The 72,089-nt window shown below is 41.3% G+C and overlaps 3 non-coding genes across 3 annotated transcripts; all 3 read right to left on the bottom strand.

Moving 5' to 3' along the window:
• Positions 1-40,826: 40,826 nt before the first annotated feature.
• TRNAN-AUU (transfer RNA asparagine (anticodon AUU)) lies at positions 40,827-40,900 on the bottom strand. The gene has a single exon. It is a non-coding gene; the product is annotated as a tRNA-Asn (tRNA).
• Positions 40,901-46,671: 5,771 nt separating this feature from the next.
• Positions 46,672-46,745, bottom strand: TRNAN-AUU (transfer RNA asparagine (anticodon AUU)). The gene has a single exon. It is a non-coding gene; the product is annotated as a tRNA-Asn (tRNA).
• Positions 46,746-52,514: 5,769 nt separating this feature from the next.
• TRNAN-AUU (transfer RNA asparagine (anticodon AUU)) lies at positions 52,515-52,588 on the bottom strand. Its single transcript has one exon. It is a non-coding gene; the product is annotated as a tRNA-Asn (tRNA).
• Between the last annotated feature and the right edge of the window lie 19,501 nt (positions 52,589-72,089).

Here is a 72,089-nt window from a genome sequence, read left to right as displayed (position 1 = left end):
TGTGGATGGGGGAACAGAAGTGTGTGGATAGAGGGAACACTAAGCAGCACTAATGGGGGGGACAGAGAAACACAGGGGGTAATTCAGACCGCAGCAGCAGCAGCGATTGCAGTCTGAATTAGTTTGTGAGGTGCGCACGTGCAATGGCCGCACTGCGCGTGCGTACCCCAGGAGCCCAGTGAGATGCTATCACCCTGCCTGATTGATAGGCAGAGGTGGTTGCGGGGAAGGAGGGGGGCGTGCAAACAGCGTTAGAATGCCATTGGCAGGGCATGGTCTGCACAACGGAGGCGTTTCCGGACCACTGGGGGGTGGGCTGTGGCGGTTATCCCCCTGCCAAGAGCGCAGGATCCACTAAATTTACCTTCAGGATGTCAGCTACATGAATAGGGTAAGAGTGGTGTGGATAGGGGGTAGATTAAGCAGCAAGTATGGGAAGGGAGACAGAGCGGTGCAGATGGGGGAAATGGTGCAGATGGGTTGAAAACACTGGCATGGATGGGTAGAAAACTGGTGCAGATGGGAGAGAAGACAGTGTGCCATGTACTGGAGGAGGCAGAGTGACGTTGAAGAAGGAAACACTGAGCAGCACAGAGAGAAGGAAACGGTGGTACAGACAATGCACAGGTGGGGAAAGACAGATGGTACAGATAAGTTAGTACAGACTAGCACAGATGGGAGAACACAGCAGTAGGGATTGGGGAAGACCGGGCAGCATGGGATGTATAGGGGAAGTAAGTGTAGATGCATAGACCGTAGATGGGGTATTATAGTTTAGCAATTAACCAAGATGTTTGAGGGAGCTAAATGTGTATACTAAGTGAGATGGATGTATGGAGTTAGAAGGATGTTGTAACAAGGTGGCTTTGTTGTGTTGACTGAATGGGATGGTTGTGGGCACTGTGTGGGATGGGAGCACCACAAAACTGCTCAGACCTTCAGTTGCATAGACTGCATGTGTGTATTCCAATGAGCACACAAATCTGTGAATTAGCAGCTCCACCATTGTGTGAGTGACAGCAATCTCACTCTGTGAGAGTGCTGAATCTGCACTTACCCACAGGCTGTGATGGCATACCATATCTGTATTGCGCAAGGAACACGTCCATTAGGGCGTCAGCCTTAATGATCGGAATTTCATTGCTTTTTGGAGTTTGAGTGGAAGAGTTACAACAGGTTTCTGAAATTTCGATCATGTCTAAGAAGCCTTAATGGGACATGTGAAACCGTAAGGTTTTTTGTCTATGGAATATATATATATATCACAAACATATATGATTCATACATATATCACACACACATACATGATACATACATGAGAAAGACCTGGGATGGTGATGAGGCCAGGGCCCCCTGCTGATGTTGCATTGAGGAAGGCAGTGTTCCAGGGCGGATGCCAGTCGGGGAGAGCGCCGCGCAGCCCGGGAAAAATACTGCTGAGGAGCTACATCTGGAAGAGCCCCTGGGAGGGAGAGTGCCACATGCCCCATCCTGCGCGGCAGACTCTGCAGGCCTGCACATGGGAAGGGAGGTCTCTGGCCACACATACTCACCCTTCTGCTGAAGCCCCGCTGCTGTCCCCATCAGCGATCTCCAGCGGGGAGCGGGGCCAGGATGAACCTCAACCTGTGAGAACTATCTTCATGATCAAGAGATCTCATATGCAAGATAAGTATGTGTTGGGATAGGGCTGGGGAGGGCGGCTGCTCGGGCACACCCCCGTCAAGTTAAGGAGATTTAACTGAGGAAGCACAAGGGAACTCTCGTCTGGGGACAACAACTGCAGGGAGACCACATCTTTTCAGATGAACATGGGAGGGCGGAAGGCTGCCTAATACTGAAGCACCCTCAGACATTAAACCATATGCAACAACTATTGCAATCATTCCTGGGGGAAGGTCTGCAGCAGACGGATTTGCATACGGTGATGTCATCCAAGCAGTGGGCCAAAGTTGGCTGGAACCCTCATCTGTATATGAAAAGAGAAAAGGGGCATGCAGGGCATGGCGGCCTTTTGCGGCGCTTGGATAACCCCAAGTTTGCATTAAACACCCCCACCCTCCTTCGGTGTGGGGCTCATGTTGGCCATGCCCAAGCCCCTGAAGCATTCAAGCTGATTTCTTGCAGCAGCTGGGCACTGTAACAGCTTCAGAGCTGCTCTACAAGACAAGTAAAAGGGTGTGGGCCCTGCAGCACCACCTGTAGTTTGCATACACACATATATAGGACAGCATCTCTTATATGCCCCAGGGTCAATAAAATAGTATCCTTATCTAGGGTATCCATCCCCTCAGATAAGGTATTTGTCCATGCCGCTACAGCACTACACACCCAGGCCGACGCAATTGCCGGTCTGAGTAAGGTACCTGAATGTGTATAAATGGACTTCAGGGTAATCTCCTGTTTGCGGTCAGCACACTCTTTGAGGGTAGCCGTATCCTGGGACGGGAGGGCTACCTTCTTGGATAAGCGTGTTAATGCTTTGTCCACCCTAGGGGAGGATTCCCATCGTAACCTATCCGTTGATGGGAAAGGATACGCCATAAGAATCCTTTTGGAAATCTGCAGTCTTTTATCTGGAGATTCCCAAGCTTTTTCACATAACTCGTTCAGCTCGTGTGAGGGGGGAAAGGTTACCTCAGGCTTCTTACCCTTGTACATATGTACCCTCTTGTCAGCGACAGGGGGTTCCTCTGTGATGTGCAAAACATCTTTTATTGCCATAATCATAAATCGAATGGATTTTGCCAATTTTGGCTGTAACTTTGCATCATCGTAATCGACACTGGAGTCAGAATCCGTGTCGGTATCTGTGTCAACAATCTGGGATAGTGGGCGCTTATGAGACCCTGACAGTCCCTGCAACATAGGATCAGGCATGGGTTTAAACCCTGACTGTCCCAAAGCTTCTGCCTTGTCTAATCTTTTGTGCAATGAGTTTACACTAGCATTTAAAACATTCCACATATCCATCCAATCAGCTGTCGGCGGAGACACCACATTCATTTGCTCCCGCTCCTCTCTAATATAGCCTTCTTCCTCAGACATGTCGACACACGTGTACCGACACACTACACACACAGGGAATGCTTTTTCTGAAGACAGTTTCCCCACAAGGCCCTTTGGAGAGACAGAGAGAGAGTATGCCAGCACACCCCCCAGCGCTATATAACCCAGGAATAAAACAGTAACTTAATGTTTGCCCAGTAGTGCTGCTGTATGTAATTTGCGAATTATGTGCCCCCCCCTCTTTTCAACCCTCTTGTCTAACGTGGTATAAGCAGGGTAGAGTCCGGGGAGCTTCCTCTCAGCGGTGCTGTGGAGAAAAAATGGCGCTGGTGAGTGCTGAGGGAGAAGCCCCGCCCCCTCGGAGGCGGGCTTCTGTCCCGCTTAAACTGTAAAATTGGTGGGGGCTTATACATATATAAAGTGCCCAGCTGTATATATGTTATATTTTTGCGAAAGAGGTTTATATTGCTGCCCAGGGCGCCCCCCCTGCGCCCTGCAGCCTTACAGTGACCGGAGTATGTGAGGTGTATGGGAGCAAAGGCGCACAGCTGCAGTGCTGTGCGTTACCTCAGTGAAGATCATGAAGTCTTCTGCCGCCTCTGAAGTCTTCTTTTCTTCTCATACTCACCCGGCTTCTATCTTCCGGCTCTGCGAGGGGGACGGCGGCGCGGCTCTGGGACGGACGGCGAGGGTGAGATCCTGCGTACCAATCCCACTGGAGCTAATGGTGTCCAGTAGCCTAAGAAGCAGGACCTTGCAACTCAGAGAGTAGGGCTGCTTCTCTCCCCTCAGTCCCTCGATGAGGGAGTCTGTTGCCAGCAGTGCTCCCTGAAAATTAAAAACCTAACAAAATACTTTCTGTCAGAAAGCTCAGGAGAGCTCCTGAAAAGCACCCAGTCTCCACTGGGTACAGTATCAAACTGAGGTCTGGAGGAGGGGCATAGAGGGAGGAGCCAGTGCACACCCAGAACTAAAGTCTTTCTTAAAGTGCCCATGTCTCCTGCGGAGCCCGTCTATCCCCATGGTCCTTACGGAGTCCCCAGCATCCTCTAGGACGTTAGAGAAAATAGGATTTTAATACCTACCGGTAAATCCTTTTCTCTTATTCCGTAGAGGATGCTGGGCACCCGTCCCAGTGCGTACTGTGTCTGCAGTTATTAAATGGCCCTTAACTCCAGAACATTTATGTGGAGATGAAAACATCCAAGGAAGACTTGACCATCTTCCTTGGATGTTTTCCCCCTGTGTGACTGCTCTCCAGCCTCGGAGGGTTGCATCCGTGGTCCCTAGGATCCCGTCCTGGATCCCGAACCATCGCCCCTCTAGGTGGTGAGAACTGTGCAGCCACCAATGGAGTGAGATTCTGGTCTTGGAAGACAGGATTATCCTCCGGTGCATGTGTAGGTGGGATCCGGACCACTTGTCCAACAGGTCCCACTGGAACACTCTGGCATGGAACCTGCCAAACTGAATGGCCTCGTAGGCCGCAACCATCTTCCCCAGCAACTGAATGCATTGATGGATTAACACTCTTGCTGGTTTCAGAATTTGTTTGACCAGACTCTGGATCTCCAGAGCCTTTCCACTAGAAGAAAACCTCTTCTGTGTCCAGTATCACTCCCAAAAACAACAACCGCGTCATTGGGACCAACTGCGATTTTGGCAAGTTTAGGAGCCAACCATGTTGTTAAAGAACTGTCAGGGAGAGTAGATGTTTTGCACCAACTGGTCCCTGGATCTCGCCTTTATCAGGAGATCATCCAAGTACGGGATAATTGTGACTCCTTGCTTGCGAAGGAGGACCATCATTTCCGCCATCACCCTGGTGAAAATCCTCGGAGCCGTGGACAGACCAAACGGCAACGTCTGAAATTGGTAATGACAATCCTGAATTGCAAACCTCAGGTAGCTTGATGCAGTGGCTAAATGGGAACATATAAGTAGGCATCCTTTATGTCTACCAAAACCATGAAATCTCCTTTATCCCCCGGACTGGAGATCACTACCCTGAGAGATTCCATCTTGAAATTGAATTTCTTTAGGTAGAAATTAAGGGATTTCAGATTTAAGATTGGTCTGACTGAGCCGTCCGGCTTCGGGACCACGAAGAGGCTTGAATAAAAACCTTCTCCCTGCTGACTAAGGCTGATTTGAACAATCGGTGAGGGGGAACGTCTTGAAACCCCAGTTTGTACCCTTGGGACACTATTTGTAAAACCCACGAGTCCAGGTCCGAATGAATCTAGAACTGACTGAAGAGTTTTAGACGTGCCCCCCACTGGTGCGGGCTCCTGCAAGAGAGCCCCAGCGTCATGCAGTGGATTTGGCAGAAGCAGAGGACGATCTCTGCTCCTGCGATCTTGAAGAGGCTACAGACCTCTTCCCTCTTTTCCTTCCTCTACCTGCAAAGAAAGGGGAATCTTAACTTCTTGCATATCTATTGGGCCGAAATGACTGCGTCAGATAATGATGCGTCTTCATCCGTTGAGAGGGAACATAGGGCAAGAAGGATGACTTACCTGCGGGAGCTGCCGAGATCAAATTAACTAGGCCGTCGCCAAACAAGGCTTCACCTTCATAGGGAAGAGACTCCCTTTCTTCTTGGAGTCAGCATCAGCATTCCCTTGGTGAATCCACAATGCCCTCCTATCCCAAACTGCCATGAAATTGGCCCGTGAGCACTTGTGCCCGGTGTAGGATTTTTAAATATGTGTAGTTTACTGTATGCAAGGGTTTAAAACCTTTTAGGAACTGAGATCTAAGGTGTATTACATGTAGTTTAAAAAAAACAAAAAAGGTTTATTTTATGGCAGTAGTTTCCAAACTGGGGTTCTTGCACTGGTAGCATAGTTTGGTGGTCCAGGACCAATTAAAATTATTTATACTTTATTAAAGTGGCAAAACCATTCCCTCACAACATAACTGAACCTGAGGATGACATGCTATAAACACAATTTACTTAATTTTATATTTTTTTCTGAATTTCTCAATAAAAAAAACTTTGGCCTAGGGGTGCCGTGAAACAAATTTTGATACTCTAGGGCAGGGGTGTCAAACCCATGGGCCGCATGCCGCCCCCAATGCATCCTTTTGTGGCCCACAGGCCGAGGTCCGACAGGGGTCCTTTTGTGGCCCGATCACCTTGCTTAGAGCGAGGGCAGGAGAGTGCAGCCAGAGTCTTTGCTTTCTATGTGCGGCACCATCTTCCCGAAGAGATCACCGGGAAGATAGTGCCCCTTCCACTGGCTACAGCACAGGTATACTGGGGTGGGGTAGCAAACTGGGGGCCCCAATGGGCCCCTCCAGCAGTCCCTCTACCAAAACACGTCTTTTGGTGGTTTTGCGGTGTTGTTATAACTACATGGTGACGATACTGTAGCACAGAGATTTTCAACCATTTACAACTCACGTCACACAGAACAAGATTTAAATATTGACAAGGCACACTGAAATATAATGGTGATGCATGGTGCAGTATCGTGTCCTAGGATGTCATGTCGCAGCTTCTCCATAGGTAACGCCTGAACAGGCCCGGTGACAGGGGGGACAAAGGGGACACTTGTTCAGGGCTCCAAGTATTAAGAACAGAAATAATGGGGCCACAGTGCCAATATTGCTTTTTAAAGTGTATCCACCAACTGCTCAATTTAAGCAGGAAAACAATTAACAGGCCAACTAAACCCTCCCCCCTCCTTTTACCCCATCACTTTGTCCAGTCCCTGTGGTCCATACTGTATTGCCATTATTATGCATTTTGCTGTGCTGGCCCTTTTCTGAATGTCCCTGCCACCGCCACCGAAGAGCTGGATAGCCCAGTATGAAAACCACCTGCCGGCCTCACTGACGGTCCGAGTCAAAGGCTCCATTTTTTTTAAAGATCCCTCTGCCAAGTTAAGGGGGGGTTGAGGGGGCCCCAGAGATATCAGTGTACTGGGCCCCGAGATTTCTGTTGCTGGCCCTGACCCTCAGGGGTGTATCTACCCCTTGGCCAGGATGGCACTTGCCAGGGGCACCATCCAGCTGTGCCAACCGTGGCTAAGGGATAGAGTTCTGCAGTCTCGAAAGGGCGCCATGGCAATCAGCGTGGGACTGAACAATTAGACGGTGAGGGAAGGATACTGAAATTGTCCCAACCCTGTTACAGTTTGAAACGCCCCTCAACTGCTGTCCACTGCTTCACTCCTAGCTCTGCCCCTTTGAAATTATTAATCCCTACCCCCCGGTAGGCGGAGTTCTCCAGGCCCATACTCAGGAGTCACCACTGCTGTACATTATGTGCCGGTTGTAGAGGCAGAGCGGGGAACATCAGAGAACGCCACAAATTACACAGTGGGCAAGGAGATGGCTGGAGACAGCTGCACAGCCATGCCTTGCAAGTTCGAGAGAGCTGTTGAATTTCAGCACTTCAAGTCAGAGCCTGCCCCCTGCTGCCCAAGCAGTCCGTGACAGTTAGTGTCGAGGAGGGGGGGATTTGTGCATGTGTGCTATCAGTGTGTGTGTGGGGGGGGTGGAGGATGTGTGTGACTGTGAGGGAGCTGTCAGTGTCAGTGGGGAGAGGAGCAGGAGGGAGTTGTCAGTGTGTGGAAGTGATGAGAGTTGTCAGTACTGGGGAAATGTGTGTGTGTGTGTACTAGATTTAGGAGTGTGTGTTTGTGAGAGGTTTCAGTTGGGGAATTAGAGTTCATACAGTAATTAAATGTTTTCATATTGAGAACTACATCTCCCAGCATATACAGTGTGCTGGGGATGCTAACAAGCTTTATTTAAAAGTTTAAAAAACATTGCTTTTATGACTGCAATGGTTAAAAAGGGAGAGCTATAAATCAATTTATCAGTGAATGATCGCAGTTTGAGCTGTTACATTTTACTGAACCACCTATCCCTCCACACTCACTACCTGTCCTCAGGATACATTTACCATCCCGGCAGACGGTATACCGGCGGTCATTTGACCGATGTTGGAATCCTGACACCACTTGGGAGACTGGTGCCGGCACACAGACAGCCAACATCCCGAAGGCGAGTATTGGAGGGAGGGTTAGGACCGGGGGAGCGGGTGTTAGGGAAGGCACTAGGAGGGGGGGGGGTTAGTCCTAGCTGCCACCCCCTGAGGGTTAGCCCTATCCGCCGCCCCCCCAGAGGATTAGGATTAGGTATCATGTGACTGCTGGAATCCCGAGCGCCGGATGCCATACCCAACCCCCTTTACTTTTTCAGGCATTTCTATCTCTCCTCTCTCTATGGTGTTCCGATTGCCCACTTTCCCTTGTGCTTTTCTCTCTCTCTCTCTCCTTTGTTTAGAGCATCAGTTTCTGTAGTCCACTTTATCCTTATTTTTTCCAGTGTTTCACTATCTCTCTGATGTAATGAGGATGTATGGTCTAGAGGGATCAGTAATGCATTGTACTGTATAGAGGCGTCAGGGATGTAGCGTAGGGTATAGAGGCGTCAGGGATGTAGCGTAGGTTATAGAGGCATCAGGAATGTAGCGTAGGGAATAGAGGCATCAGGGATGTAGCGTAGGGTATAGAGGCGTCAGGGATGTAGCATAGGGAATAGAGGCGTCAGGGATGTAGCGTAGGGAATAGAGGCGTCAGGGATGTAGCGTAGGGAATATAGGCATCAGGGATGTACTAGCAGGTATATAGAGGTCAGTGTACTGTATAGAGGGGTCAGTAATGCAGTGATGGTTATAGAAAGGTCAGTGATGTAGTGTAGGGTATAGAGGGGTCAGTTATGTAGTGTGGGGTAAAGAGGGGTCAGTAAAGATACTAAGCTGAAGTACTTAGAACACTTCTTGAATTAAGACACAACCTGCAAGAAAAAGTATGCAATATGGGTGAAAAGGCAAATGTCAGAGGTCTGATACAAGTGACCAGCTCCACACCTTGCACCACATAGCGTTATGTTAAACTGGGATATGTTCTTTTTTGGTGTGTGTGTGTGTGTGTGTGTGTGTGTGTGTCTGTGTGTGTATGTGTGTGTGTGGGGGGGGGGGGTGCCAAAGGAATTTTTTGCCATTGGCTCCTTTGGTCTAGAACCAGCCCTGATCACAAAATATTTTTGTCTGAGCAGACTGGACACTGATCAGCGTTGGCTCATTCTCAGCCCCCCGCCCAGCCTCTGCTGCCAACAGACTGCTATTAGCTAGTTAACCTTCTGCCTTCCCTATCTATGACAAAGACTTCTGCTAATGCTACCAGACTGTTCCCAGTGGCTTCACACCAACAGTGAATCCCAGCCGATGATGTAGGGCAGCGTGTGGGGGAGGGGGTCAGTTGCTGTGGCTCCAACATGGTAACCGCCAATGGACTGCAATGCTTTATCGATAGGGGGGGCGCCAGTGCCTTACTTTGCCAGGGGCGCTTGGACCCCTAGCTACACCTCTGTTGACCCTAACCGATACCCCTAAACTAACCATAATTCCTGCAGTAAAAATCCATGTTTCTATGTATATAGGGGGTCATTCCGAGTTGATCGCATGCTGCCATTGTTCGCTGCGTAGCAATCAGTTGAAAAAAAATGGCTAATCTGTGCATGCGCATGCTCCGTAATGTGCATGCGCATCGTACGAGTACAAAGTCCATTGTGGTTTTGCACTAGTTCTAGCGATTATTCCAATCACAGAACAGGCCACAAGGAGATTGACAGAAAGAGGGCGTTTCTGGGTGTCAACTGACCGTTTTCAGGGAGTGCTTGGAAAAATGCAGGCGTGGCAGAAGAAATGCAGACGTGGCTGGGCATTCGCTGGATGGGTGTGTGACATCAAAAGCCGTCCCTCGGTTGTTAGAATCAACGCACACGAAGTGTAACTACAGTGCTGGTCTTATTTTGAAACGATTTTGCAGGCGCTCTGCTACTCAAGTATTCGCACTTCTCCAAAGTGAATATACACTCTCCAGTGGGCAGCGACAATGCGTTTGCATGGCTGCTAAAAACTGCTAGCGAGCAATCAACTCAGAATGACCCCCATAGTGTATTGCAAGAAAATATCTGTAAATCCAATGGTACCGTAAGTGCGGTATATACTCGCACTTCTTTGCGGGGTGAGAACATCTCCCCTAAGTGAAGTCAGCCCTATGAATAGAGTTTGTGTGATCCCTGTGCAGCAGTCACAGAAAGGGTTCATCTCTGCAGTTTGTCACTCAAATTACATTGCTGCATTTTTTCTAGAAGTGGATCTGAGAGCTGTTACCCGCAGACCAGCTACAATAATTATCCTGGGTACTCACTAGACCAGTGGTTTCTTAAACTGCACCCTGGGGTGCCTCAGGACACTTGCAGGGGTGCCTTGGATTGGTGGTCCAGGACCAATTCAAAATATTTATAGTTAGTGTTATAGGCAAAACCAGTGCTGTTGGCTGGCAATCATAACATATGTGCACAAGCAGAAGCAAATCCTGTCCCCTACCAAAGGGCCAGTGCTAGGGTGTTTGGCGCCTCCCTGCAAACTATTAATTTGGGCCCTCTCTCCAATACTTAATAAAGGGACAGTGCGCTCCTTAAAAAAAGAAGGTGTGGTATCACAAGGAAGGGGCATGGCCACACAATAGCACCCCAAATCAAAATACGCCACACAGTAGCACTATCTTATTGTCATTACACCGCATGTAATAATAATAATAATAATACCCACAGTCGCAGTGCCCTTTATACACATAACCACCATATCAGTGCAGCTTACATACATAATGCCAACAGTAGCAGTGCCCCTTCTACACATGCCCATGGTGGCAATCCTTTACATGGCAAATATCAACCTGGTTTTGCCATGTAAAGGATTGCCACTTTAAAAACAAACAATCAAACAAAAACAAAAAAAAACAACAGGAAAAAACACAAAATCTCTCACTTTCTGATTCTCACACCCTATTACATTCCTCCCTATATATTTAAATGTTTCTATTACTGTATGTTCCCTCTTCCCTTCTCCAAACTATACACATCAACATTTTTTTGTATTTCCAGGTAAGTTTTGTGATGTAGGCCATGCACAATTTTAGTTGCCCTAATGTATTTACAGCCTTCTGGAGATATGGCTTCTGGAACTGAACACAGGATTCTAAATGTGGCTGTACCAAGGACCTATACAGTGGCATTACAGGTTGAGTATCCCTTATCCAAAATGCTTGGGACCAGAGGAATTTTGGATATCGGATTTTTCTGTATTTTGGAATAATTGCATACCATAACGAGATATTATGGTGATGGGACCTAAATCTAAGCACAGAAGGCATTTATGTTTCATATACACCTTATACACACAGCCTGAAGGTCATTTTAGCCAATATTTTTTATAACTTTGTGCATTAAACAAAGTGTGTGTACATTCACAGAATTCATTTATGTTTCATATACACCTTATACACACAGTCTGAAGTTCATTTAATACAATATTTTTAATAACTTTGAGTATTAAACAAAGTTTGTGTACACTGAGCCATCAAAACACAAAGGTTTCACTATCTCAGTCTCACTCAAAAAAGTCCGTATTTCGGAATATTCCGTATTTCGGAATATTTGGATATGGGATACTCAACCTGTATAACTTTTTTCTGCTACTGGTTCTTTAACCTATGCAAACAAGCATCTGACTTGCCTTTCCTATTGCTTTGTTACATTGCTTACCTGAAATAGTAATACTTAGATAGCTTTCCTCTTGCCATTATAATGCCCTTAATATTATAGTTAGCCTTTGCATTTTTGAGACGTGTATGATTTTGCATTTTTTGGCATTAAATGTTGCCATGTTCTTGACCATTCCTCTAGTCCAGGGGCGGAACTGCCAGAGACAACGGAGTCAGTTGCCTCCGGGCTCCAGCCCTAAAGGGGCTTCCTCCATTGCCCCCCGGCTGTTACGTGCCCTTCCTACTAAATAGACAAAGGCGCTACCAGCAGGGTCTCGCAGTTTGTACATTCCATGCCGTAACACCCTTCTTTCCACCTTCACAATGAAGCTATTGGTACTTTGCAAAAAAAAAAAAATTATTAGCATTGCAACTCAGCAGATCAATGCAGTGTGCAGCCACACACTCCATATATCTGCTCAGCCACAAAGCTGATTATTTCTTCACAAAGTACAAGGTGAGCTCCAAATAGAGTTCTCTAGCTTAGATTATACCTTTCTATGCAAGGGTAAATAGCTCAATTGTTTGACTGCAATGCCACAGGAAATGGTTTGGATCCAAGACAGTGTGACTGAATAATAAAGAAACCTTAAGATGAGTTCATGAATGTTGTATAAGTATTAGTGAGAGAAGGGGTCAGGAGCATGCTAGGCTGCAAAAAATAAGGTAGGCTGCAAGTGAAAGTAATGATCTCCTATATATTTTCCCAGATCTGTCACTCTGTGTGGCTAACTCTGGGGGAAGTCACAGCAATTAGCGGAGACGGCAACTGCAGGACGATACACCAGTGCCAGCAGCAGACCGTAACAAAGTGACAGATCAAGGAGAATATATAGGAGGTAGGGAGGTGGCCATGGTACATGGCTGGCCAAGGGACACTAGCTCGTGTACCCCTTTACCACTGAGGCTGGCCACCAAGGATGGACCTGTCACCAGTGCACATGCAATAACCTCTTCTGCTGCCCTCTTTGCAACTCAGATTGCCCAGTGCTCCCCTTCGCTAACAGTCCACAAAGTTTCCCCATCTCACGATCTGCCTCCTCACCCCCACTTTCATCTCTACAGCACACGCGCATATCATACAAGATCCCATCATGCGTACGTAGGTCTGAAATGCAAGAGGGAGGTTGGGGGGAGATTGGCATGCGCCAGCAACACCACACAGCTCACTGTGACCACAGTGGAGAGGCGCTGCAACAGGACAATACACCAACCTCGGAGCAAGGAACTGCGTCGGTCAGGAGGAGAACTATTTCAATAGCATAAAAAGGTTAATGCGTCCCACCCTATGGACACCAGACTCATCAAGTCACTGTTGCCAGAGTCTCATACAATGACTCTGAACCTCTAAGCACACTATTTGACTGTCCACACCCTGCTGTGCCTATTACCCATCTCCTCCACCACCCTCAACACTGACCCACACATCATTCACCCACAAAGATACAATAAAGGTAGTTTGGATAAATTAGCTAAATGAAATGGATTTAACCAATTTATCTAAATGACCATTTTTGGATGTTTTCCAGTGTTTGTGAGCAAATGGTCAATTGTCATTTGCTGCCACATATTAGCATAATTTTGTTTCAACTAGAAAAAAAAATTGGACAGATAATCTAAGTGTGGATCCAGTTTAAAGGTCCGTATTCACGGCCCGATTTTGGGGAGAGATGTGTGCTGAGCGAACTGCTCAGCACACATCTCTCCACCCGCTCAGCACAGCGTGATGTGTGCTGAGCATACGGGGGGTGGGGGGGCGCTCATTTCACCCCCTGTGTAGGGCATTCTGTGTGTATCCAGCTTAACAGGTGTGAGCATCATACAACTACTGACTTGCGAGTAACTATACAGCAGCTCCATACCTTGTGACTTGAAGAAACACCAGTTAACCCCGGGAATGCTGCAGTCAAAGCAACAATTCCTCTTCTTACATTCCGCTGCACTTATTGTGGGGTAGCCGCAATCCCTTCTGCTGTACGGTTCCACATTACATTGTTTCTTGTCACTTCCTGTTGATGCAGTAAGGAAACATCCAGGAATTACAGCAGCTTAGTTTTTTTTTTTTAACTGGGGCAATTTAGCTAGATCACAGGGCAATTTAGCTCCTTTGGTCCTTTTTTAGGACCCGTTAATCAGACAGTTGAGCAAACTGAAAAACAGCTAACAGGAAATTTCCACTTAAATGGTATTTTCTAATCTTATCTGACCATGACTAAGAATAAAGGATACACAAGATAAACTCTTAGAGCCATGGACCTTATCCATGTTTAAGCTCCATCAAATCTGTAATCAATAGCACTACATGCTCCCACTTTACCACTGTACTATATACTCTACCTGTGTTTTTAAGGTAAAAACACCATTTAACCCCAGTGACACTTGAATTAAAGCAGCAGCCTCTGGAATAGCATTCCTTAGCATTAATCCCAGGAAATCTGCAATCTTCACGCTCTTTGATAGCCATGCTACATTGCTGTTTACTTGGATGGAGCAGAGAGCACAACATCAGGACATAGGAAATATTACAATGCATGATAAGAAAGGTGTGAGCTCTACAGCAAGGCCTCTAACCCTTCGCCAGTGCCAAATACATAGGGCTTAACTCAGATCTGATCACAGCAGCAAATTTATTAGCTAAAACCATGTACACTGCAGGGGGGGGGGGTATAATATGTGCAGAGAGAGTTAGATTTTGGTGCGGTGTGTTCAAACTGAAATCTAAATTGCAGTGTAAAAACAAAACAGCCAGTATTTACCCTGCACACAAACAATATAACCCACCTAAATCTCTCTGCAAATGTTATATCTGCCCCCCCATCCCTGCAGTGCACATGGTTTTGCCCACTAGCTAACAAATTTGCTGCATCTGGGAATTACAGCATCTTAATATTTCTTTTTACAGAAGGTTCAGCAAATTAAATTATTTAGTGAAATACTGTAATCATAACAGTTACAGGGATATTGTAGGTAGATTTATTGTCAGTGGATAAATGTAAAAATTAAACCCTTAGGCATAGTTCCAAAATGCTGTCATTGCAATCCAGATTTTAAGGATATCATGCTTGAGCACAGGTGACTTAATTAGAACTTCGGTCAATGTGAATTAACCATTGGACTCAACCATGGTTATCCTTAAAACCCAGGGGTCTATTTAAGATCGATCTTAATCGATGTTGGGCTTCCAGGTTGAAAAAAACACACACATTTACTAACATTTTAAAATTTATATAAAAAAATCATCTGTTCGTAAATGCAGTGCACATGGTTTTGCCCAACTGCTAACAAAAATCCTGCTGCGATCAACTCAGAATTACCCCCCATGGCCCTCATTCCGAGTTGTTCGCTCGCAAGCTGCTTTAAGCAGCATTGCACACGCTAAGCTGCCGCCTACTGGGAGTGAATCTTAGCATCTTAAAATTGCGAATGAAAGATTTGCAATATTGCGATAAGACATCTCTGTGCAGTTTCTGAGTAGCTCGAGACTTACTCTGCCAGTGCGATCAGTTCAGTGCTTGTCGTTCCTGGTTTGACGTCACAAACACACCCAGCGTTCGCCCAGACACTCCTCCGTTTCTCCAGCCACTCCCGCGTTTTTCCCAGAAACGGTAGCATTTTTTCCCACACGCACCTAAAGCGGCCTGTTTCCGCCCAGAAACACCCACTTCCTGTCAATCACATTACGATCACCAGAACGATGAAAAAACCGTGAGTAATATTCCTAACTGCATAGCAAATTTACTTGGCGCAGTCGCAGTGTGAACATTGCGCATGCGCATTAAGCGGAAAATCGCTGCGATGCGAAGAAAATTACAGAGCGAACAACTCGGAATGACCACCTATGTGCACTGCAGGGAAGGCAGATTTAACATGTGCAGAGAGAGTTAGATTTGGGTGTGGTGTGTTCAATCTGCAATCTAATTTGCAGTGTAAAAATAAAGCAGTCAGTATTTACCCTGCACAGAAACAAAATAACTCACCCAAATCTAACTCTTTCTGCACATGTTATATCTGCCTCCCCTGCAGTACACATGGTTTTGCCCAACTGCTAACAAAATTCCTGCTGCGATTATCTTGGAATTACCCCCATCGATTGATGTTTTCACACTGCTCGTGTATATAAGACATAGGGCCTAATTCAGTTTGGATCGTAATACGCGTTCCAACCGCAAAACCTATGAAGAGGATGGGGGCATATACGCAGGGTCCATCCTGTGCGTGTGCCTACATTTTCTCCGGGTGCCCCGCAGAAAATGCGAATGCCTCTGCCTGTCAATCAGTAGAGGGCGTACCTTCGCAGGTATATCGCGATCATGAGCCATGTCTCCCATTTTTGTCATTATAGGTGCTCTGTGAGCTGCTGGCCATGCCCCAGCCCCTCTGTCTCCCGTGAATAGACATTGAGGCTTATTCAGACCAGGTTATTGAGCTTAATACTATAGGATCAAAATTACCCCCAAATTCTATGATTTTAGCTGTTTGAGGTTTTTAAAAAAAATCACCCGAATACAAAATCCGAAAGGGTGGTTTTGCCAAAACGCGTCCGTATCCAAAACACAACTGCGGATCCGAAACCAAAACCAAAACATGAAACACGAACAATGCCCGCTGCACATCTCTAGTTAGGGGAGAAGCATGTAGCCTTGTAGACTATGCACAGCTATATCTAGAAAAATATATGATCTAATCTTTAACCAACCAATGCAAGAAAGTATTTAATGTGAAAATACGAAACACTAGACTAATTGGAGGTGCGCCCTAAAGCAAATTACAATGTTAGGATTAGGGGGTTCGGAAAGACCTCTAGTGTAAACACTACTATATACATTTTAAGATAGGAAGGTACAAATTACATATTCACATTGCATCTATGGGCTGGATTCAAATGTCCCTTTCCTCCCTCAATCGTGCCCGTCAGCAGCTATTCTAATGTTGCTGCCAACGGGTGCGACATGTTTATTTCAGCTCGCTACCCCCAGGGGAAACAAGCTGAAATGTGTGCAAAGAGACCCATTTGGGCAACCAAACGGTGTCTTTTCATGATCGCGCCCATTACTTTATTCAGGTTTAGGTGCTTTGTGCACCTAAACCAGAGTGTAATGGGCGCAATAATTGAGGGCATTTGAATTTCCCTTATATGTGTGTGTGTGTGTGTGTGTGTGTGTGTGTGATATACACACAGACACACATACTGTATTTCTTTATATAATGGACACCTCAGTTTCTATTCATTCATGTCCTGCCCCCTACTCTGTCAGACCCCTTCCCCTCTACTTTTCTGACCCCAAACGCCACTCATTCTTGTTGAGTGCTGGTGGGCCCATTCAGAATTTTGCTATGGGGCCCACAAAGGTCTAGTTACGCCACTGGGCAGGGTTATAGAGGAGGCGGTGCAAGGCATCCTGGGAACAGTCAAAGCTTTAGCCTGTTGGTGCCTTGGATCAAGATCCAACTCTACACCCCGATGTTAGTGTAGTGCCTTTTGGGGTTAAGGTTTTACAGAAAGTTACAGGTTTTTTTAATTTAGTAAAATATGCCCCATTTTAAAGATAGGGCATTTACATTTGTTGCACCTGTGCAGTACATAGCAGCCTGCAGGGCATGTACAGTGGCTTCATTTGGGTGCACATACATTGCCGGCTCCTGGTCGCAAACTGAAATTATTGTGTGTAAGTGGAATTAGCGGTGTTTATGTCATACAGGGGGGTTGGGGAGGTTTGTGGTTGGTGGGGGGCACGCTGTGTGATTATTATCCTGCATCTATACATACATGCGCTAACACCTGGACATACACTGATGTACCCACACCTAATATCCATACATACACGCCCTGACACCTGGACATACACCAACATTTCCACACCTGCATCTATACATACACATGCTGACACCTGGACATACACCAACATACAAGCACCTGCATCTATATATACACGCGTTGACAAATGGACATACACCGACGTACCCACACTTGCATCTATACATACATGCACTGACATCTGGACATACAAGCACCTGCATCTATACATACACGCGCTGACACCTGAACCTACACTGACCTTCCCACACCTGCATCTATACATACACATTCTGACACCTGGACATACACAGACGTACCCACACCTGCATCTATACATACACGCGTTGACACCTGGACGTACACTGACGTACACACACCTACATCTATATATGCATGGATGCAAATGTGGGTACGTCTGTATACGTCCAGGTGTTAGCATGTGTATGTATAGATGTTAGGTGTGGGTACATCAGTGTATGTCCAGGTGTCAGCACATGTATGTATAGATTCACATGTGGGTAAGCCGGTGTACGTCCACGTGTCAGCATGTGTAGGTATAGATGCAGGTGTGGGTACGTTGGTGTACGTTTAGGGGTCAGCGTGTTTATGTATAGATGTTGGTGTGTGTATGTCAGTGTACGTACAGATATAGGTGTGTGTATGTATGTATGTATGTATGTATATGTATAGAGGAAGGTGTGATACATACATATAACACATACATGATAGATAGATACATACATATATCACACACACGATAGATAGATAGATAGATAGATAGATAGATAGATAGATAGATAGAACACATACATACAAGATAGATAGATACATATATATACACACACATACGATAGATAGATAGATAGATAGATAGATAGATAGATAGATAGATAGATAGATAGATAGATAGATAGATAGATAGATACACATATATATATATATATATATATATATCACAAACATATATGATTCATACATATATCACACACACATACATGATACATACATGAGAAAGACCTGGGATGGTGATGAGGCCAGGGCCCCCTGCTGATGTTGCATTGAGGAAGGCAGTGTTCCAGGGCGGATGCCAGTCGGGGAGAGCGCCGCGCAGCCCGGGAAAAATACTGCTGAGGAGCTACATCTGGAAGAGCCCCTGGGAGGGAGAGTGCCACATGCCCCATCTTGCGTGGCAGACTCTGCAGGCCTGCACATGGGAAGGGAGGTCTCTGGCCACACATACTCACCCTTCTGCTGAAGCCCCGCTGCTGTCCCCATCAGCGCTCTCCAGCGGGGAGCGGGGCCAGGATGAACCTCAACCTGTGAGAACTATCTTCATGATCAAGAGATCTCATATGCAAGATAAGTATGTGTTGGAATAGGGCTGGGGAGGGCGGCTGCTCGGGCACCCCCCCGTCAAGTTAAGGAGATTTAACTGAGGAAGCACAAGGGAACTCTCGTCTGGGGACAACAACTGCAGGGAGACCACATCTTTTCAGATGAACATGGGAGGGCGGAAGGCTGCCTAATACTGAAGCACCCTCAGACATTAAACCATATGCAACAACTATTGCAAGCATTCCTTGGGGAAGGTCTGCAGCAGACGGATTTGCATACGGTGATGTCATCCAAGCAGTGGGCCAAAGTTGGCTGGAACCCTCATCTGTATATGAAAAGAGAAAAGGGGCATGCAGGGCATGGCGGCCTTTTGCGGCGCTTGTATAACCCCAAGTTTGCATTAAACACCCCCACCCTCCTTCGGTGTGGGGCTCATGTTGGCCATGCCCAAGCCCCTGAAGCATTCAAGCTGATTTCTTGCAGCAGCTGGGCACTGTAACAGCTTCAGAGCTGCTCTACAAGACAAGTAAAAGGGTGTGGGCCCTGCAGCACCACCTGTAGTTTGCATACACACATATATAGGACAGCATCTCTTATATGCCCCAGGGTCAATAAAATAGTATCCTTGTCTAGGCTATCCATCCCCTCAGATAAGGTATTTGTCCATGCCGCTACAGCACTACACACCCAGGCCGACGCAATTGCCGGTCTGAGTAAGGTACCTGAATGTGTATAAATGGACTTCAGTGTAATCTCCTGTTTGCGGTTAGCACACTCTTTGAGGGTAGCCGTATCCTGGGACGGGAGGGCTACCTTCTTGGATAAGCGTGTTAATGCTTTGTCCACCCTAGGGGAGGATTCCCATCGTAACCTATCCGTTGATGGGAAAGGATACGCCATAAGAATCCTTTTGGAAATCTGCAGTCTTTTATCTGGAGATTCCCAAGCTTTTTCACATAACTCGTTCAGCTCGTGTGAGGGGGGAAAGGTTACCTCAGGCTTCTTTCCCTTGTACATATGTACCCTCTTGTCAGCGACAGGGGGTTCCTCTGTGATGTGCAAAACATCTTTTATTGCCATAATCATAAATCGAATGGATTTTGCCAATTTTGGCTGTAACTTTGCATCATCGTAATCGACACTGGAGTCAGAATCCGTGTCGGTATCTGTGTCAACAATCTGGGATAGTGGGCGCTTATGAGACCCTGACAGTCCCTGCAACATAGGATCAGGCATGGGTTGAAACCCTGACTGACCCAAAGCTTCTGCCTTGTCTAATCTTTTGTGCAATGAGTTTACACTAGCATTTAAAACATTCCACATATCCATCCAATCAGCTGTCGGCGGAGACACCACATTCATTTGCTCCCGCTCCTCTCTAATATAGCCTTCTTCCTCAGACATGTCGACACACGTGTACCGACACACTACACACACAGGGAATGCTTTTTCTGAAGACAGTTTCCCCACAAGGCCCTTTGGAGAGACAGAGAGAGAGTATGCCAGCACACCCCCCAGCGCTATATAACCCAGGAATAAAACAGTAACTTAATGTTTGCCCAGTAGTGCTGCTGTATGTAATTTGCGAATTATGTGCCCCCCCCCACCCCTCTTTTCAACCCTCTTGTCTAACGTGGTATAAGCAGGGTAGAGTCCGGGGAGCTTCCTCTCAGCGGTGCTGTGGAGAAAAAATGGCGCTGGTGAGTGCTGAGGGAGAAGCCCCGCCCCCTCGGAGGCGGGCTTCTGTCCCGCTTAAACTGTAAAATTGGTGGGGGCTTATACATATATAAAGTGCCCAGCTGTATATATGTTATATTTTTGCGAAAGAGGTTTATATTGCTGCCCAGGGCGCCCCCCCTGCGCCCTGCACCCTTACAGTGACCGGAGTATGTGAGGTGTATGGGAGCAAAGGCGCACAGCTGCAGTGTTGTGCGTTACCTCAGTGAAGATCATGAAGTCTTCTGCCGCCTCTGAAGTCTTCTTTTCTTCTCATACTCACCCGGCTTCTATCTTCCGGCTCTGCGAGGGGGACGGCGGCGCGGATCTGGGACGGACGGCGAGGGTGAGATCCTGCGTACCAATCCCACTGGAACTAATGGTGTCCAGTAGCCTAAGAAGCAGGACCTTGCAACTCAGAGAGTAGGGCTGCTTCTCTCCCCTCAGTCCCTCGATGAGGGAGTCTGTTGCCAGCAGTGCTCCCTGAAAATTAAAAACCTAACAAAATACTTTCTGTCAGAAAGCTCAGGAGAGCTCCTGAAAAGCATCCAGTCTCCACTGGGTACAGTATCAAACTGAGTTCTGGAGGAGGGGCATAGAGGGAGGAGCCAGTGCACACCCAGAACTAAAGTCTTTCTTAAAGTGCCCATGTCTCCTGCGGAGCCCGTCTATCCCCATGGTCCTTACGGAGTCCCCAGCATCCTCTAGGACGTTAGAGAAAATAGGATTTTAATACCTACCGGTAAATCCTTTTCTCTTAGTCCGTAGAGGATGCTGGGCACCCGTCCCAGTGCGTACTGTGTCTGCAGTTATTAAATGGCCCTTAACTCCAGAACATTTATGTGGAGATGAAAACATCCAAGGAAGACTTGACCATCTTCCTTGGATGTTTTCCCCCTGTGTGACTGCTCTCCAGCCTCGGAGGGTTGCATCCGTGGTCCCTAGGATCCCGTCCTGGATCCCGAACCATCGCCCCTCTAGGTGGTGAGAACTGTGCAGCCACCAATGGAGTGAGATTCTAGTCTTGGAAGACAGGATTATCCTCCGGTGCATGTGTAGGTGGGATCCGGACCACTTGTCCAACAGGTCCCACTGGAACACTCTGGCATGGAACCTGCCAAACTGAATGGCCTCGTAGGCCGCAACCATCTTCCCCAGCAACTGAATGCATTGATGGATTAACACTCTTGCTGGTTTCAGAATTTGTTTGACCAGACTCTGGATCTCCAGAGCCTTTCCACTAGAAGAAAACCTCTTCTGTGTCCAGTATCACTCCCAAAAACAACAACCGCGTCATTGGGACCAACTGCGATTTTGGCAAGTTTAGGAGCCAACCATGTTGTTGAAGAACTGTCAGGGAGAGTAGATGTTTTGCACCAACTGGTCCCTGGATCTCGCCTTTATCAGGAGATCATCCAAGTACGGGATAATTGTGACTCCTTGCTTGCGAAGGAGAACCATCATTTCCGCCATCACCCTGGTGAAAATCCTCGGAGCCGTGGACAGACCAAACGGCAACGTCTGAAATTGGTAATGACAATCCTGAATTGCAAACCTCAGGTAGCTTGATGCAGTGGCTAAATGGGAACATATAAGTAGGCATCCTTTATGTCTACCAAAACCATGAAATCTCCTTTATCCCCCGGACTGGAGATCACTACCCTGAGAGATTCCATCTTGAAATTGAATTTCATTAGGTAGAAATTAAGGGATTTCAGATTTAAGATTGGTCTGACTGAGCCATCCGGCTTCGGGACCACGAAGAGGCTTGAATAAAAACCTTCTCCCTGCTGACTAAGGCTGATTTGAACAATCGGTGAGGGGGATACTGTAGCACAGAGATTTTCAACCATTTAGTTAATTTGATCTCGGCAGCTCCCGCAGGTAAGTCAACCTTCTTGCCCTATGTTCCCTCTCAACGGATGAAGACGCATCATTGTCTAACGCAGTCATTTTGTCCCAATAGATATGCAAGAAGTTAAGATTCCCCTTTCTTTGCAGGTAGAGGAAGGAGAAGAGGGAAGAGGTCTGTAGCCTCTTCAAGATCGCAGGAGCAGAGATCGTCCTCTGCTTCTGCCAAATCCACTGCATGACGCTGGGGCTCTCTTGCAGGAGCCCACACCAGTGGGGGCACGTCTAAAACACTTCAGTCAGTTCTGGATTAATTTGGACCTGGACTCGTGGGTTTTACAAATAGTGTCACAAGGGTACAAACTGGGGTTTCAAGACGTTCCCCCTCACCGATTGTTCAAATCGGCCTTAGTCAGCAGGGAGAAGGTTTTTATTCAAGCCTCTTCGTGCTCCCGAAGCCGGACGGCTCAGTCAGACCAATCTTAAATCTGAAATCCCTCAATTTCTACCTAAAGAAATTCAATTTCAAGATGGAATCTCTGAGGGTAGGGATCTCCAGTCCGGAGGAAGGAGATTTCATGGTTTTGGTAGACATAAGGATGCCTAATTACATGTTCCCGTTTAGCCACTGCATCAAGCTACCTGAGGTTTGCAATTCAGGATTGTCATTACCAATTTCAGACGTTGCCGTTTGGTCTGTCCACGGCTCCGAGGATTTTCACCAGGGTGATGGTGGAAATGATGGTTCTCCTTCGCAAGCAAGGAGTCACAATTATCCCGTACTTGGATGATCTCCTGATAAAGGCGAGATCCAGGGACCAGTTGGTGCAAAACATCTACTCTCCCTGACAGTTCTTCAACAACATGGTTGGCTCCTAAACTTGCCAAAATCGCAGTTGGTCCCAATGACGCGGTTGTTGTTTTTGGGAGTGATACTGGACACAGAAGAGGTTTTCTTCTAGTGGAAAGGCTCTGGAGATCCAGAGTCTGGTCAAACAAATTCTGAAACCAGCAAGAGTGTTAATCCATCAATGCATTCTGTTGCTGGGGAAGATGGTTGCGGCCTACGAGGCCATTCAGTTTGGCAGGTTCCATGCCAGAGTGTTCCAGTGGGACCTGTTGGACAAGTGGTCCGGATCCCACCTACACATGCACCGGAGGATAATCCTGTCTTCCAAGACCAGAATCTTACTCCATTGGTGGCTGCACAGTTCTCACCTCCTAGAGGGGCGATGGTTCGGGATCCAGGACTGGATCCTAGGGACCATGGATGCAACCCTCCGAGGCTGGGGAGCAGTCACACAGGGGGAAAACATCCAAGGAAGATGGTCAAGTCAGGAAAGTTTTCTCCACATAAATGTTCTGGAGTTAAGGGCCATTTAATAACTGCAGACACAGTACGCACTGGGACGGGTGCCCAGCATCCTCTACGGACTAAGAGAAAAGGATTTACCGGTAGGTATTAAAATCCTATTTTCTCTAACGTCCTAGAGTATGCTGGGGACTCCGTAAGGACCATGGGGATAGATAGGCTCCGCAGGAGACATGGGTACTTTAAGAAAGACTTTAGTTCTGGGTGTGCACTGGCTCCTCCCTCTATGCCCCTCCTCCAGACCTCAGTTTGATACTGTGCCCAGTGGAGACTGGGTGCTTTTCAGGAGCTCTCCTGAGCTTTCTGACAGAAAGTATTTTGTTAGGTTTTTAATTTTCAGGGAGCACTGCTGGCAACAGACTCCCTCATCGAGGGACTGAGGGGAGAGAAGCAGCCCTACTCTCTGAGTTGCAAGGTCCTGCTTCTTAGGCTACTGGACACCATTAGCTCCAGAGGGATTGGTACGCAGGATCTCACCCTCGCCGTCCGTCCCAGAGCCGCGCCTCCGTCCCCCTTGCAGAGCCGGAAGATAGAAGCCGGGTGAGTATGAGAAGAAAAGAAGACTTCAGAGGCGGCAGAAGACTTCATGATCTTCACTGAAGTAACGCACAGCACTGCAGCTGTGCGCCATTGCTCCCATACACCTCACACACTCCGGTCACTGTAAGGGTGCAGGGCGCAGGGGGGGGGGGGGGGGCACCCTGGGCAGCAATATAAACCTCTTTTTGGCAAAAATATAACACATATACAGCCGGGCACTGTATATATGTATGAGCCCCCGCCAATTTTACAGTTTAAGCGGGACAGAAGCCTGCCGCCGAGGGTGCGGGGCTTCTCCCTCAGCACTCACCAGCGCCATTTTTTCTTCACAGCACCGCTGAGAGGAAGCTCCCCGGACTCTCCCCTGCTTATACCACGGTAGACAAGAGAGTTGAAAAGAGGGGAGGGGGGCACATAATTTGGCGCAAATTACATGCTGCAGTACTACTGGGCAAACATTAAGTTACTGTGTATTCCTGGGTTATATAGCGCTGGGGTGTGTGCTGGCATACTCTCTCTCTGTCTCTCCAAAGGGCCTTGTGGGGAAACTGTCTTCAGAAAAAGCATTCCCTGTGTGTGTGGTGTGTCGGTACACGTGTGTCGACATGTCTGAGGAAGAAGGCTATATTAGAGAGGAGCAGGAGCAAATGAATGTGGTGTCTCCGCCGACAGCTGATTGGATGGATATGTGGAATGTTTTAAATTCTAGTGTAAACTCATTGCACAAAAGATTAGACAAGGCTGAAGCTTTGGGACAGTCAGGGTCTCAACCCATGCCTGATCCTATGTTGCAGGGACTGTCAGGGTCTCATAAGCGCCCACTATCCCAGATTGTTGACACAGATACAGACACGGATTCTGACTCCAGTGTCGATTACGATGATGCAAAGTTACAGCCAAAATTGGCAAAATCCATTCGATATATGATTATGGCAATAAAAGATGTTTTGCACATCAGAGAGGAACCCCCTGTCCCTGACAAGAGGGTACATATGTACAAGGTGAAAAAGCCTGAGGTAACCTTTGAGGGGGTCACACGAGCTGAACGAGTTATGTGAAAAAGCTTGGGAATCTCCAGATAAAAGACTGCAGATTTCCAAAAGGATTCTTATGGCGTATCCTTTCCCATCAATGGATAGGTTACGATGGGAATCCTCCCCTAGGGTGGACAAAGCATTAACACGCTTATCCAAGAAGAAAGCCCTCCCGTCCCAGTATACGGCTACCCTCAAAGAGTCTGCTGACCGCAAACAGGAGATTACCCTGAAGTCCATTTATACACATTCAGGTACCTTACTCAGACCGGCAATTGCGTCGGCCTGGGTGTGTAGTGCTGTAGCGGCATGGACGGATACCTTATCTGAGGGGATGGATACCCTAGATAAGGATACTATTTTATTGACCCTGGGGCATATAAGAGATGCTGTCCTATATATGTGTGTATGCAAACTACAGGTGGTGCTGCAGGGCTCACACCCTTTTACTTGTCTTGTAGAGCAACTCTGGAGCTGTTTCTGGGTCCAGCTGCTGCAAGAAATCAGCTTGAATGCTTCAGGGGCTGGGGCATGGCCAACATGAGCCCACACTGATGGGGGGTGGGGGTGTATAAAGCGATTTAGGGGTCATCCAAGCGCAACCCCACAAAGGCCGCCATGCCCTGCGTGACCCTTTTCTCTTTTCATATGCAGACGAGGGTTGCAGCCAACTATGCCCACTGCTTGGATGACATCACTATATGCAAATCCATCTGCTGCAGGCCTTCCCCCAGGAATGCTTGCAGTAGTTGTTGCATTTGGTTTGTTGTTAGGGGGTGTTTCAGTATTAGGCAGCCTTCTGCCCTCCCACATTCGTCTGAAAATGTGTTCTCCCTGCAGTTGTTGTTCCCAGATGAGAGTTCCCTTGTGCTTCCTCAGTTGAATCTCCTTAACTTGACAGGGGTGTGCCCGAGCAGCCGCCCTCCACAGCCCTATCCCAACACATACTTATCTTGCATATGAGATCTCTTGATCATGAAGATAGTTCTCACAGGGTGAGTTTCATCCATTACATTTTAAAGTAGGAAGGTACAAATTACATATTCAAATTACATATATGTGCTGGATTCAAATGTTTTCCCCCCTTCCTTTCTCAATTGTGCCCATCAGCAGCTATTCTAATGTTGCTGCCAATGGGTGTGACGCATTCATTTCTTCTGTGGGGTACACTGGACTCCACAAGGATTCACATTGTATGTACACCAGAGTAGGATCTTGATCTGAGGCACCCACAGGCTCAAAGCTTTTGACTGTTCCCAAGATGCTCAGCGCCCCCTCCTCTATAACCTCGCTTCCATGAACAGGGAGCTCAGTTTGTAGTTGGTGCCTTCAGTAGCAGGCCACTTAACAGGGGGCTGCCTCAGGCAGCCTATTCTTAGCTATTAATTTTGGCAAGAAAAGAATAACTTTTTTTATAAGAATCTACAAGGGCTGCAGCAGGCTAGGTCTAATAGACCTCTTTACTGCAGCTCCATCACTCCCAGTGGCGCAGTATACTCCCGTGCCCCGGTTGCTGGGTCACTGCAGCGGAGGCTCCGGTTTCTTCCTAAGGTCAGTCACACACACACCGCCCTCCGGGATCACGAGGCCGCTGATGGGGGCGGGCCGTGTGCGCACTGGCGTGGACACTGATTACTGGGCAGCCGCTCCACTAGCCACCAGGGACAGTTAAGGAGCACAGCTCTGGGGTTTTTTCTCCTATATTTACCCCATTTTGTACTACCCGCAGTGCATTGTGATAGGTAATGGGGCCTGATTCAGGTTGGATCGCAATCCAACTGCAAAAACTGCTAAGAGCATACGCATCCGCCTGCATTTTCTGCGGCACCCCGCAGATAATGCGATCACCTCTGCCTGTGAATCGGTGAAGGGGGGGGTGGAGGGGGGTCAACAACACTCCATTTCCAAGTCGGAGATGGAGCGGTGCGGGGGCACGGTTTCAAAATGGGGTCGGCAACGGAGAAACAGGAGGCGTGGTCAGAGCAGCTGCATAACATCACATGGGCCGGACTCTGCCAGTGGAGCCCCAGCGTCATGAGGTAGATTTTGTAGAGGCCGGGGAGGACTTCTGTTCCTGGGAACTAGCTGTGTTGTGCAGCTTTATTCCTCTGCCCCTACCTCTGGCAAGAAAGGACGCACCTCGCACTTTCTTGTTTCTTTGTGACCGAAAGGACTGCATTTGATAATGCGGAGCTTTCTTATGCTGTGAGGGAACATAAGGTAAAAAATTTGATTTTCCAACTGTAGCTGTGCGTGTTAATGCTTTGTCCATCCTACGGGAGGATTTCCATCGTAACCTATCCGTTGATGGAAAAGGATACGCCATAAGAATCCTTTTGGAAATCTGCAGTCTTTTATCTGGAGATTCCCAAGCTTTTTCACATAACTCGTTCAGCTCGTGTGACCCCCTCAAAGGTTACCTCAGGCTTCTTTCCCTTGTACATATGTACCCTCTTGTCAGGGACAGGGGGTTCCTCTGTGATGTGCAAAACATCTTTTATTGCCATAATCATATATCGAACGGATTTTGCCAATTTTGGCTGTAACTTTGCATCATCGTAATCGACACTGGAGTCAGAATCCGTGTCGGTATCTATGTCAACAATCTGGGATAGTGGGCGCTTATGAGACCCTGACAGTCCCTGCAACATAGGATCAGGCATGGGTTGAGTCCCTGACTGTCCCAAAGCTTCAGCCTTGTCTAATCTTTTGTACAATGAGTTTACACTAGCATTTAAAACATTCCACATATCCATCCAATCAGGTGTCAGCGGAGACACCACATTCATTTGCTCCCGCTCCTCTCTAATATAGCCTTCTTCCTCAGACATGTCGACACATGTGTACCGACACACCACACACACAGGGAATACTTTTTCTGAAGACAGTTTCCCCACAAGGCCCTTTGGAGAGACAGAGAGAGAGTATGCCAGCACACTCCCCAGCGCTATATAACCCAGGAATAACACAGTAACTTAATGTTTGTCCAGTAGCGCTGCTGTATGTAATTTGCGCCGAATTATGTGCCCCCCCTCTCTTTTCAACCCTCTTCTCTACCGTGGTATAAGCAGGGGAGAGTCCGGGGAGCTTCCTCTCAGCGGTGCTGAGGAGAAAAAATGGCGCTGGTGAGTGCTGAGGGAGATGCCCCGCCCCCTCGGCGGCGGGCTTCTGTCCCGCTTAAACTGTAAAATTGGTGGGGGCTCATACATATATACAGTGCCCAGCTGTATATATGTTATATTTTTGCCAAAAAGAGGTTTATATTGCTGCCCAGGGCGCCCCCCCTGCGCCCTGCACCCTTACAGTGACCGGAGTATGTGAGGTGTATGGGAGCAATGGCGCACAGCTGCAGTGCTGTGCGCTACCTCAGTGAAGATCATGAACTCTGTGGAGCCCGTCTATCCCCATGGTCCTTACGGAGTCCCCAGCATCCTCTAGGACGTTAGAGAAACTAGGATTTTAATACCTACCGGTAAATCCTTTTCTCTTAGTCTGTTGAGGATGCTGGGCACCCGTCCCAGTGTGTACTGTGTCTGCAGTTATTAAATGGCCCTTAACTCCAGAACATTTATGTGGAGACAACTTTCCTGACTTGACCATCTTCCTTGGACGTTTTCCCCCTGTGTGACTGCTCCCCAGCCTCGGAGGGTTGCATCTGTGGTCCCTAGGATCCAGTCCTGGATCCCGAACCATCGCCCCTCTAGGAGGTGAGAACTGTGCAGCCACCAATGGAGTGAGATTCTGGTCTTGGAAGACAGGATTATCCTCCGGTGCATGTGTAGGTGGGATCCGGACCAATTGTCCAACAGGTCCCACTGGAACACTCTGGCATGGAACCTGCCAAACTGAATGGCCTTGTAGGCCACAACCATCTTCCCCAGCAACTGAATGCATTGATGGATTAACACTCTTGCTGGTTTCAGAATTTGTTTGACCAGACTCTGGATCTCCATAGCCTTTCCACTGGAAGAAAACCTCTTCTGTGTCCAGTATGTGTTATGATTCCAGCACTCTGGTCAGAGAAGATCTTATGGCAAGGACCGGAGCACTGGAACGGAATGCTGGGGAAGGGAGCAGGACAGGAAAATAGCCCCTGGCGCCCTAACTCTGTTGTCTCGCCCGTGTTGTCAGAAATCCCCTGCGAGACTATGGTTTCTTGAGCCCTTGGCAGCCGCGTTTGAAGGGCGGATTATGTCTGCCCAACTTCGATGCCCCCCGGTCTTAATGAGAGACAAAGGGAAACCCGAGACAGGGTGATAACAAGAGGCCCTCTAACTAAACAACCAGGCCAGGGGCTAAGCAAACTCAAAACTATAATATGTGCGGAGAAACCGCCAGGAAAAAGGACAACCAAAATATCCACTTGTCCAATTCTCCTACCCGGCACCGCCGAGTACCAGAGAGGACTTGTGGAAGCGGAACCCTCCGCAAATGCTCCAAACACAAAATATAAAAGGTAAAGCGGCTGAGCCGCAACACACGGCAGAGCCGCAACTCACGAACACCACTGGATATAAAACGGTGATCAGTCAGGACTCCAGGGAACCAAACGACCTCTTGGGATGAGATGACAACTCCCGAATACCGGACTTCTGCGGACTGGAATGACCGGATACAGCAGGACTGGAAACAGACTCTCAGCAAACAAATCTACAAAGAAATATAACTGCATCAATTGTATTCTGACTAAAATGATCTTATTTGGTTCTAGATTTAAGAGTTTTTTTGAAATACTTTAAGATTTAGAGATTATTTGGTATTAGGTTGGGTAATTTTACTGTCTATATTCATGGATTTCTACAGATCTGAATGGTCAATCTGGCATTAATATATGGTTAAAAGAGCTTCTTGGTTTTAAGGGTAATAAAAATTCCATGAGCATCATTCTCATAAGAGTAATAAAAATTAGGAGGTTTATGAAAGATTTATAAACATAATGATTGAGAGTATCGTTATTGTTTAATCGTGATTTAAAGTAACTTCTGGCTATGAGACATTGGTTTTTATATTATTGTTTTTTAATAGTTCATTTAAGTGTATTTTAAATAATTCGAGTCCACTCTCCTTTGTTTCTCTGCAAATGTGTTAATATATATATGTATAAGAAATTTTTTGACTGCCACTGCTTGAATAGGAGTCTGCAAGTCATTAATAGATTAAATTAAATGATGGCAGCTGAGCTCCTTCTGATTACAAGTGATTACCAACAGACAGGTGTATTGCCAATTAAGGAAGCAGAGGAGTATAAAGGAGACCAGGGGCTCTAGAGGCGGTACTTCTGAGGAAACAGCCCCAGGATTGAGGCTGAGAAACGCGTCAAGCAATCCGTCTGATTACATTGCCCGACATTCTGCATGGCATCCAGCTAACCATCACGAACAGAGACTGATTTCTGCAGCACGTCCCCGACAGCATCCGCCGCTCAGCGCCTCACCCAGCATCTGTTCGGCATTTGGCTCACCGCACCAAACGGAGATTCAGCTTATGACAGCTAGCAGTATGCTCCAGGTGAAGCTTGATGGAAAGTGGTGAGAGAGCATTATAGTCTTTGAATTTTTATGCCGATCTGAATGAGACTGTGAGCATTTTATCTATTATTTCTCACAAGCCCTGCACATTCTGTTGCAGTGTCCCAGAGCGGGCAGCCGGCGCCCTACGGACATAACACAATTGTTGCCCATTGCATAAGTTGGGTTAAGTATAATAACAGACTCCAAAATAGCGTCACATGCTTAATCTGTTATTGTGCAATTATAAGCTTCATAAGAAAAGCTGATCAATTCTGGACGGCATTATTGAGAAATAAGAGCTAAATAGGGATTTCACAAATAATGGAGCGGATGACATCAATGTGAATAATCCCTATATACATCACGGATGAACTTTTAAACCCTCTACCAATATATGGTTTCAAGTGTTTCAATCAGCCCACGCGTGGAGCTTACTCTAAGGAATTCCTGTTAATCACAAGAGTTACTATACATTATATAAAGGGTAGATTGATACATTGTTCCAAAGGAGACCTTAGTGAGGAATACAAATTGTTACATGTTTTGATGTGTTGCTGCTAAAAGATTTTTTAAAGTCACAGGATGTTTAGGTTTTCTCATAATTTTTATATATGAATAAGGTCATTTTTAATAAAATATATTAATACTTTAGTGACAGCGCTTCTCTCTGTGGTTCTCAGCAAACAAAGGCAGCATGCAGGAAGCTATTACCGGCATCTGTGAGAAGCCCTGGGAGTGTATTTAACAAGGAGTCCTCCAATCAGCTGCTAAAGGCTGATTAGAATAAATGCCGTGCAGCTGCCTTGCTGCACGGCCAGAGAGCAGGTGAATATCTTAATTTCCTAAAGCCTAGCAACGGGGAACGCGGTCCACCAGTGGCGTCCCCGTTGCTAGGGTCCGTGCGGCTCAGCGCGCCCGGCGTCTAGCGTTGCTAGGGAGCCGGCGGCTGTACGTGCACGGCATCTCTAGTTGCTAGGCGCCGGGCCGCGCAGACCATCAAGCGGACCCCGGCGCCTAACAGTACCCCCCCCTTGAGGAGGGGTCAAGGAACCCCTAAAGCCAGGTTTCTGAGGAAATTCCCGAAAAAATGCCCTCTTGAGCCTCGGGGCATGAAGATCCTTATCCTGGACCCAAGACCTTTCCTCCGGACCATAGCCTTTCCAGTGAACCAGAAAATACAGCCGATCCCGGGACAATTTGGAATCGAGAACCTTCTCTACCAAGAACTCCTGTTGTCCCTGTACATCCACTGGAGATCTACCCTGAGAGATCTTCCGAGGAAATCTACTGGAAGAAACGTATTGTTTCAACAGGGAACAATGAAACGTATTTCCAATCCTGAGAGATCTTGGTAAACGTAACCGAAAGGCAACTGGGTTGACTCTTTTAATAATAAGAAATGGCCCAATAAATTTGGGTCCCAGTCTAGCTGAGGATTGTCGAAGCCTGATGTTGCGAGTCGACAACCACACCCTATCTCCCACCTTAAAAGTGCAAGGACGTCGGAGCCTGTCAGAAAATTTCTTCTCTCGAAAGGCCGCTTTTCTGAGAGCAAGGTGCACCTTTTTCCAAATGGCTCTGAGATGGGAGGTTAAGGTAAGCGAGGAGACTGAGGAATGATGAAAAAAAGAATTAGCTCTGGGGTGAAAACCAAAAACTGAAAAGAATGGAGACTCTTTAGTGGAGGAATGACAAGAATTATTGTAAGCAAATTCAGCCAACGGAAGAAACTCGGACCAATCATTCTGGAGTTTGGCTGAATACAAGCGCAAATATTGTTTCAATGATTGGTTAACTCGTTCGGTTTGCCCGTTGGATTGTGGGTGGTAACCGGATGTTAACGACAATTTCATCTTCAATGAGGCACAAAAACATTTCCAGAATTGTGCGATGAATTGTGGACCCCGATCAGAAACAATATCAGTAGGCAACCCATGAAGCCTGAATACATGGCGGAGAAACAAAACTGCCAACCCTTGGGCAGAAGGCAATCGGGGAAGAGCAATAAAATGAGCCATTTTACTAAAACGGTCCACTACCACCCATATGACTCGGAATCCGGCTGAAAGGGGAAGGTCAACCACAAAATCCATGGAAATATGAGACCACGGCCTGAGAGGAACATTTAAGGGCATAAGTTGCCCGATGGGCAAGGAACGGGGAACCTTATGCTGTGCACAAACCTGACATGAATAAACAAATTCCTTGACGTCTTTAGAAAGACCAGGCCACCATACTGAGCGAGAGACTAACTCCAATGTCTTAGAGACTCCTGGATGCCCTGAAACTTTGTTATCATGGAATTCCGTTAAAACAGTAACTCTCAAAAACTCAGGGACGTAAAGACGACCAGCAGGGGTAATTCTAGGAGCTTGGTGTTGAAGCTGTTTTAACTGGGTAAATAAATCTTGTGTGAGGCCCGCCCAGATGACCGAAGATGGAAGTATGGGGGTAACAGGATTGTTATTGTGAACCGGAAGAAAGCTATGTGACAGGGCATCAGCCTTAGTATTCTTGGAACCAGGCCTGAAAGTGATTATAAATTTGAAACGCGTAAAAAATAATGCCCAACGTGCCTGCCGGGCATTAAGCCGCTTAGCCGATTCAATCTATTGCAGGTTCTTATGGTCAGTCAATACCGAAATAGTATGTTTTGCTCCCTCCAGCCAATGCCTCCACTCCTCGAAAGCCCATTTTACCGCCAGTAACTCCCGATTACCAACGTCATAGTTGGATTCAGCGGAGGAGAATTTCCTGGACATAAAGGCACAAGGATGTAACTCCAGAGACTCCGGATCCTTTTGAGAAAGGATAGCCCCCACTCCAACCTCCGAGGCATCAACCTCCACCACAAAGGGCAATTCCGGATTAGGAAGTCTGAGGACTGGAGCCGAGACAAAGGCTTGTTTCAAGGCCCGGAAGGACAACTCAGCTTCACGCGACCAGTTGGTAGGATCCGCTCCTTTCTTTGTCAGAGCTACAATGGGAGCAACCAGGTCAGAAAAAGAATGAATGAACCTCCTATAATAATTTGCAAACCCTAAAAAACGCTTAATTGCTTTTAAATTGGTGGGTTGCGCCCAACTAAGGATGGCCTGGAGTTTCTTTGGTTCCATGGAAAATCCCTGAGGGGAAATTATGTACCCTAAAAAAGATACTTCCGTGACATGAAACTCACACTTCTCCAGCTTGGCATATAAATGATTCTCACATAACTTTTGAAGAACCAGACGCACCTGGGTAACATGTTGTTCCATTGATTTAGAAAAAATCAGGATGTCGTCTAAGTAAACGACCACGAATTTCCCTAGGAAGTCACGGAGCACATCGTTAATGAGGTCTTGAAAAACTGCCGGAGCATTGGACAGGCCGAACGGCATCACCAGGTATTCGTAGTGACCCGACTGAGTACTGAAGGCCGTTTTCCACTCATCTCCAGATTTAATTCGGATGAGGTTGTACGCTCCTCTAAGGTCAATTTTAGAAAAAAATCACAGCAGAACGTAACTGATCAAAGAGTACAGAAATCAACGGCAAAGGATAGGTGTTTTTAACTGAGATCTTATTCAGGGCTCTAAAATCAATGCAAGGTCTAAGCGAGCCATCCTTTTTCTCCACAAAGAAGAAGCCTGCACTTAAAGGAGATTTTGATGGTCTAATAAATCCTTTCTCAAGGCTCTCCTTTACATAATCATTCATAGCCGCAGTTTCTGGCCCGGATAATGCATATAATCTTCCCTTTGGCAATGCGGCACCAGGAATTAACTCAATAGCACAATCATAAGGCCGATGGGGAGGCAGAATGTCCGCATTGCCTTTGGAGAAAACATCAGCAAACTCCTGGTATTCCACCGGAATGAGTTCTGGAATGATAGCTGCTACTCTGACTGGAAACGTGATACATTCCTTATCACAAAAAGTACCCCAATGTGAAATCTCCCCCGACCGCCAATCAATGGTGGGATTATGAAAGGCCAGCCAAGGGTGACCCAGAACAACTGGAACTGCTGGGCAATGTGTAAGAAAGAACTCGATTTTCTCGGAATGTAGAGCTCCTACTGTAAGTAGTACAGGAGGTGTACGGAGAGAAATAATCCCATTAGACAGCGGACTCCCATCTAAGCCATGCATGGTGACACACCTACCCAAAGGTAACTGAGGAATGCCTAAGGCCTTAGCCCAAGTTAAATCCATAAAGTTTCCTGCAGCTCCACTGTCAACAAAAGCCGACACCAAAGAACTGAGGCTGCCAAAGGAAACTTTAACTGGGACTAAAAGGGAGTTATTCGAGGAGATAAGCTGCAGACCTAGGTGAACCCCCTCACAATTCACCTGGTCAAAGCGTTTCCCGACTTGTTCGGACAATTACGAGCAAAATGTCCCTTACCCCCACAGTACAGACAAAGACCAGAATTTTGCCTTCTGGCTCTTTCTTCAGGAGACAGCCGGGAGAGACCCATCTGCATGGTCTCCTCTACGTCTTCAGGAATGGAATATACACACGGACTTGACCTTACAGGTGCTCCTTTTTCAGCCCTCCGCTCTCTGAGACGACGATCAATCTTAATAGAAAGCTCCATGAGTTTATCGAGAGTCTCAGGAGCGGGGTACTGAAGGAGACTGTCTTTTATAGACTCTGATAAGCCGAGGCGAAACTGACTGCGCAGGGCTGGGTCATTCCAGCCACAGTCGTTCGACCAACGGCGAAACTCCGTACAATAAACCTCTGCAGGATTTCTACCCTGTCTGAGAGCGCGCAACTGACTTTCAGCGGACGCCTCTCTATCAGGGTCATCATACAAGAGCCCTAAAGACTCAAAAAAAGCGTCAATTGACAACAATGCCGGATCCTCTGCTCTTAAACCAAATGCCCAGGTCTGAGGATCCCCCTGGAGCAAAGAAATAATAAACCCGACCCGCTGAGATTCAGTACCCGAGGAAGTCGGTCTTAAACGAAAATAAAGTTTACAGGATTCTTTAAAATTAAAAAAACTCTTTTCTATCACCAGAAAAACGGTCAGGCAAATGCATCTTTGGTTCAGGGACTACCCTTGGGGAAGCTCGCAAAAGATCTTCCTGCGACTTCACCCGAAGAGAAAGATCCTGAACCATCTGAGTAAGTTCTTGAATCTGGCTGACTAAGAGCTGACCAGGATTTGGCCCTAAACCTGTTGGATTCATGAGGCCGATAAACTCTCACAAAACTGAATGAGCAAAAATTAAACCCTGTTTAATTTTAAGTTTTGGTATGGCCGGTAATAATGTTATGATTCCAGCACTCTGGTCAGAGAAGATCTTATGGCAAGGACTGGAGCACTGGAACGGAATGCTGGGGAAGGGAGCAGGACAGGAAAATAGCCCCTGGCGCCCTAACTCTGTTGTCTCACCCGTGTTGTCAGAAATCCCCTGCGAGACTATGGTTTCTTGAGCCCTTGGCAGCCGCGTTTGAAGGGCGGATTATGTCTGCCCAACTTCGATGCCCCCCGGTCTTAATGAGAGACAAAGGGAAACCTGAGACAGGGTGATAACAAGAGGCCCTCTAACTAAACAACCAGGCCAGGGGCTAAGCAAACTCAAAACTATAATATGTGCGGAGAAACCGCCAGGAAAAAGGACAACCAAAATATCCACTTGTCCAATTCTCCTACCCGGCACCGCCAAGTACCAGAGAGGACTTGTGGAAGCGGAACCCTCCGCAAATGCTCCAAACACAAAATATAAAAGGTAAAGCGGCTGAGCCGCAGCACACGGCAGAGCCGCAACTCACGAACACCACTGGATATAAAACGGTGATCAGTCAGGACTCCAGGGAACCAAACGACCTCTTGGGATGAGATGACAACTCCCGAATACCGGACTTCTGCGGACTGGAATGACCGGATACAGCAGGACTGGAAACAGACTCTCAGCAAACAAAGGCAGCATGCAGGAAGCTATTACCGGCGTCTGTGAGAAGCCCTGGGAGTGTATTTAACAAGGAGTCCTCCAATCAGCTGCTAAAGGCTGATTAGAATAAATGCCGTGCAGCTGCCTTGCTGCACGGCCAGAGAGCAGGTGAATATCTTAATTTCCTAAAGCCTAGCAATGGGGAACGCGATCCGCCAGTGGCGTCCCCGTTGCTAGGGTCCGTGCGGCTCAGCGCGCCCGGCGTCTAGCGTTGCTAGGGAGCCGGCGGCTGTACGTGCACGGCGTCTCTAGTTGCTAGGCGCCGGGCCGCGCAGACCATCATGCGGACCCTGGCGCCTAACAGTATGACTCCCAAAAACAACAACCGCGTCATTGGGACCAACTGCGATTTTGGCAAGTTTAGGAGCCAACCATGTTGTTGAAGAACTGTCAGGGAGAGTGCAATGTTTTGCACCAACTGGTCCCTGGATCTCGCCTTTATCAGGAGATCATCCAAGTACGGGATAATTGTGACTCCTTGCTTGCGAAGGAGAACCATAATTTCCGCCATCACCCTGGTGAAAATCCTCGGAGCCGTGGACAGACCAAACGGCAATGTCTGAAATTGGTAATGACAATCCTGAATTGCAAACCTTAGGTAGCTTGAGGCAGTGGCTAAATGGGAACATGTAAGTAGGCATCCTTTATGTCTACCAAAACCATGAAATCTCCGTCCTCCGGACTGGAGATCACTGCCCTGAGAAATTCCATCTTGAAATTGAATTTCTTTAGGAAGAAATTGAGGGATTTCAGATTTAAGATTGGTCTGACTGAGCCGTCCGGCTTCGGGACCACGAAGAGGCTTGAATAAAAACCTTCTCCCTGCTGACAAAGGCCAATTTGAACAATCGGTGAGGGGGAACGTCTTGAAACCCCAGTTTGTACCCTTGGGACACTATTTGTAAAACCCACGAGTCCAGGTCCGAATGAATCCAGAACTGACTGAAGAGTTTTAGACGTGCCCCCACTGGTGTGGGCTCCTGCAAGAAAGCCCCAGTGTCATGCAGTGGATTTGGCAGAAGCAGAGGACAATCTCTGGTCCTGCGATCTTGAAGAGGCTACAGACCTCTTCCTTTTCCTTCCTCTACCTGCAAAGAAAGGGGAATCTAAACTTCTTGCATATCTATTGGGCCAAAATGACTGCGGTAGATAATGATGCGTCTTCATCCGTTGACAGGGAACATAGGGCAAGAAGGTTGACTTACCATTGAAATGAGGATGCATCTTGCTGCCTTTCCAATGAAGCAAGTTTAATTTAGTAATAGGTGAAAAACCATCCTTACAAAGGTGTTAATCAGAGACTTGGCTTTGTGGACACTTTTCAGAGAACAAATTTGTTAGCATAAAAATAAAGCCAGAAAATGAAGAGCTGTTTAATCACGCAATTTGATTTTTTTGCCAGCATATTTCTTTTTCTCTGCAACCCACTGCTAAATTGTGCTTCCTAGATGTTTTTATAAAATCACTGAATCAAATCTAACTCTGATTACATCAGAGAAGGCCAGGTACCCTACACCATAACAGGGGGTATGAAATTTGACTTGTCTACTTAAAGATCACCAAAATCTGATAACAAGGTCAAGTACGTCCCTGGGTGGGATTGAACCACCAACCTTTTGGTTAATAGCCATACACACTAACTGATTGCGCCACAGAGACACTTTGCGAAAGTACATACTGACAAAGGCTAATAAGCATTCATCTAAAACGTTTCCTAGAAAAACTTTAAAAAGTCAATAATCTGGAGAGTTTTTGTAAGATGTTTCTTCCATCAACCAACGAAGAAACACATTGGTACTTTCCCATGATGAGTGAGTGCTTCAGGATCTCTTGCACTTACATGTGCAGCAGAGTACAGCAATGGAAGCATGCTAGGCCCATAACCCAGAGGTAGGCAGATTGAAACTATCTTCTGCTATATGCATTTTTTTTTGTTAATTAAAGTAATCCAAAACTGGGATTGATATTTTGGCTCTTTTATTTTTACTTAAAGTACAACAACTTTTACCATTTTAATTTGTTTTAATAGTATATTGACAGTATTGTTTTCTTTCAAAAATCCACTTAATTTTCTTTACCCTATTATTAAAATGGTAATTGACAAAAACAAACTACATTGTCACCAGAAGAGCAATACAAAATGTACAAGTGATATATTAAAATCATATTTCCAGCTTGCATTTCAATGATGCATTGGGGCAACGATTTTGTGAGAAACATCTTCACCCTTAAATAAAGATTTTCTTAATTCCTTACCTGTGTGCTAATTAGATATCACCTTGTTTTCATATTAAACAGACTTCCACATGAGAAAGCAGCAAGGATGCAGTGGCGTTAATGTTTCCTGGTGTCAACTTGTATTATTTCAGTAGACATTGAAATGAGGATGCATCTTGCTGCCTTTCCAATGAAGCAAGTTTAATTTAGTAATAGGTGAAAAACCATCCTTACAAAGGTGTTAATCAGAGACTTGGCTTTGTGGACACTTTTCAGAGAACAAATTTGTTAGCATAAAAATAAAGCCAGAAAATGAAGAGCTGTTTAATCACTCAATTGGATTTTTCTGCCAGCATATTTTTTTTCTCTGCAACCCACTGCTAAATTGTGCTTCCTAGCTGTTTTTATAAAATCACTGAATCAAATCTAACTCTGATTACATCAGAGAAGGCCAGGTACCCTACACCGTAACAGGGGGTTTGAAATTTTGACTTGTCTACTTAAAGATCACCAAAATCTGATAACAAGGGAAATTAGGTCCCTGGGTGGGATTGAACCACCAACCTTATGGTTAATAGCCGTACATACTAATTGATTGCGCCACAGAGACACTTTGCAAAAGTCCATACTGACAAAGGCTAATAAGCATTCATCTAAAACGTTTCCTAGAAAAACTTTAAAAAGTCAATAATCTGGAGAGTTTTTGTAAGATGTTTCTTCCATCAACCAACGAAGAAACACATTGGTACTTTCCCATGATGAGTGAGTGCTTCAGGATCTCTTGCACTTACATGTGCAGCAGAGTACTGCAATGGAAGCATGCTGGGCCCATAACCCAGAGGTAGGCAGATTGAAACTATCCTCTGCTATATGCATTTTTTTTTGTTAATTAAAGTAATCCAAAACTGGGATTGATATTTTGTCTCTTTTATTTTTACTTAAAGTACAATAACTTTTACCATTTTAATTTGTTTTAATAGTATATTGACAGTATTGTTTTCTTTCAAAAATCCACTTCATTTTCTTTACCCTATTATTAAAATGGTAATTGACAAAAACAAACTACATTGTCACCAGAAGAGCAATACAAAATGTACAAGTGATATATTAAAATCATCTTTCCAGCTTGAATTTCAATGATGCATTGGGTCAACAAATTTGTGAGAAACATCTTCACCCTTAAATAAAGATTTTCTTAATTCCTTACCTGTGTGCTAATTAGATATCACCTTGTTTTCATATTAAACAGACTTCCACATGAGAAAGCAGCAAGGATGCAGTGGCGTTAATGTTTCCTGGTGTCAACTTGTATTATTTCAGTAGACATTGAAATGAGGATGCATCTTGCTGCCTTTCCAATGAAGCAAGTTTAATTTAGTAATAGGTGAAAAACCATCCTTACAAAGGTGTTAATCAGAGACTTGGCTTTGTGGACACTTTTCAGAGAACAAATTTGTTAGCATAAAAATAAAGCCAGAAAATGAAGAGCTGTTTAATCACTCGATTGGATTTTTCTGCCAGCATATTTTTTTTCTCTGCAACCCACTGCTAAATTGTGCTTCCTAGCTGTTTTTTTATAAAATCACTGAATCAAATCTAACTCTGATTACATCAGAGAAGGCCATGTACCCTACACCAGGCCTGGCCAACCTGTGGCTCTCCAGCTGTTGTGAAACTACAAGTCCCATCATGCCTTGCCACAGTTTTGCTATTAGGGAATGCTAAAACTGTGGCAGGGCATGCTGGGATGTGTAGTTTCACTACATCTGGAGAGCCACAGGTTGGCCAGGCCTGCCCTACACCATAAGAGGGGGTTTGAAATTTTGACTTGTCTACTTAAATATCACCAAAATCTGATCACAAGTTTAATTAGGTCCCTGGGTGGGATTGAACCACCAACCTTTCGGTTAATAGCCGAACACACTAACCGATTGCGCCACAGAGACACTTTGCAAAAAGTGCCTACTGACAAAGGCTAATAAGCATACATCTAGAACGTTTCCTAGAAAAACATTAAAAAAATCAATAATCTGGAGAGTTTTTGTAAGATGTTTCTTCCATCAACTAACGAATAAACACATTGGTACTTTCCCATGATGAGTGAGTGCTTCAGGATCTCTTGCACTTACATGTGCAGCAGAGTACTGCAATGGAAGCATGCTGGACCCATAACCCAGAGGTAGGCAGATTGAAACTATCCTTTGTTATATGCATTTTTTTTGTTAATTTAAGTAATCAAAACTGGGATTGATATTTTTGCTCTTTTATTTTTACTTAAAGTACAATAACTTTTACCATTTTAATTTGTTTTAATAGTATATTGACAGTATAGTTTTCTTTCAAAAATCCACTTAATTTTCTTTACCCTGTTATTAAAATGGTAATTGACAAAAAAAACTACATTGTCACCAGAAGAGCAATACAAAATGTACAAGTGATATATTAAAATCATCTTTCCAGCTTGAATTTCAATGATGCATTGGGGCAACAATTTTGTGAGAAACATCTTCACCCTTAAATAAAGATTTTCGTAATTCCTTACCTGTGTGCTAATTAGATATCACCTTGTTTTCACATTAAACAGACTTCCACATGAGAAAGCAGCAAGGATGCAGTGGCGTTAATGTTTCCTGGTGTCAACCTGTATTATTTCAGTAGACATTGAAATGAGGATGCATCTTGCTGCCTTTCCAATGAAGCAAGTTTAATTTAGTAATAGGTGAAAAACCATCCCTACAAAGGTGTTAATCAGAGACTTGGCTTTGTGGACACTTTTCAGAGAACAAATTTGTTAGCATAAAAATAAAGCAAGAAAATTAAGAGCTGTTAAATCAAGCAATTTGATTTTTTTGCAAGCATATTTCTTTTTCTCTGCAACCCACTGCTAAATTGTGCTTCCTAGATGTTTTTATAAAATCACTGAATCAAATCTAACTCTGATTACATCAGAGAAGGCCAGGTACCCTACACAATAAGAGGGGGTTTGAAATTTTGACTTGTCTACTTAAATATCACCAAAATCTGATAACAAGGTCAATTACGTCCCTGGGTGGGATTGAACCACCAACCTTTTGGTTAATAGCCATACACACTAACTGATTGCGCCACAGAGACACTTTGCAAAAGTACATACTGACAAAGGCTAATAAGCATTCATCTAAAACGTTTCCTAGAAAAACTTAATAAAGTCAATAATCTGGAGAGTTTTTGTAAGATGTTTCTTCTATCAACCAACGAAGAAACACATTGGTACTTTCCCATGATGAGTGAGTGCTTCAGGATCTCTTGCACTTACATGTGCAGCAGAGTACAGCAATGGAAGCATGCTGGGCCCATAACCCAGAGGTAGGCAGATTGAAACTATCCTCTGCTATATGCATTTTTTTGTTTGTTAATTAAAGTATTCCAAAACTGGGATTGATATTTTGGCTCTTTTATTTTTACTTAAAGTACAATAACTTTTACCATTTTAATTTGTTTTAATAGTATATTGACAGTTTTGTTTTCTTTCAAAAATCCACTTCATTTTCTTTACCCTATTATTAAAATGGTAATTGACAAAAACAAACTACATTGTCACCAGAAGAGCAATACAAAATGTACAAGTGATATATTAAAATCATCTTTCCAGCTTGAATTTCAATGATGCATTGGGGCAACGATTTTGTGAGAAACATCTTCACCCTTAAATAAAGATTTTCTTAATTCCTTACCTGTGTGCTAATTAGATATCACCTTGTTTTCACATTAAACAGACTTCCACATGAGAAAGCAGCAAGGATGCAGTGGCGTTAATGTTTCCTGGTGTCAACCTGTATTATTTCAGTAGACATTGAAATGAGGATGCATCTTGCTGCCTTTCCAATGAAGCAAGTTTAATTTAGTAATAGGTGAAAAACCATCCTTACAAAGGTGTTAATCAGAGACTTGGCTTTGTGGACACTTTTCAGAGAACAAATTTGTTAGCATAAAAATAAAGCCAGAAAATAAAGAGCTGTTTAATCACTCAATTGGATTTTTCTGCCAGCATATTTTTTTTCTCTGCAACCCACTGCTAAATTGTGCTTCCTAGCATTTTTTTATAAAATCACTGAATCAAATCTAACTCTGATTACATCAGAGAAGGCCAGGTACCCTACACAATAACAGGGAGTATGAAATTTGACTTGTCTACTTAAAGATCACCAAAATCTGATCACAAGGTCAATTACGTCCCTGGGTGGGATTGAACCACTAACCTTTTGGTTAATAGCCGTACACACTAACTGATTGCGCCACAGAGACACTTTGCAAAAGTACATACTGACAAATGCTAATAAGCATTCATCTAAAACGTTTCCTAGAAAAACTTAAAAAAGTCAATAATCTGGAGAGTTTTTGTAAGATGTTTCTTCCATCAACCAACGAAGAAACACATTGGTACTTTCCCATGATGAGTGAGTGCTTCAGGATCTCTTGCACTTACATGTGCAGCAGAGTACAGCAATGGAAGCATGCTGGGCCCATAACCCAGAGGTAGGCAGATTGAAACTATCCTCTGCTATATGCTTTTTTTTTGTTAATTAAAGTAATCCAAAACTGGGATTGATATTTTGGCTCTTTTATTTTTACTTAAAGTACAATAACTTTTACCATTTTAATTTGTTTTAATAGTATATTGACAGTATTGTTTTCTTTCAAAAATCCACTTCATTTTCTTTACCCTATTATTAAAATGGTAATTGACAAAAACAAACTACATTGTCACCAGAAGAGCAATACAAAATGTACAAGTGATATATTAAAATCATCTTTCCAGCTTGAATTTCAATGATGCATTGGGGCAACGATTTTGTGAGAAACATCTTCACCCTTAAATAAAGATTTTCTTAATTCCTTACCTGTGTGATAATTAGATATCACCTTGTTTTCGCATTAAACAGACTTCCACATGAGAAAGCAGCAAGGATGCAGTGGCGTTAATGTTTCCTGGTGTCAACTTGTATTATTTCAGTAGACATTGAAATGAGGATGCATCTTGCTGCCTTTCCAATGAAGCAAGTTTAATTTAGTAATAGGTGAAAAACTATCCTTACAAAGGTGTTAATCAGAGACTTGGCTTTGTGGACACTTTTCAGAGAACAAATTTGTTAGCATAAAAATAAAGCCAGAAAATGAAGAGCTGTTTAATCACTCAATTGGATTTTTCTGCCAGCATATTTTTTTTCTCTGCAAACCACTGCTAAATTGTGCTTCCTCGCTGTTTTTATAAAATCAATGAATCAAATCTAACTCTGGTTACATCAGAGAAGGCCAGGTACCCTACACCATAAGAGGGGGTTTGAAATTTTGACTTGTCTACTTAAAGATCACCAAAAGCTGATAACAAGATCAATTACATCCCAGGGTGGGATTGAACCACCAACCTTTTAGTTAATAGCCGTACATACTAACTGATTGCGCCACAGAGACACTTTGCGAAAGTGCATACTGACAAAGGCTAATAAGCATTCATCTAAAACGTTTCCTAGAAAAACTTTAAAAAGTCAATAATCTGGAGAGTTTTTGTAAGATGTTTCTTCCATCAACCAACGAAGAAACACATTGGTACTTTCCCATGATGAGTGAGTGCTTCAGGATCTCTTGCACTTACATGTGCAGCAAAGTACAGCAATGGAAGCATGCTGGGTTCATAACCCAGAGGTAGGCAGATTGAAACTATCCTCTGCTGTATGCTTTTTTTTTTTAATTAAAGTAATCCAAAACTGGGATTGATATTTTGGCTCTTTTATTTTTACTTAAAGTACAATAACTTTTACCATTTTAATTTGTTTTAATAGTATATTGACAGTATTGTTTTCTTTCAAAAATCCACTTAATTTTCTTTACCCTATTATTAAAATGGTAATTGACAAAAACAAACTACATTGTCACCAGAAGAGCAATACAAAATGTACAAGTGATATATTAAAATCATCTTTCCAGCTTGAATTTCAATGATGCATTGGGGCAACGATTTTGTGAGAAACATCTTCACCCTTAAATAAAGATTTTCTTAATTCCTTACCTGTGTGCTAATTAGATATCACCTTGTTTTCGCATTAAACAGACTTCCACATGAGAAAGCAGCAAGGATGCAGTGGCGTTAATGTTTCCTGGTGTCAACTTGTATTATTTCAGTAGACATTGAAATGAGGATGCATCTTGCTGCCTTTCCAATGAAGCAAGTTAAATTTAGTAATAGGTGAAAAACCATCCCTACAAAGGTGTTAATCAGAGACTTGGCTTTGTGGACACTTTTCAGAGAACAAATTTGTTAGCATAAAAATAAAGCCAGAAAATGAAGAGCTGTTTAATCACTCAATTGGATTTTTTTTGCCAGCATATTTTTTTTCTCTGCAACCCACTGCTAAATTGTGCTTCCTAGCTGTTTTTTTATAAAATCACTGAATCAAATCTAACTCTGATTACATCAGAGAAGGCCAGGTACCCTACACAATAAGAGGGGGTTTGAAATTTTGACTTGTCTACTTAAATATCACCAAAATCTGATCACAAGGTCAATTACATTCCTGGGTGGGATTGAACCACCAACCTTTTGGTTAATAGCCTTACACACTAACCAATTGCACCACAGAGACACTTTGCAAAAAGTACATACTGACAAAGGCTAATAAGCATTCATCAAGAACGTTTCCTAGAAAAACTTTAAAAAGTCAATAATCTGGAGAGTTTTTGTAAGATGTTTCTTCCATCAACCAATGAAGAAACACATTGGTACTTTCCCATGATGAGTGAGTGCTTCAGGATCTCTTGCACTTACATGTGCAGCAGAGTACTGCAATGGAAGCATGCTGGACCCATAACCCAGAGATAGGTAGATTGAAACTATCCTCTGCTATATGCATTTTTTTTTGTTAATTAAAGTAATCCAAAACTGGGATTGATATTTTGTCTCTTTTATTTTTACTAAAAGTACAATAACTTTTACCATTTTAATTTGTTTTAATAGTATATTGACAGTATTGTTTTCTTTCAAAAATCCACTTCATTTTCTTTACCCTATTATTAAAATGGTAATTGACAAAAACAAACTACATTGTCACCAGAAGAGCAATACAAAATGTACAAGTGATATATTAAAATCATCTTTCCAGCTTGAATTTCAATGATGCATTGGGGCAACGATTTTGGGAGAAACATCTTCACCCTTAAATAAAGATTTTCTTAATTCCTTACCTGTGTGATAATTAGATATCACCTTGTTTTCACATTAAACAGACTTCCACATGAGAAAGCAGCAAGGATGCAGTGGCGTTAATGTTTCCTGGTGTCAACCTGTATTATTTCAGTAGACATTGAAATGAGGATGCATCTTGCTGCCTTTCCAATGAAGCAAGTTTAATTTAGTAATAGGTGAAAAACCATCCCTACAACGGTGTTAATCAGAGACTTGGCTTTGTGGACACTTTTCAGAGAACAAATTTGTTAGCATAAAAATAAAGCCAGAAAATGAAGAGCTGTTTAATCACTCAGTTGGATTTTTTTTGCCAGCATATTTTTTTTCTCTGCAACCCACTGCTAAATTGTGCTTCCTAGCTGTTTTTTATAAAATCACTGAATCAAATCTAACTCTGATTACATCAGAGAAGGCCATGTACCCTACACCATAAGAGGGGGTTTGAAATTTTGACTTGTCTACTTAAATATCACCAAAATCTGATCAGAAGTTTAATTAGGTCCCTGGGTGGGATTGAACCACCAACCTTTCGGTTAATAGCCGAACACACTAACCGATTGCGCCACAGAGACACTTTGCAAAAAGTGCCTACTGACAAAGGCTAATAAGCATACATCTAGAACGTTTCCTAGAAAAACATTAAAAAAGTCAATAATCTGGAGAGTTTTTGTAAGATGTTTCTTCCATCAACTAACGAATAAACACATTGGTACTTTCCCATGATGAGTGAGTGCTTCAGGATCTCTTGCACTTACATGTGCAGCAGAGTACTGCAATGGAAGCATGCTGGACCCATAACCCAGAGGTAGGCAGATTGAAACTATCCTTTGCTATATGCATTTTTTTTGTTAATTTAAGTAATCAAAACTGGGATTGATATTTTTGCTCTTTTATTTTTACTTAAAGTACAATAACTTTTACCATTTTAATTTGTTTTAATAGTATATTGACAGTATAGTTTTCTTTCAAAAATCCACTTAATTTTCTTTACCCTGTTATTAAAATGGTAATTGACAAAAAAAACTACATTGTCACCAGAAGAGCAATACAAAATGTACAAGTGATATATTAAAATCATCTTTCCAGCTTGAATTTCAATGATGCATTGGGGCAACAATTTTGTGAGAAACATCTTCACCCTTAAATAAAGATTTTCGTAATTCCTTACCTGTGTGCTAATTAGATATCACCTTGTTTTCACATTAAACAGACTTCCACATGAGAAAGCAGCAAGGATGCAGTGGCGTTAATGTTTCCTGGTGTCAACCTGTATTATTTCAGTAGACATTGAAATGAGGATGCATCTTGCTGCCTTTCCAATGAAGCAAGTTTAATTTAGTAATAGGTGAAAAACCATCCCTACAAAGGTGTTAATCAGAGACTTGGCTTTGTGGACACTTTTCAGAGAACAAATTTGTTAGCATAAAAATAAAGCAAGAAAATTAAGAGCTGTTAAATCAAGCAATTTGATTTTTTTGCAAGCATATTTCTTTTTCTCTGCAACCCACTGCTAAATTGTGCTTCCTAGATGTTTTTATAAAATCACTGAATCAAATCTAACTCTGATTACATCAGAGAAGGCCAGGTACCCTACACAATAAGAGGGGGTTTGAAATTTTGACTTGTCTACTTAAATATCACCAAAATCTGATAACAAGGTCAATTACGTCCCTGGGTGGGATTGAACCACCAACCTTTTGGTTAATAGCCATACACACTAACTGATTGCGCCACAGAGACACTTTGCAAAAGTACATACTGACAAAGGCTAATAAGCATTCATCTAAAACGTTTCCTAGAAAAACTTAATAAAGTCAATAATCTGGAGAGTTTTTGTAAGATGTTTCTTCTATCAACCAACGAAGAAACACATTGGTACTTTCCCATGATGAGTGAGTGCTTCAGGATCTCTTGCACTTACATGTGCAGCAGAGTACAGCAATGGAAGCATGCTGGGCCCATAACCCAGAGGTAGGCAGATTGAAACTATCCTCTGCTATATGCATTTTTTTGTTTGTTAATTAAAGTATTCCAAAACTGGGATTGATATTTTGGCTCTTTTATTTTTACTTAAAGTACAATAACTTTTACCATTTTAATTTGTTTTAATAGTATATTGACAGTTTTGTTTTCTTTCAAAAATCCACTTCATTTTCTTTACCCTATTATTAAAATGGTAATTGACAAAAACAAACTACATTGTCACCAGAAGAGCAATACAAAATGTACAAGTGATATATTAAAATCATCTTTCCAGCTTGAATTTCAATGATGCATTGGGGCAACGATTTTGTGAGAAACATCTTCACCCTTAAATAAAGATTTTCTTAATTCCTTACCTGTGTGCTAATTAGATATCACCTTGTTTTCACATTAAACAGACTTCCACATGAGAAAGCAGCAAGGATGCAGTGGCGTTAATGTTTCCTGGTGTCAACTTGTATTATTTCAGTAGACATTGAAATGAGGATGCATCTTGCTGCCTTTCCAATGAAGCAAGTTTAATTTAGTAATAGGTGAAAAACCATCCCTACAAAGGTGTTAATCAGAGACTTTGCTTTGTGGACACTTTTCAGAGAACAAATTTGTTAGCATAAAAATAAAGCCAGAAAATGAAGAGCTGTTTAATCACTCAATTGGATTTTTCTGCCAGCATATTTCTTTTTCTCTACAACCCACTGCTAAATTGTGCTTCCTAGATGTTTTTATAAATCACTGAATCAAATCTAACTCTGATTACATCAGAGAAGGCCAGGTACCCTACACCATAACAGGGGGTTTGAAATTTTGACTTGTCTACTTAAAGATCACCAAAATCTGATAACAAGGTCAATTACGTACCTGGGTGGGATTGAACCACCAACCTTTTGGTTAATAGCCGTACACACTAACTGATTGCGCCACAGAGACACATTGCAGAAGTATATACTGACAAGGGCTAATAAGCATTCATCTAAAACGTTTCCTAGAAAAACTTTAAAAAGTTAATAATCTGGAGAGTTTTTGTAAGATGTTTCTTCCATCAACCAACGAAGAAACACATTGGTACTTTCCCATGATGAGTGAGTGCTTCAGGATCTCTTGCACTTACATGTGCAGCAGAGTACAGCAATGGAAGCATGCTGGGCCCATAACCCAGAGGTAGGCAGATTGAAACTATCCTCTGCTATATGCTTTTTTTTTGTTAATTAAAGTAATCCAAAACTGGGATTGATATTTTGGCTCTTTTATTTTTACTTAAAGTACAATAACTTTTACCATTTTAATTTGTTTTAATAGTATATTGACAGTATTGTTTTCTTTCAAAAATCCACTTCATTTTCTTTACCCTATTATTAAAATGGTAATTGACAAAAACAAACTACATTGTCACCAGAAGAGCAATACAAAATGTACAAGTGATATATTAAAATCATCTTTCCAGCTTGAATTTCAATGATGCATTGGGGCAACGATTTTGTGAGAAACATCTTCACCCTTAAATAAAGATTTTCTTAATTCCTTACCTGTGTGATAATTAGATATCACCTTGTTTTCGCATTAAACAGACTTCCACATGAGAAAGCAGCAAGGATGCAGTGGCGTTAATGTTTCCTGGTGTCAACTTGTATTATTTCAGTAGACATTGAAATGAGGATGCATCTTGCTGCCTTTCCAATGAAGCAAGTTTAATTTAGTAATAGGTGAAAAACCATCCTTACAAAGGTGTTAATCAGAGACTTGGCTTTGTGGACACTTTTCAGAGAACAAATTTGTTAGCATAAAAATAAAGCCAGAAAATGAAGAGCTGTTTAATCACTCAATTGGATTTTTCTGCCAGCATATTTTTTTTCTCTGCAAACCACTGCTAAATTGTGCTTCCTCGCTGTTTTTATAAAATCAATGAATCAAATCTAACTCTGATTACATCAGAGAAGGCCAGGTACCCTACACCATAAGAGGGGGTTTGAAATTTTGACTTGTCTACTTAAAGATCACCAAAAGCTGATAACAAGATCAATTACATCCCTGGGTGGGATTGAACCACCAACCTTTTAGTTAATAGCCGTACACACTAACTGATTGCGCCACAGAGACACTTTGCGAAAGTGCATACTGACAAAGGCTAATAAGCATTCATCTAAAACGTTTCCTAGAAAAACTTTAAAAAGTCAATAATCTGGAGAGTTTTTGTAAGATGTTTCTTCCATCAACCAACGAAGAAACACATTGGTACTTTCCCATGATGAGTGAGTGCTTCAGGATCTCTTGCACTTACATGTGCAGCAAAGTACAGCAATGGAAGCATGCTGGGTTCATAACCCAGAGGTAGGCAGATTGAAACTATCCTCTGCTGTATGCTTTTTTTTTTAATTAAAGTAATCCAAAACTGGGATTGATATTTTGGCTCTTTTATTTTTACTTAAAGTACAATAACTTTTACCATTTTAATTTGTTTTAATAGTATATTGACAGTATTGTTTTCTTTCAAAAATCCACTTAATTTTCTTTACCCTATTATTAAAATGGTAATTGACAAAAACAAACTACATTGTCACCAGAAGAGCAATACAAAATGTACAAGTGATATATTAAAATCATCTTTCCAGCTTGAATTTCAATGATGCATTGGGGCAACGATTTTGTGAGAAACATCTTCACCCTTAAATAAAGATTTTCTTAATTCCTTACCTGTGTGCTAATTAGATATCACCTTGTTTTCGCATTAAACAGACTTCCACATGAGAAAGCAGCAAGGATGCAGTGGCGTTAATGTTTCCTGGTGTCAACTTGTATTATTTCAGTAGACATTGAAATGAGGATGCATCTTGCTGCCTTTCCAATGAAGCAAGTTTAATTTAGTAATAGGTGAAAAACCATCCCTACAAAGGTGTTAATCAGAGACTTGGCTTTGTGGACACTTTTCAGAGAACAAATTTGTTAGCATAAAAATAAAGCCAGAAAATGAAGAGCTGTTTAATCACTCAATTGGATTTTTTTTGCCAGCATATTTTTTTTCTCTGCAACCCACTGCTAAATTGTGCTTCCTAGCTGTTTTTTATAAAATCACTGAATCAAATCTAACTCTGATTACATCAGAGAAGGCCAGATACCCTACACAATAAGAGGGGGTTTGAAATTTTGACTTGTCTACTTAAATATCACCAAAATCTGATCACAAGGTCAATTACGTTCCTGGGTGGGATTGAACCACAAACCTTTTGGTTAATAGCCTTACACACTAACCAATTGCACCACAGAGACACTTTGCAAAAAGTACATACTGACAAAGGCTAATAAGCATTCATCAAGAACGTTTCCTAGAAAAACTTTAAAAAGTCAATAATCTGGAGAGTTTTTGTAAGATGTTTCTTCCATCAACCAATGAAGAAACACATTGGTACTTTCCGATGATGAGTGAGTGCTTCAGGATCTCTTGCACTTACATGTGCAGCAGAGTACTGCAATGGAAGCATGCTGGGCCCATAACCCAGAGATAGGTAGATTGAAACTATCCTCTGCTATATGCATTTTTTTTTGTTAATTAAAGTAATCCAAAACTGGGATTGATATTTTGTCTCTTTTATTTTTACTTAAAGTACAATAACTTTTACCATTTTAATTTGTTTTAATAGTATATTGACAGTATTGTTTTCTTTCAAAAATCCACTTCATTTTCTTTACCCTATTATTAAAATGGTAATTGACAAAAACAAACTACATTGTCACCAGAAGAGCAATACAAAATGTACAAGTGATATATTAAAATCATCTTTCCAGCTTGAATTTCAATGATGCATTGGGGCAACGATTTTGTGAGAAACATCTTCACCCTTAAATAAAGATTTTCTTAATTCCTTACCTGTGTGATAATTAGATATCACCTTGTTTTCACATTAAACAGACTTCCACATGAGAAAGCAGCAAGGATGCAGTGGCGTTAATGTTTCCTGGTGTCAACCTGTATTATTTCAGTAGACATTGAAATGAGGATGCATCTTGCTGCCTTTCCAATGAAGCAAGTTTAATTTAGTAATAGGTGAAAAACCATCCCTACAACGGTGTTAATCAGAGACTTGGCTTTGTGGACACTTTTCAGAGAACAAATTTGTTAGCATAAAAATAAAGCCAGAAAATGAAGAGCTGTTTAATCACTCAATTGGATTTTTTTTGCTAGCATATTTTTTTTCTCTGCAACCCACTGCTAAATTGTGCTTCCTAGCTGTTTTTTATAAAATCACTGAATCAAATCTAACTCTGATTACATCAGAGAAGGCCATGTACCCTACACCATAAGAGGGGGTTTGAAATTTTGACTTGTCTACTTAAATATCACCAAAATCTGATCACAAGTTTAATTAGGTCCCTGGGTGGGATTGAACCACCAACCTTTCGGTTAATAGCCGAACACACTAACCGATTGCGCCACAGAGACACTTTGCAAAAAGTGCCTACTGACAAAGGCTAATAAGCATACATCTAGAACGTTTCCTAGAAAAACATTAAAAAATCAATAATCTGGAGAGTTTTTGTAAGATGTTTCTTCCATCAACTAACGAATAAACACATTGGTACTTTCCCATGATGAGTGAGTGCTTCAGGATCTCTTGCACTTACATGTGCAGCAGAGTACTGCAATGGAAGCATGCTGGACCCATAACCCAGAGGTAGGCAGATTGAAACTATCCTTTGCTATATGCATTTTTTTTGTTAATTTAAGTAATCAAAACTGGGATTGATATTTTTGCTCTTTTATTTTTACTTAAAGTACAATAACTTTTACCATTTTAATTTGTTTTAATAGTATATTGACAGTATAGTTTTCTTTCAAAAATCCACTTAATTTTCTTTACCCTGTTATTAAAATGGTAATTGACAAAAAAAACTACATTGTCACCAGAAGAGCAATACAAAATGTACAAGTGATATATTAAAATCATCTTTCCAGCTTGAATTTCAATGATGCATTGGGGCAACAATTTTGTGAGAAACATCTTCACCCTTAAATAAAGATTTTCGTAATTCCTTACCTGTGTGCTAATTAGATATCACCTTGTTTTCACATTAAACAGACTTCCACATGAGAAAGCAGCAAGGATGCAGTGGCGTTAATGTTTCCTGGTGTCAACCTGTATTATTTCAGTAGACATTGAAATGAGGATGCATCTTGCTGCCTTTCCAATGAAGCAAGTTTAATTTAGTAATAGGTGAAAAACCATCCCTACAAAGGTGTTAATCAGAGACTTGGCTTTGTGGACACTTTTCAGAGAACAAATTTGTTAGCATAAAAATAAAGCAAGAAAATTAAGAGCTGTTAAATCAAGCAATTTGATTTTTTTGCAAGCATATTTCTTTTTCTCTGCAACCCACTGCTAAATTGTGCTTCCTAGATGTTTTTATAAAATCACTGAATCAAATCTAACTCTGATTACATCAGAGAAGGCCAGGTACCCTACACAATAAGAGGGGGTGTGAAATTTTGACTTGTCTACTTAAATATCACCAAAATCTGATAACAAGGTCAATTACGTCCCTGGGTGGGATTGAACCACCAACCTTTTGGTTAATAGCCATACACACTAACTGATTGCGCCACAGAGACACTTTGCAAAACTACATACTGACAAAGGCTAATAAGCATTCATCTAAAACGTTTCCTAGAAAAACTTAATAAAGTCAATAATCTGGAGAGTTTTTGTAAGATGTTTCTTCTATCAACCAACGAAGAAACACATTGGTACTTTCCCATGATGAGTGAGTGCTTCAGGATCTCTTGCACTTACATGTGCAGCAGAGTACAGCAATGGAAGCATGCTGGGCCCATAACCCAGAGGTAGGCAGATTGAAACTATCCTCTGCTATATGCATTTTTTTGTTTGTTAATTAAAGTATTCCAAAACTGGGATTGATATTTTGGCTCTTTTATTTTTACTTAAAGTACAATAACTTTTACCATTTTAATTTGTTTTAATAGTATATTGACAGTATTGTTTTCTTTCAAAAATCCACTTCATTTTCTTTACCCTATTATTAAAATGGTAATTGACAAAAACAAACTACATTGTCACCAGAAGAGCAATACAAAATGTACAAGTGATATATTAAAATCATCTTTCCAGCTTGAATTTCAATGATGCATTGGGGCAACGATTTTGTGAGAAACATCTTCACCCTTAAATAAAGATTTTCTTAATTCCTTACCTGTGTGCTAATTAGATATCACCTTGTTTTCACATTAAACAGACTTCCACATGAGAAAGCAGCAAGGATGCAGTGGCGTTAATGTTTCCTGGTGTCAACTTGTATTATTTCAGTAGACATTGAAATGAGGATGCATCTTGCTGCCTTTCCAATGAAGCAAGTTTAATTTAGTAATAGGTGAAAAACCATCCCTACAAAGGTGTTAATCAGAGACTTTGCTTTGTGGACACTTTTCAGAGAACAAATTTGTTAGCATAAAAATAAAGCCAGAAAATGAAGAGCTGTTTAATCACTCAATTGGATTTTTCTGCCAGCATATTTCTTTTTCTCTACAACCCACTGCTAAATTGTGCTTCCTAGCTGTTTTTATAAATCACTGAATCAAATCTAACTCTGATTACATCAGAGAAGGCCAGGTACCCTACACCATAACAGGGGGTTTGAAATTTTGACTTGTCTACTTAAAGATCACCAAAATCTGATAACAAGGTCAATTACGTACCTGGGTGGGATTGAACCACCAACCTTTTGGTTAATAGCCGTACACACTAACTGATTGCGCCACAGAGACACATTGCAAAATTATATATTGACAAGGGCTAATAAGCATTCATCTAAAACGTTTCCTAGAAAAACTTTAAAAAGTTAATAATCTGGAGAGTTTTTGTAAGATGTTTCTTCCATCAACCAACGAAGAAACACATTGGTACTTTCCCATGATGAGTGAGTGCTTCAGGATCTCTTGCACTTACATGTGCAGCAGAGTACAGCAATGGAAGCATGCTGGGCCCATAACCCAGAGGTAGGCAGATTGAAACTATCCTCTGCTATATGCTTTTTTTTTGTTAATTAAAGTAATCCAAAACTGGGATTGATATTTTGGCTCTTTTATTTTTACTTAAAGTACAATAACTTTTACCATTTTAATTTGTTTTAATAGTATATTGACAGTATTGTTTTCTTTCAAAAATCCACTTAATTTTCTTTACCCTATTATTAAAATGGTAATTGACAAAAACAAACTACATTGTCACCAGAAGAGCAATACAAAATGTACAAGTGATATATTAAAATCATCTTTCCAGCTTGAATTTCAATGATGCATTGGGGCAACGATTTTGTGAGAAACATCTTCACCCTTAAATAAAGATTTTCTTAATTCCTTACCTGTGTGATAATTAGATATCACCTTGTTTTCGCATTAAACAGACTTCCACATGAGAAAGCAGCAAGGATGCAGTGGCGTTAATGTTTCCTGGTGTCAACTTGTATTATTTCAGTAGACATTGAAATGAGGATGCATCTTGCTGCCTTTCCAATGAAGCAAGTTTAATTTAGTAATAGGTGAAAAACCATCCTTACAAAGGTGTTAATCAGAGACTTGGCTTTGTGGACACTTTTCAGAGAACAAATTTGTTAGCATAAAAATAAAGCCAGAAAATAAAGAGCTGTTTAATCACTCAATTGGATTTTTCTGCCAGCATATTTTTTTTCTCTGCAACCCACTGCTAAATTGTGCTTCCTAGCTTTTTTTTATAAAATCACTGAATCAAATCTAACTCTGATTACATCAGAGAAGGCCAGGTACCCTACACAATAACAGGGAGTATGAAATTTGACTTGTCTACTTAAAGATCACCAAAATCTGATCACAAGGTCAATTACGTCCCTGGGTGGGATTGAACCACTAACCTTTTGGTTAATAGCCGTACACACTAACTGATTGCGCCACAGAGACACTTTGCAAAAGTACATACTGACAAATGCTAATAAGCATTCATCTAAAACGTTTCCTAGAAAAACTTAAAAAAGTCAATAATCTGGAGAGTTTTTGTAAGATGTTTCTTCTATCAACCAACGAAGAAACACATTGGTACTTTCCCATGATGAGTGAGTGCTTCAGGATCTCTTGCACTTACATGTGCAGCAGAGTACAGCAATGGAAGCATGCTGGGCCCATAACCCAGAGGTAGGCAGATTGAAACTATCCTCTGCTATATGCATTTTTTTTTGTTAATTAAAGTAATCCAAAACTGGGATTGATATTTTGGCTCTTTTATTTTTACTTAAAGTACAATAACTCTTACCATTTTAATTTGTTTTAATAGTATATTGACAGTATTGTTTTCTTTCAAAAATCCACTTCATTTTCTTTACCCTATTATTAAAATGGTAATTGACAAAAACAAACTACATTGTCACCAGAAGAGCAATACAAAATGTACAAGTGATATATTAAAATCATCTTTCCAGCTTGAATTTCAATGATGCATTGGGGCAACGATTTTGTGAGAAACATCTTCACCCTTAAATAAAGATTTTCTTAATTCCTTACCTGTGTGCTAATTAGATATCACCTTGTTTTCACATTAAACAGACTTCCACATGAGAAAGCAGCAAGGATGCAGTGGCGTTAATGTTTCCTGGTGTCAACTTGTATTATTTCAGTAGACATTGAAATGAGGATGCATCTTGCTGCCTTTCCAATGAAGCAAGTTTAATTTAGTAATAGGTGAAAAACCATCCCTACAAAGGTGTTAATCAGAGACTTTGCTTTGTGGACACTTTTCAGAGAACAAATTTGTTAGCATAAAAATAAAGCCAGAAAATGAAGAGCTGTTTAATCACTCAATTGGATTTTTCTGCCAGCATATTTCTTTTTCTCTACAACCCACTGCTAAATTGTGCTTCCTAGCTGTTTTTATAAATCACTGAATCAAATCTAACTCTGATTACATCAGAGAAGGCCAGGTACCCTACACCATAACAGGGGGTTTGAAATTTTGACTTGTCTACTTAAAGATCACCAAAATCTGATAACAAGGTCAATTACGTACCTGGGTGGGATTGAACCACCAACCTTTTGGTTAATAGCCGTACACACTAACTGATTGCGCCACAGAGACACATTGCAAAATTATATACTGACAAGGGCTAATAAGCATTCATCTAAAACGTTTCCTAGAAAAACTTTAAAAAGTTAATAATCTGGAGAGTTTTTGTAAGATGTTTCTTCCATCAACCAACGAAGAAACACATTGGTACTTTCCCATGATGAGTGAGTGCTTCAGGATCTCTTGCACTTACATGTGCAGCAGAGTACAGCAATGGAAGCATGCTGGGCCCATAACCCAGAGGTAGGCAGATTGAAACTATCCTCTGCTATATGCTTTTTTTTTGTTAATTAAAGTAATCCAAAACTGGGATTGATATTTTGGCTCTTTTATTTTTACTTAAAGTACAATAACTTTTACCATTTTAATTTGTTTTAATAGTATATTGACAGTATTGTTTTCTTTCAAAAATCCACTTAATTTTCTTTACCCTATTATTAAAATGGTAATTGACAAAAACAAACTACATTGTCACCAGAAGAGCAATACAAAATGTACAAGTGATATATTAAAATCATCTTTCCAGCTTGAATTTCAATGATGCATTGGGGCAACGATTTTGTGAGAAACATCTTCACCCTTAAATAAAGATTTTCTTAATTCCTTACCTGTGTGATAATTAGATATCACCTTGTTTTCGCATTAAACAGACTTCCACATGAGAAAGCAGCAAGGATGCAGTGGCGTTAATGTTTCCTGGTGTCAACTTGTATTATTTCAGTAGACATTGAAATGAGGATGCATCTTGCTGCCTTTCCAATGAAGCAAGTTTAATTTAGTAATAGGTGAAAAACCATCCTTACAAAGGTGTTAATCAGAGACTTGGCTTTGTGGACACTTTTCAGAGAACAAATTTGTTAGCATAAAAATAAAGCCAGAAAATAAAGAGCTGTTTAATCACTCAATTGGATTTTTCTGCCAGCATATTTTTTTTCTCTGCAACCCACTGCTAAATTGTGCTTCCTAGCTTTTTTTTATAAAATCACTGAATCAAATCTAACTCTGATTACATCAGAGAAGGCCAGGTACCCTACACAATAACAGGGAGTATGAAATTTGACTTGTCTACTTAAAGATCACCAAAATCTGATCACAAGGTCAATTACGTCCCTGGGTGGGATTGAACCACTAACCTTTTGGTTAATAGCCGTACACACTAACTGATTGCGCCACAGAGACACTTTGCAAAAGTACATACTGACAAATGCTAATAAGCATTCATCTAAAACGTTTCCTAGAAAAACTTAAAAAAGTCAATAATCTGGAGAGTTTTTGTAAGATGTTTCTTCTATCAACCAACGAAGAAACACATTGGTACTTTCCCATGATGAGTGAGTGCTTCAGGATCTCTTGCACTTACATGTGCAGCAGAGTACAGCAATGGAAGCATGCTGGGCCCATAACCCAGAGGTAGGCAGATTGAAACTATCCTCTGCTATATGCATTTTTTTTTGTTAATTAAAGTAATCCAAAACTGGGATTGATATTTTGGCTCTTTTATTTTTACTTAAAGTACAATAACTCTTACCATTTTAATTTGTTTTAATAGTATATTGACAGTATTGTTTTCTTTCAAAAATCCACTTCATTTTCTTTACCCTATTATTAAAATGGTAATTGACAAAAACAAACTACATTGTCACCAGAAGAGCAATACAAAATGTACAAGTGATATATTAAAATCATCTTTCCAGCTTGAATTTCAATGATGCATTGGGGCAACGATTTTGTGAGAAACATCTTCACCCTTAAATAAAGATTTTCTTAATTCCTTACCTGTGTGCTAATTAGATATCACCTTGTTTTCACATTAAACAGACTTCCACATGAGAAAGCAGCAAGGATGCAGTGGCGTTAATGTTTCCTGGTGTCAACTTGTATTATTTCAGTAGACATTGAAATGAGGATGCATCTTGCTGCCTTTCCAATGAAGCAAGTTTAATTTAGTAATAGGTGAAAAACCATCCCTACAAAGGTGTTAATCAGAGACTTTGCTTTGTGGACACTTTTCAGAGAACAAATTTGTTAGCATAAAAATAAAGCCAGAAAATGAAGAGCTGTTTAATCACTCAATTGGATTTTTCTGCCAGCATATTTCTTTTTCTCTACAACCCACTGCTAAATTGTGCTTCCTAGCTGTTTTTATAAATCACTGAATCAAATCTAACTCTGATTACATCAGAGAAGGCCAGGTACCCTACACCATAACAGGGGGTTTGAAATTTTGACTTGTCTACTTAAAGATCACCAAAATCTGATAACAAGGTCAATTACGTACCTGGGTGGGATTGAACCACCAACCTTTTGGTTAATAGCCGTACACACTAACTGATTGCGCCACAGAGACACATTGCAAAATTATATACTGACAAGGGCTAATAAGCATTCATCTAAAACGTTTCCTAGAAAAACTTTAAAAAGTTAATAATCTGGAGAGTTTTTGTAAGATGTTTCTTCCATCAACCAACGAAGAAACACATTGGTACTTTCCCATGATGAGTGAGTGCTTCAGGATCTCTTGCACTTACATGTGCAGCAGAGTACAGCAATGGAAGCATGCTGGGCCCATAACCCAGAGGTAGGCAGATTGAAACTATCCTCTGCTATATGCTTTTTTTTTGTTAATTAAAGTAATCCAAAACTGGGATTGATATTTTGGCTCTTTTATTTTTACTTAAAGTACAATAACTTTTACCATTTTAATTTGTTTTAATAGTATATTGACAGTATTGTTTTCTTTCAAAAATCCACTTAATTTTCTTTACCCTATTATTAAAATGGTAATTGACAAAAACAAACTACATTGTCACCAGAAGAGCAATACAAAATGTACAAGTGATATATTAAAATCATCTTTCCAGCTTGAATTTCAATGATGCATTGGGGCAACGATTTTGTGAGAAACATCTTCACCCTTAAATAAAGATTTTCTTAATTCCTTACCTGTGTGATAATTAGATATCACCTTGTTTTCGCATTAAACAGACTTCCACATGAGAAAGCAGCAAGGATGCAGTGGCGTTAATGTTTCCTGGTGTCAACTTGTATTATTTCAGTAGACATTGAAATGAGGATGCATCTTGCTGCCTTTCCAATGAAGCAAGTTTAATTTAGTAATAGGTGAAAAACCATCCTTACAAAGGTGTTAATCAGAGACTTGGCTTTGTGGACACTTTTCAGAGAACAAATTTGTTAGCATAAAAATAAAGCCAGAAAATGAAGAGCTGTTTAATCACTCAATTGGATTTTTCTGCCAGCATATTTTTTTTCTCTGCAAACCACTGCTAAATTGTGCTTCCTCGCTGTTTTTATAAAATCAATGAATCAAATCTAACTCTGATTACATCAGAGAAGGCCATGTACCCTACACCATAAGAGGGGGTTTGAAATTTTGACTTGTCTACTTAAAGATCACCAAAATCTGATAACAAGATCAATTACATCCCTGGGTGGGATTGAACCACCAACCTTTTAGTTAATAGCCGAACACACTAACTGATTGCGCCACAGAGACACTTTGCGAAAGTGCATACTGACAAAGGCTAATAAGCATTCATCTAAAACGTTTCCTAGAAAAACTTTAAAAAGTCAATAATCTGGAGAGTTTTTGTAAGATGTTTCTTCCATCAACCAACGAAGAAACACATTGGTACTTTCCCATGATGAGTGAGTGCTTCAGGATCTCTTGCACTTACATGTGCAGCAAAGTACAGCAATGGAAGCATGCTGGGCTCATAACCCAGAGGTAGGCAGATTGAAACTATCCTCTGCTGTATGCTTTTTTTTTTTAATTAAAGTAATCCAAAACTGGGATTGATATTTTGGCTCTTTTATTTTTACTTAAAGTACAATAACTTTTACCATTTTAATTTGTTTTAATAGTATATTGACAGTATTGTTTTCTTTCAAAAATCCACTTAATTTTCTTTACCCTATTATTAAAATGGTAATTGACAAAAACAAACTACATTGTCACCAGAAGAGCAATACAAAATGTACAAGTGATATATTAAAATCATCTTTCCAGCTTGAATTTCAATGATGCATTGGGGCAACGATTTTGTGAGAAACATCTTCACCCTTAAATAAAGATTTTCTTAATTCCTTACCTGTGTGCTAATTAGATATCACCTTGTTTTCGCATTAAACAGACTTCCACATGAGAAAGCAGCAAGGATGCAGTGGCGTTAATGTTTCCTGGTGTCAACTTGTATTATTTCAGTAGACATTGAAATGAGGATGCATCTTGCTGCCTTTCCAATGAAGCAAGTTTAATTTAGTAATAGGTGAAAAACCATCCCTACAAAGGTGTTAATCAGAGACTTGGCTTTGTGGACACTTTTCAGAGAACAAATTTGTTAGCATAAAAATAAAGCCAGAAAATGAAGAGCTGTTTAATCACTCAATTGGATTTTTTTTGCCAGCATATTTTTTTTCTCTGCAACCCACTGCTAAATTGTGCTTCCTAGCTGTTTTTTATAAAATCACTGAATCAAATCTAACTCTGATTACATCAGAGAAGGCCAGGTACCCTACACAATAAGAGGGGGTTTGAAATTTTGACTTGTCTACTTAAAGATCACCAAAATCTGATCACAAGGTCAATTACGTCCCTGGGTGGGATTGAACCACCAACCTTTTGGTTAATAGCCTTACACACTAACCAATTGCACCACAGAGACACTTTGCAAAAAGTACATACTGACAAAGGCTAATAAGCATACATCTAGAACGTTTCCTAGAAAAACATTAAAAAGTCAATAATCTGGAGAGTTTTTGTAAGATGTTTCTTCTATCAACCAACGAATAAACACATTGGTACTTTCCCATGATGAGTGAGTGCTTCAGGATCTCTTGCACTTACATGTGCAGCAGAGTACTGCAATGGAAGCATGCTGGACCCATAACCCAGAGGTAGGCAGATTGAAACTATCCTTTGCTATATGCATTTTTTTTTGTTAATTTAAGTAATCAAAACTGGTATTGATATTTTTGCTCTTTTATTTTTACTTAAAGTACAATAACTTTTACCATTTTAATTTGTTTTAATAGTATATTGACAGTATAGTTTTCTTTCAAAAATCCACTTAATTTTCTTTACCCTATTATTAAAATGGTAATTGACAAAAAAAACTACATTGTCACCAGAAGAGCAATACAAAATGTACAAGTGATATATTAAAATCATCTTTCCAGCTTGAATTTCAATGATGCATTGGGGCAACAATTTTGTGAGAAACATCTTCACCCTTAAATAAAGATTTTCGTAATTCCTTACCTGTGTGCTAATTAGATATCACCTTGTTTTCACATTAAACAGACTTCCACATGAGAAAGCAGCAAGGATGCAGAGGCGTTAATGTTTCCTGGTTTCAACCTGTATTATTTCAGTAGACATTGAAATGAGGATGCATCTTGCTGCCTTTCCAATGAAGCAAGTTTTATTTAGTAATAGGTGAAAAACCATCCCTACAAAGGTGTTAATCAGAGACTTGGCTTTGTGGACACTTTTCAGAGAACAAATTTGTTAGCATAAAAATAAAGCCAGAAAATGAAGAGCTGTTTAATCACGCAATTTGATTTTTTTGCCAGCATATTTCTTTTTCTCTGCAACCCACTGCTAAATTGTGCTTCCTAGATGTTTTTATAAAATCACTGAATCAAATCTAACTCTGATTACATCTGAGAAGGCCAGGTACCCTACACAATAACAGGGGGTATGAAATTTGACTTGTCTACTTAAAGATCACCAAAATCTGATAACAAGGTAAATTACGTCCCTGGGTGGGATTGAACCACCAACCTTTTGGTTAATAGCCTTACACACTAACCAATTGCACCACAGAGACACTTTGCAAAAGTCCATACTGACAAAGGCTAATAAGCATTCATCTAGAACGTTTCCTAGAAAAACTTTAAAAAGTCAATAATCTGGAGAGTTTTTGTAAGATGTTTCTTCCATCAACCAATGAAGAAACACATTGGTACTTTCCCATGATGAGTGAGTGCTTCAGGATCTCTTGCACTTACATGTGCAGCAGAGTACTGCAATGGAAGCATGCTGGGCCCATAACCCAGAGGTAGGCAGATTGAAACTATCCTTTGCTATATGCATTTTTTTTGTTAATTAAAGTAATCCAAAACTGGGATTGATATTTTGGCTCTTTTATTTTTACTTAAAGTACAATAACTTTTACCATTTTAATTTGTTTTGATAGTATATTGACAGTATTGTTTTCTTTTAAAAATCCACTTAATTTTCTTTACCCTATTATTAAAATTGTAATTGCCAAAAACAAACTACATTGTCACCAGAAGAGCAATACAAAATGTACAAGTGATATATTAAAATCATCTTTCCAGCTTGAATTTCAATGATGCATTGGGGCAACGATTTTGTGAGAAACATCTTCACCCTTAAATAAAGATTTTCTTAATTCCTTACCTGTGTGCTAATTAGATATCACCTTGTTTTCACATTAAACAGACTTCCACATGAGAAAGCAGCAAGGATGCAGTGGCGTTAATGTTTCCTGGTGTCAACCTGTATTATTTCAGTAAACATTGAAATGAGGATGCATCTTGCTGCCTTTCCAATGAAGCAAGTTTAATTTAGTAATAGGTGAAAAACCATCCCTACAAAGGTGTTAATCAGAGACTTGGCTTTGTGGACACTTTTCAGAGAACAAATTTGTTAGCATAAAAATAAAGCCAGAAAATGAAGAGCTGTTTAATCACTCAATTGGATTTTTCTGCCAGCATATTTTTTTTCTCTGCAACCCACTGCTAAATTGTGCTTCCTAGCAGTTTTTTATAAAATCACTGAATCAAATCTAACTCTGATTACATCAGAGAAGGCCAGGTACCCTACACAATAAGAGGGGGTTTGAAATTTTGACTTGTCTACTTAAATATCACCAAAATCTGATCACAAGGTCAATTACGTCCCTGGGTGGGATTGAACCACCAACCTTTTGGTTAATAGCCGAACACACTAACCAATTGCGCCACAGAGACACTTTGCAAAAAGTACATACTGACAAAGGCTAATAAGCATACATCTAGAACGTTTCCTAGAAAAACATTAAAAAATCAATAATCTGGAGAGTTTTTGTAAGATGTTTCTTCTATCAACCAACGAATAAACACATTGGTACTTTCCCATGATGAGTGAGTGCTTCAGGATCTCTTGCACTTACATGTGCAGCAGAGTACTGCAATGGAAGCATGCTGGACCCATAACCCAGAGGTAGGCAGATTGAAACTATCCTTTGCTATATGCATTTTTTTTTGTTAATTTAAGTAATCAAAACTGGGATTGATATTTTTGCTCTTTTATTTTTACTTAAAGTACAATAACTTTTACCATTTTAATTTGTTTTAATAGTATATTGACAGTATAGTTTTCTTTCAAAAATCCACTTAATTTTCTTTACCCTATTATTAAAATGGTAATTGACAAAAAAAACTACATTGTCACCAGAAGAGCAATACAAAATGTACAAGTGATATATTAAAATCATCTTTCCAGCTTAAATTTCAATGATGCATTGGGGCAACAATTTTGTGAGAAACATCTTCACCCTTAAATAAAGATTTTCGTAATTCCTTACCTGTGTGCTAATTAGATATCACCTTGTTTTCACATTAAACAGACTTCCACATGAGAAAGCAGCAAGGATGCAGTGGCGTTAATGTTTCCTGGTTTCAACCTGTATTATTTCAGTAGACATTGAAATGAGGATGCATCTTGCTGCCTTTCCAATGAAGCAAGTTTAATTTAGTAATAGGTGAAAAACCATCCCTACAAAGGTGTTAATCAGAGACTTGGCTTTGTGGACACTTTTCAGAGAACAAATTTGTTAGCATAAAAATAAAGCCAGAAAATGAAGAGCTGTTTAATCACGCAATTTGATTTTTTTGCCAGCATATTTCTTTTTCTCTGCAACCCACTGCTAAATTGTGCTTCCTAGATGTTTTTATAAAATCACTGAATCAAATCTAACTCTGATTACATCTGAGAAGGCCAGGTACCCTACACAATAACAGGGGGTATGAAATTTGACTTGTCTACTTAAAGATCACCAAAATCTGATAACAAGGTCAATTACGTACCTGGGTGGGATTGAACCACCAACCTTTTGGTTAATAGCCGTACACACTAACTGATTGCGCCACAGAGACACATTGCAAAAGTATATACTGACAAGGGCTAATAAGCATTCATCTAAAACGTTTCCTAGAAAAACTTTAAAAAGTTAATAATCTGGAGAGTTTTTGTAAGATGTTTCTTCCATCAACCAACGAAGAAACACATTGGTACTTTCCCATGATGAGTGAGTGCTTCAGGATCTCTTGCACTTACATGTGCAGCAGAGTACAGCAATGGAAGCATGCTGGGCCCATAACCCAGAGGTAGGCAGATTGAAACTATCCTCTGCTATATGCTTTTTTTTTGTTAATTAAAGTAATCCAAAACTGGGATTGATATTTTGGCTCTTTTATTTTTACTTAAAGTACAATAACTTTTACCATTTTAATTTGTTTTAATAGTATATTGACAGTATTGTTTTCTTTCAAAAATCCACTTAATTTTCTTTACCCTATTATTAAAATGGTAATTGACAAAAACAAACTACATTGTCACCAGAAGAGCAATACAAAATGTACAAGTGATATATTAAAATCATCTTTCCAGCTTGAATTTCAATGATGCATTGGGGCAACGATTTTGTGAGAAACATCTTCACCCTTAAATAAAGATTTTCTTAATTCCTTACCTGTGTGATAATTAGATATCACCTTGTTTTCGCATTAAACAGACTTCCACATGAGAAAGCAGCAAGGATGCAGTGGCGTTAATGTTTCCTGGTGTCAACTTGTATTATTTCAGTAGACATTGAAATGAGGATGCATCTTGCTGCCTTTCCAATGAAGCAAGTTTAATTTAGTAATAGGTGAAAAACCATCCTTACAAAGGTGTTAATCAGAGACTTGGCTTTGTGGACACTTTTCAGAGAACAAATTTGTTAGCATAAAAATAAAGCCAGAAAATGAAGAGCTGTTTAATCACTCAATTGGATTTTTCTGCCAGCATATTTTTTTTCTCTGCAAACCACTGCTAAATTGTGCTTCCTCGCTGTTTTTATAAAATCAATGAATCAAATCTAACTCTGATTACATCAGAGAAGGCCAGGTACCCTACACCATAAGAGGGGGTTTGAAATTTTGACTTGTCTACTTAAAGATCACCAAAATCTGATAACAAGATCAATTACATCCCTGGGTGGGATTGAACCACCAACCTTTTAGTTAATAGCCGTACACACTAACTGATTGCGCCACAGAGACACTTTGCGAAAGTGCATACTGACAAAGGCTAATAAGCATTCATCTAAAACGTTTCCTAGAAAAACTTTAAAAAGTCAATAATCTGGAGAGTTTTTGTAAGATGTTTCTTCCATCAACCAGCGAAGAAACACATTGGTACTTTCCCATGATGAGTGAGTGCTTCAGGATCTCTTGCACTTACATGTGCAGCAAAGTACAGCAATGGAAGCATGCTGGGCTCATAACCCAGAGGTAGGCAGATTGAAACTATCCTCTGCTGTATGCTTTTTTTTTTTTAATTAAAGTAATCCAAAACTGGGATTGATATTTTGGCTCTTTTATTTTTACTTAAAGTACAATAACTTTTACCATTTTAATTTGTTTTAATAGTATATTGACAGTATTGTTTTCTGTCAAAAATCCACTTAATTTTCTTTACCCTATTATTAAAATGGTAATTGACAAAAACAAACTACATTGTCACCAGAAGAGCAATACAAAATGTACAAGTGATATATTAAAATCATCTTTCCAGCTTGAATTTCAATGATGCATTGGGGCAACGATTTTGTGAGAAACATCTTCACCCTTAAATAAAGATTTTCTTAATTCCTTACCTGTGTGCTAATTAGATATCACCTTGTTTTCACATTAAACAGACTTCCACATGAGAAAGCAGCAAGGATGCAGTGGCGTTAATGTTTCCTGGTGTCAACCTGTATTATTTCAGTAGACATTGAAATGAGGATGCATCTTGCTGCCTTTCCAATGAAGCAAGTTTAATTTAGTAATAGGTGAAAAACCATCCTTACAAAGGTGTTAATCAGAGACTTGGCTTTGTGGACACTTTTCAGAGAACAAATTTGTTAGCATAAAAATAAAGCCAGAAAATAAAGAGCTGTTTAATCACTCATTCGGATTTTTCTGCCAGCATATTTTTTTTCTCTGCAACCCACTGCTAAATTGTGCTTCCTAGCTTTTTTTATAAAATCACTGAATCAAATCTAACTCTGATTACATCAGAGAAGGCCAGGTACCCTACACAATAACAGGGAGTATGAAATTTGACTTGTCTACTTAAAGATCACCAAAACCTGATCACAAGGTCAATTGCGTCCCTGGGTGGGATTGAACCACTAACCTTTTGGTTAATAGCCGTACACACTAACTGATTGCGCCACAGAGACACTTTGCAAAAGTACATACTGACAAATGCTAATAAGCATTCATCTAAAACGTTTCCTAGAAAAACTTAAAAAAGTCAATAATCTAGAGAGTTTTTGTAAGATGTTTCTTCTATCAACCAACGAAGAAACACATTGGTACTTTCCCATGATGAGTGAGTGCTTCAGGATCTCTTGCACTTACATGTGCAGCAGAGTACAGCAATGGAAGCATGCTGGGCCCATAACCCAGAGGTAGGCAGATTGAAACTATCCTCTGCTATATGCATTTTTTTTTGTTAATTAAAGTAATCCAAAACTGGGATTGATATTTTGGCTCTTTTATTTTTACTTAAAGTACAATAACTCTTACCATTTTAATTTGTTTTAATAGTATATTGACAGTATTGTTTTCTTTCAAAAATCCACTTCATTTTCTTTACCCTATTATTAAAATGGTAATTGACAAAAACAAACTACATTGTCACCAGAAGAGCAATACAAAATGTACAAGTGATATATTAAAATCATCTTTCCAGCTTGAATTTCAATGATGCATTGGGGCAACGATTTTGTGAGAAACATCTTCACCCTTAAATAAAGATTTTCTTAATTCCTTACCTGTGTGCTAATTAGACATCACCTTGTTTTCACATTAAACAGACTTCCACATGAGAAAGCAGCAAGGATGCAGTGGCGTGAATGTTTCCTGGTGTCAACTTGTATTATTTCAGTAGACATTGAAATGAGGATGCATCTTGCTGCCTTTCCAATGAAGCAAGTTTAATTTAGTAATAGGTGAAAAACCATCCCTACAAAGGTGTTAATCAGAGACTTTGCTTTGTGGACACTTTTCAGAGAACAAATTTGTTAGCATAAAAATAAAGCCAGAAAATGAAGAGCTGTTTAATCACTCAATTGGATTTTTCTGCCAGCATATTTCTTTTTCTCTACAACCCACTGCTAAATTGTGCTTCCTAGCTGTTTTTATAAATCACTGAATCAAATCTAACTCTGATTACATCAGAGAAGGCCAGGTACCCTACACCATAACAGGGGGTTTGAAATTTTGACTTGTCTACTTAAAGATCACCAAAATCTGATAACAAGGTCAATTACGTACCTGGGTGGGATTGAACCACCAACCTTTTGGTTAATAGCCGTACACACTAACTGATTGCGCCACAGAGACACATTGCAAAAGTATATACTGACAAGGGCTAATAAGCATTCATCTAAAACGTTTCCTAGAAAAACTTTAAAAAGTTAATAATCTGGAGAGTTTTTGTAAGATGTTTCTTCCATCAACCAACGAAGAAACACATTGGTACTTTCCCATGATGAGTGAGTGCTTCAGGATCTCTTGCACTTACATGTGCAGCAGAGTACTGCAATGGAAGCATGCTGGACCCATAACCCAGAGGTAGGCAGATTGAAACTATCCTTTGCTATATGCATTTTTTTTTGTTAATTTAAGTAATCAAAACTGGGATTGATATTTTTGCTCTTTTATTTTTACTTAAAGTACAATAACTTTTACCATTTTAATTTGTTTTAATAGTATATTGACAGTATAGTTTTCTTTCAAAAATCCACTTAATTTTCTTTACCCTATTATTAAAATGGTAATTGACAAAAAAAACTACATTGTCACCAGAAGAGCAATACAAAATGTACAAGTGATATATTAAAATCATCTTTCCAGCTTAAATTTCAATGATGCATTGGGGCAACTATTTTGTGAGAAACATCTTCACCCTTAAATAAAGATTTTCGTAATTCCTTACCTGTGTGCTAATTAGATATCACCTTGTTTTCACATTAAACAGACTTCCACATGAGAAAGCAGCAAGGATGCAGTGGCGTTAATGTTTCCTGGTTTCAACCTGTATTATTTCAGTAGACATTGAAATGAGGATGCATCTTGCTGCCTTTCCAATGAAGCAAGTTTAATTTAGTAATAGGTGAAAAACCATCCCTACAAAGGTGTTAATCAGAGACTTGGCTTTGTGGACACTTTTCAGAGAACAAATTTGTTAGCATAAAAATAAAGCCAGAAAATGAAGAGCTGTTTAATCACGCAATTTGATTTTTTTGCCAGCATATTTCTTTTTCTCTGCAACCCACTGCTAAATTGTGCTTCCTAGATGTTTTTATAAAATCACTTAATCAAATCTAACTCTGATTACATCTGAGAAGGCCAGGTACCCTACACAATAACAGGGGGTATGAAATTTGACTTGTCTACTTAAAGATCACCAAAATCTGATAACAAGGTCAATTACGTCACTGGGTGGGATTGAACCACCAACCTTTTGGTTAATAGCCGTACACACTAACTGATTGCGCCACAGAGACACATTGCAAAAGTATATACTGACAAGGGCTAATAAGCATTCATCTAAAACGTTTCCTAGAAAAACTTTAAAAAGTTAATAATCTGGAGAGTTTTTGTAAGATGTTTCTTCCATCAACCAACGAAGAAACACATTGGTACTTTCCCATGATGAGTGAGTGCTTCAGGATCTCTTGCACTTACATGTGCAGCAGAGTACAGCAATGGAAGCATGCTGGGCCCATAACCCAGAGGTAGGCAGATTGAAACTATCCTCTGCTATATGCTTTTTTTTTGTTAATTAAAGTAATCCAAAACTGGGATTGATATTTTGGCTCTTTTACTTTTACTTAAAGTACAATAACTTTTACCATTTTAATTTGTTTTAATAGTATATTGACAGTATTGTTTTCTTTCAAAAATCCACTTAATTTTCTTTACCCTATTATTAAAATGGTAATTGACAAAAACAAACTACATTGTCACCAGAAGAGCAATACAAAATGTACAAGTGATATATTAAAATCATCTTTCCAGCTTGAATTTCAATGATGCATTGGGGCAACGATTTTGTGAGAAACATCTTCACCCTTAAATAAAGATTTTCTTAATTCCTTACCTGTGTGATAATTAGATATCACCTTGTTTTCGCATTAAACAGACTTCCACATGAGAAAGCAGCAAGGATGCAGTGGCGTTAATGTTTCCTGGTGTCAACTTGTATTATTTCAGTAGACATTGAAATGAGGATGCATCTTGCTGCCTTTCCAATGAAGCAAGTTTAATTTAGTAATAGGTGAAAAACCATCCTTACAAAGGTGTTAATCAGAGACTTGGCTTTGTGGACACTTTTCAGAGAACAAATTTGTTAGCATAAAAATAAAGCCAGAAAATGAAGAGCTGTTTAATCACTCAATTGGATTTTTCTGCCAGCATATTTTTTTTCTCTGCAAACCACTGCTAAATTGTGCTTCCTCGCTGTTTTTATAAAATCAATGAATCAAATCTAACTCTGATTACATCAGAGAAGGCCAGGTACCCTACACCATAAGAGGGGGTTTGAAATTTTGACTTGTCTACTTAAAGATCACCAAAATCTGATAACAAGATCAATTACATCCCTGGGTGGGATTGAACCACCAACCTTTTAGTTAATAGCCGTACACACTAACTGATTGCGCCACAGAGACACTTTGCGAAAGTGCATACTGACAAAGGCTAATAAGCATTCATCTAAAACGTTTCCTAGAAAAACTTTAAAAAGTCAATAATCTGGAGAGTTTTTGTAAGATGTTTCTTCCATCAACCAACGAAGAAACACATTGGTACTTTCCCATGATGAGTGAGTGCTTCAGGATCTCTTGCACTTACATGTGCAGCAAAGTACAGCAATGGAAGCATGCTGGGCTCATAACCCAGAGGTAGGCAGATTGAAACTATCCTCTGCTGTATGCTTTTTTTTTTTTAATTAAAGTAATCCAAAACTGGGATTGATATTTTGGCTCTTTTATTTTTACTTAAAGTACAATAACTTTTACCATTTTAATTTGTTTTAATAGTATATTGACAGTATTGTTTTCTGTCAAAAATCCACTTAATTTTCTTTACCCTATTATTAAAATGGTAATTGACAAAAACAAACTACATTGTCACCAGAAGAGCAATACAAAATGTACAAGTGATATATTAAAATCATCTTTCCAGCTTGAATTTCAATGATGCATTGGGGCAACGATTTTGTGAGAAACATCTTCACCCTTAAATAAAGATTTTCTTAATTCCTTACCTGTGTGCTAATTAGATATCACCTTGTTTTCACATTAAACAGACTTCCACATGAGAAAGCAGCAAGGATGCAGTGGCGTTAATGTTTCCTGGTGTCAACCTGTATTATTTCAGTAGACATTGAAATGAGGATGCATCTTGCTGCCTTTCCAATGAAGCAAGTTTAATTTAGTAATAGGTGAAAAACCATCCTTACAAAGGTGTTAATCAGAGACTTGGCTTTGTGGA

Source organism: Pseudophryne corroboree, unplaced genomic scaffold (genome assembly GCF_028390025.1).
Source record: "Pseudophryne corroboree isolate aPseCor3 unplaced genomic scaffold, aPseCor3.hap2 scaffold_1315, whole genome shotgun sequence".
In the NCBI taxonomy this organism is placed as follows: Eukaryota; Metazoa; Chordata; class Amphibia; order Anura; family Myobatrachidae; genus Pseudophryne; species Pseudophryne corroboree.
This window is presented reverse-complemented; position numbering and strand designations above follow the sequence as displayed.